At 46.8% G+C, this 72,089-nt stretch overlaps 1 protein-coding gene across 4 annotated transcripts; it reads right to left on the bottom strand.

The window, feature by feature from the left end:
• Positions 1–4,540: 4,540 nt before the first annotated feature.
• On the bottom strand, positions 4,541–47,437 carry LOC149333894 (uncharacterized). 4 transcript variants are annotated; one of them, XM_089556133.1, is made up of 7 exons: positions 32,807–33,088; positions 30,518–30,618; positions 29,050–29,195; positions 26,077–26,103; positions 17,526–17,617; positions 12,837–12,932; positions 4,541–4,767 (listed from the first exon to the last, which is right to left on the bottom strand). In XM_089556133.1, the coding sequence occupies exons 1-7, from the start codon at positions 32,979–32,981 to the stop codon at positions 4,610–4,612; spliced, it is 795 nt and encodes a 264-aa protein (XP_089412259.1). In that variant the 5' UTR covers positions 32,982–33,088; the 3' UTR covers positions 4,541–4,609. The 4 variants fall into 4 exon arrangements, with proteins under 4 accessions (XP_089412259.1, XP_089412262.1, XP_089412261.1 ...); XM_089556136.1 differs by having other exon boundaries at positions 26,073–26,103; XM_089556135.1 differs by lacking the exon at positions 29,050–29,195.
• Positions 47,438–72,089: the final 24,652 nt, after the last annotated feature.

The following is a 72,089-nucleotide window of genomic DNA, read 5'->3' on the forward strand; positions in this document are numbered from 1 at the left end:
CTGGCGAATTGAGGGGAAAACATCAGGCACTCACCGCGCCGAGGTAGCTGACGCCGGTCGATCCCGCAGCTGCCATCCACTGTTGGGTCTGGGGCATCCCACCGCTGCCACCACTGTTGGGTCTGGGGCATCCCACCGCTGCCACCAGTGTTGCAACTGGGAGTCCGAGCCAGGAAACGGTCGAGGCGACGGTGAGTCAAACGACTTTTATGTACAGTATGTACAAGGGCTTTTACATGACACAAGGGCCAAGAGCACCACGGGCTAGCACAAAGAAGAAGAGCGGCCCCGGCGGCGAGCGTAGCTCCGGCGTGATGGCTCTTCTGCTGCCCGTCTGCTGCTCGGGTTCAGCGCGGCTCCGTTTTTATAGCCGCTGGTAACGGTTACGGCAGCCAGCCGTTCAAATCCTCCAATCACTGGCCACCGTTCAAATTACACCAATGGTCGAGAGCCGGCGAGCGTCGGAGGAGTTCGCACCGACGGAGAGGAGGAGAGGAGGAAGGGTCCGTGTCGGCGCCGGCGTGGCTGGATGAGTCACGCTGCACGTCGCGACATGTCCGAGAGAGTCTGGGCCTGCTTTGAGCGACGGCGGGCGCGCAGCGCTTGTTTCCAGAGAGGCCAGCCAGCGAAATGTGGGCTCCGGCACTACAGCATCCACTTTTGGTGGATTCTTCCAGTCGGAGTTTCTTGCTATGAGGTGTGCTTCTATGAGATCCGAGTAGGTTTTCGTGGCTTGTCTGTGTCCTTCTGCTGTGGTAGCATTATTGCTGTTCTGATGACCTTCCGTAGTGTAGTCTCTACAAGACAGCGCCTGTATTACGGCATGATGGCTACATCTAAACTTGAATAGTGGCGATACACGCACACCAAAGAGTTGTGCACGGAAATGACAGCGACGCACTGGCCAGCGGGATGCTGCATGACGCAAGCCCGAGAAAGTTTTAAGCGCTTGCTTAAAAATTTCTTTTCCGTGGTTCCGGTTGGGAACTGGTACTGTTTCAACAGTTCGTCTTCCAAGGGAAATAGTACAGACGGCTAGCCCCTTAGAAATCACGAGAGATTAATTTAATGTTCCCATTTTAGGTAAAGAAAGCCGCGTCAGAAAAGTGTACAGTATGAAATTCATGACTATCATTCAAAATCGATAACATTCCGCGTAAATAATTCAGCGAGCTCTCAACGAGGCAAAGAGCCCTGTTTCTAAACACTAGAACAATATTTATTGCTTTCACGCATGCAGTAAATTTAGACGTGTGTAAATTATTTGGTAACTGTAAAAATAAAATGGTTCACTTAATGAAGTGAGATACCAGAGCCTGTCGTATCGTATTTTGTTTCGAAGACGCAGGTCAGCCATTCATTATGAAATTAAAAAAATATATATTGACATTTCTTTTGGTGACACAATCTTGTTGCACCTAAATCATGGAGGACGTCCTACCAAGCACATTGTTCTTTCATCCCCCACGAGTCTGGAACCAGCGTCCCCGTTGAAATTTATGGTCACTTCTGTAGTGTCGGGTTTTTGCGCAGTTGCACAAAAGAAATGAAATTTAAATAAATATCTCGTTCCTAACACAAGGCAACCTTTGGCAAAACCGCCAAGTACTCCGTTACAGAAGAGAAATGAATGGCTCTCGTTTGGGCGATTAGTGAACTTAACTAGTATCTGCCGGGCTACTTCTTCTCTGTTGTGACACACCATCCTGCCCCGTGCTGGTTATCCTTACTAGAGGGTTGGATAATCGCCGTGCCCAGGGGTCCTATATTCACAGGAGTACGACCGTCGAGTCCTTTACAGATCTGAGACGTAAAATTCTGATGCCGACGCGCTCTTCCGTCACCGCTCGGATGATTCCCTTACTCTCCAGCTTTCTCGACCAGAGTGAATACGCTTCAATCACTGCCCTCCTATCCCACCTCTCTGTGCGATCTATGCTTCCTGCGTCCAGAGCTCTGGGCCGTTAACCACCGCTCTGACAGCCGTGACGACATGTTACATTCAAGAAGCTACCTCAAAAACAGACGTAAATGGCAGCTTGTCATCTCTCAGCACCTCCACCTGAACCTCTGCGCCTCCTTACACGCGCTGATCCTCCGTGCACTAAGTCTGGTATATAAAAACCTGCACGTGCTAGACTTTGCGCGAATAGTTCTGCGTCTTTCACCGCTTCTTCCACCACTGCACCACCTTTTCTCCCGACTGCGAACACCGTAAAACCCCTTCCTATCGCACCTCCACACCCACGCAGCCCTTGTCGCGCCCAGCCCGACTATTCGGCCACGTGGATATTTAGCATTCTTTCGCCAGTTTTATCCCGCCTTTTCTCGCTCCAAGGCACGGTGCACTCAATCAATTGTTGAACGACTTCGCAAGTGTTTTCATTTGGAGCTAGTTGGAGCCCTACTTCAGAAATGCTGCATTGTGAAATCACTCCAGAACGACCTGCCACTGCCAGACGAACGCTATGACAGACGGCTCCAACCTTACATTGAGTGACAAGGTCATGATGCACATAAAAATTGACCTTCCTGATCGGGACCGGATTCAAATTTGTGGGTTATGCCTATAGCATAGTCACGCAGAGCCCACCTGATTTTAGCCTTTCTTCGTCCTGTACGGACGCTAGCCCACAGGCATCACGGATGCTGTTTTCCCCTGTCGCACGGACGTTTCCGCATCTACAACCCTTTTGCGACCCCCCACAATCGCTGAAGGATACGGCAGTTTGTCCGATTGTTTAAGACAGTAAAGCAGTGTCGCCAGAAACACATTGCAATTTGTGCGTTTCGATCCCTACTATCAGCACACGGCTCTTGACGAAACTCCTCAGTTGGCACCCCAACGCGTACCGTGTTCACCGCCTGATCTGTGCTCTGAACTATGCTGATGAAGAAGTACCATCGTCCCCGGATGGGCGCTGTGCAGTGCGGAACACTGCACGTCGAAGGCTTTATGCTGTACTGCGACCCGCCTATGGCCTGTGTTCTCTGAGTCGGCAGGATGGTCCTGCATTTTCCGCGGGTAAATGTACTCTAGCATAGAAAACACACTCGCTGGATTAGTACAAAACGATAACGACCCGAAGACGCTCTGTTCTGCTGCAGAATGAAAGCTAGCCCTGGTCCGTTGATGCGTCTGGATTACAGAGACTGCCAGGATTATACTCATTGTGACGCACGGAAAGACACTTGCTGCCTTTCCTTAGCGGTGTAAAAAAGCTGCCCATTTCTTTCATCAAAAGCCTTTAATTTGTAATAAAAAAAACCAAATCAAAACTTTAATAAAAAAAGAAAAGTAGGTGGAGAAAACACAGAGGAAAAGTTTCCACTTACCAGCTCCACAGTTGTTATAAAAGTGGAAACATTCATGCACTTCTACCTATTTCTCTTTTTTCCAAGTGTCGCGCGCTCAGAATACTGGTGTTCTGATAACACAGGCACTACGTAATCGTATTTCCTACCAGTACCCACTTGAACATTGTTAAATTACGACTCTCTCGTGTGTTTCGCACATTTTGGTGGAAATAACATCTTTAAATCAATAGCCACTTCGGCAAAGCGCGTTAACACAATAAACAAAAATAATTACTCTGAATCTCACCTCTTGGGAAAAGAGGATCCTGGTGTTGGAGCCGATGCTGAGTGTTTGGACCTTTAATGACCCCCGGCGGAAAGAACGGAATTGTGCGCTTAAGAGTCGCCCGCGCCTGGCCTACATATTGTCATATCTGCATGTTTTTATTTCATTTTTCATTTACTATACCTATATATATAGAGAGATGTAAGATTTACCTGCTTAATATTCTGCTTACCTCTTCTGCAGGAATGTTCGCAGCGTGCGCTCGCTATCTTTTTTCTCAGCGTCTGAGTGATTCATCTGTCCGTAGTATATGAGGCCATGTTCGTAGTCTTAATAGCTTAAGCGGTGTTTCCTATAGCTTAATAGGCAGTTTTTTTGCCAAAGTACAAAATGGCCGGAGCTTATCAAGCCTTCAGAGAATTCGTTTGCTCCTATTTTGGCATACTCATACTTCGATACATTTTCGATACATTTGATCCCGCCGCCTAAAACGGCGAAAAAATCGCATGGTTCTCGGATAATTTTGGCCGAGAGCTACGCTGTTTTTGTATAATACGAACTCTGGAAACGCGGGAAGACATCACTTTGGCAACATTTGTAGCAAAAAATTTCACGGAGCAGATAATCTGTACTCTCATGCGCAGCGCTGAAGAAGAAATTGTCAGCTCCGGAGGAGAACAACAAGGTACCGCACTTGCAGAAGCTACACTCATTCCGGTGTGAGGACAATTTCGCAATGTTTCATGGGAAAAGCCTACTTTTCTTTGGGTATTGCCATTTTCACGAGCAGTACTAGTATATGATATTCGCGAAGACGGATATGTGGAAAGTTCATCGTACAGGCTGCATATTGTTTTAGCTATCCTTTTAAAATGATTACCTTCCGTCCGCTCTTATTGAGCGGGGTTGAATGAAAATTTGCTGCAGGGTATGAATTTTCTTACGAATTTTCTTTATTGACCACCACCCTGAACACCGTTCCACCTCGGTCAGCGGCTTGGAGCACACTGATTGCGCGGTTTTTATTTAGTTGTTCCAATGTGTACACACTTTTCTAAGTTGGTAGTCATAGCGATACGCATTATACAGTGGCTTTGCGCAAAATGAATTAAGTATGAAGTGGCAATGACGCAGCGGATTCATCAGAGCTTCTTCTATAACCCACATTGTGCAGAATAGGTGACCTGAAAAAGAGAGGCGAATGTCAAACCGCAACAAAAATTATCTTGAACTAACGTGTGCCTTAGGATTTTGTTGCTCAGTGTGAAAAATACACATGTTTTCTACGATACGAAAAACGAGATAGGAAATCAAATTTTTTTTTGTCTTTACATCGTCGACGAGTTCTTATCGACTGCCACAGGTCACATGGCACTCGCAGGTGTATGTGCAATTAGACACAAATCCGCAAGCACAATCCAACCCTGCGAGCATAACTCCTAACTTTGCCTCTACTGTGAACAACTATACTGAAAGCCTACCACCTCCTACGCCAACCTCACGAAACGAATGCAATTTTCTTCCTCTAGAAAAAGCGTGCTACTCACAAGACCCAGTTGTTATCTCCCATGCGCACAAAATATTTTTTTCCTTCCATTCCAACCATGATGTCATTGTTTAACAAGGGAAACTAGAAATGAAAGGATTGCCTTCCATTGAATGTGGCCGGAAATTCGCTGCACATTTGTGCATCGTGCGACCCGAAGAAACAATCTGCATCCTTCAGGACCACTTCCATACTTAACAGCCGCTATTCAGCACCGGAGCCATTACAAGCTGTGCCAAACTGAAAGATTTTAGGCCCTCCAATGAAAAGCCATTATATTTATATACTAACGTTATGACTACCACTTATCGCCGTCGTCAGCTATATCTCCACTCCAAATCTCTCGCTGCACCGCGGTACTTAAGCTGTTTACAATTTTTTGGCGGCATTATTCATCGTCATGACTCCTCTCCAGTGACGAATACATCGCCTTCGCTAACTTTTCTTCCAGTTGGAGTCATCATGCTCTCAATATGACACCTTTTTGTGCGCGTACAAACACTTGCAAATATAGTAGCACACAACGTTGTGCCAGTTGGTGTAGTAGCATATTCAAGAAAACTTTCCGCACAATAACACAAGACGGGAGGCAGGAACAAACACACAAACACGAGCGGAAACTTGCAGCTGTATTCTCAGAAAGAATAGACCGCCTTAAGAAAGAGAAAGGGCGCAAGCGTGCAATATCTATTGCAATACGTGTTGGAAAAAACAGCGAGCGCATGGGTACAGCAATTATTGCGTCAGTGATAGGCACAAGCAAATTAATCCCGGGACTCAGCGAAAATGCCCACAAACGAGGAAAAACGCAAGTAGGTTATGGATCGCGAAAAAAATGACGTTCTTTTGTGAGAAGGGCTACCGATGCCTTACTCACGCAGCCTTCTGAACTAGACATCTCCAGGGACTCCAAAATTTTTCCTGGCCAGCCTATCGGAAGCTGTCCCGATAACAACCGCAGCACCAAGCAGAGGACGGCAGTGCTGTTTTTTCTTATTATTCCAGGCAATGCAGTGTTTGCCTTTAAGGCAATGCAATGGCAGGTTCGAACCACCATTCGAGTCCAAAGAATGGCCTGTCATTTAGACTCCGCCCTCTCTGGCCTATGTACACACACCCATAGCTGAGTGTAACCTCATACACGACACCAACAGTGCAGGGTACAAACTAAGTTTGGTGCTTGGTGACACATTTTTTCGTCTTTGCGCTTTTACCTTGGCTCCTGCTGGTCATGGCACACAGGCGAGACAATTTCAACGGTGCTGCAAAACAACATCAGCTCCGAACTTATTAGCCACGCTTTTGAGATTTTGCGATAGGTTGTGGTTATAAGGGAGGACTTGAAACGGTCTTTTTTCTCTTTCCATCGTGACGTGAGGAACATCGATAGACCTCTCAAGCGTTCTAAATTGTTTAAGCAGTGACTCCGCTACAGAACCTAATTCTCAACTCGGGAATGCAGCTCGATCCAAATGTTCAACCTGGTGGTCAAAACTGGATTCGACCCTGTGCGCGCATGACTTCGAAAGGGCTGATCGTAGGCAAGAAGACGCAATGCCACGTTTTACGAGCTTAGAATGAGGTGAGTCAAATGGTAACAAAGCTTTCTTCAAACGCGGCATATAAACCCAACAAAAGTGTTTGTCATTAGTAAAAACTTGTAGAAGGGATAGAAAATTGTCAGCGTATCTAGAGATACCTACAGTGGTTTTCAAGATCAGCCTTGAAGTCTCGGTCAAATTTAGCTAAAAATATCTCGCATAAAACAGGCGTGACACAAGACTAAATACATATCCCCCGTGTTTCAACAGAGCACCCATTCTCAAATCTGACTACCATCGAATTCAAGTACAGGCTCAATAACTCTAAAAGCGAGCCAATGAAACGCCACACGAGTTTCGAAAAGCCACTGTGCCAGCTACTTCTATGCACTCACGGACGGCCAAGAAAAGTTCTTGCGGCGCTGAATAAAACAATCCTCAATGTCCGCCTAAATCCCGCGTATAGATATTCCAGCGTCCTATCGAAATGCTTCTACCAGAGCATCGGAACTGTCAAGCTTCAAAGGGTCATCAATCACAAGATTGCTCAGGTGACTGTGAAGGAATTTCCCGACCGGTGCCTGCCAGCAGACTCTCTGCGTGGAGATGGCCCTAAAGGGGTTCTGTAGTTTTTCTGTTTTCACTGTGCATAACATGTTCAACGCATCTGACTTGCATTCCTTCACGGAATTCATTAGTTTGTCCAGGTTCAGATTATGCAGTAACGCCACAGCCCCAGCCTTTAACTTCGCGTTTTCTGTTTGCACACCCTGAAGGTTTTCAGCATGGCGGTCATGGCCTTCTCAGCTAACATCTGACGTGGCATAATAGTGAAGCCTCCCTCTCTCTTCAGCTTGCAACAAGGCCAAGTCTGACTCACTGAAGAATTCAGCAACGTCGCGCAGAATAGCCCTCCCGGTTTGCTTTGAGGAATAGCTGCTCCGCACAGCATGCACACATTCAGCTAGGCCAAGGTGAAAGAGCAAAGAGCACCAGCACGTGCCAGCGTAAAAGAGCAAATGCAGAAAAAATGCGTCGCCAAACACCAAACTCAGTTTCTGCCCTGCACTGTTGGTGTGGAGTATAAGGTTCCACTCATCTGTGGGTCTGGGTACATAGGCTAGACAGGGCGCTGCGTAAATGACACAATCAAAGAGCATGCCCTGTTCCTAGGCTCAGATGGCGGCTCAAGCATGTCATTGCATTGCCTTAAATGCAAACACTACATTGACAGGAATGAGAAGAAGAAACAGCAGTGCCATCCTCTCTCCTGTTGTACGGTTGTTATCGGGAGAGCTTCCAATAGGCTCCCGGGAAATTGTGGAGGCCCTTGAGATCTGAACAAAAGAATCTCCGATCTCGAGAACCACTACCAAACCCTAAAAACCTCACAAACAGACCTTGATACTGTCCGAACTAACGCCGCCCAGACAGCCTGCGTAGTCTCTGCACTAGAAATACGCCTAGACGACGCCGAAAATCGATCGCGGCGGAATAATCTAAAATTTTATGGCCTAGAAGACACTAATGCGACCGAAACATATGCTGAGGCTGAAGAAATAATCATTCGTCACTGCCAGGATCGCCTTAACATATCAATCGACACTAAAGAAATAGAACGCGCACGTCGCCTTGGACGCCACTCTCACAACCGCTGCCACCCAATAATAACCGAATTCACGTCCTACAAAACTAAAGACATTATTACCTCAAATGCCTGGAAACTAAAGAACACATCCTATAGCATCGGCGAAGACTTCTCTCGTTCTGTCCAACCGCGCGTAGCCACCTTGTAGCATTCGCCAAATAAAAAAAAAAGTTAAATTTTCACCTCGCTACAAGACACTGCACATTGGTACTAAGCGTTACATGTACGATGTCCCATCGCAGATGGTTAAAGAGATACCATAGCGGTCACCTTCCTCAAAAGTAATCAATACCCGTCCCCGTACTTTACCAAGTAATCATCTTTCGTTCTCTGTAACCTTCACTAATACTCGCAGTTTTATGCCGAAACGAGAACGCGTGTCTAGCTTAGTCACATCATCTATCAGCGGTATGCTGTTATTAACTGAAACCTGGCTTACTAATGATATCACTGACGCTGAAGTTATTGCCAATTTGCCAAATTTTTCTGTTTATCGAAAGGACCGCACAGATTCTCGAGGGGGTGGAGTACTGATCACTGCTGGACCGGAGTTGTCTTGTTCACCCATCCGCCTCCCATCTAACTTAGAGATACTGTGGCTTTTGTGCCGTACTTCACCTCATACAGCCGTAATCGGCGTGTGTTATAGGCGTCCGCACGCTAGCCCAAACTTTTCCCGTGAACTAAACAATATGCTAAATCAGCTCATGACATCTTATCCGAATGCGCATATTCTTCTTTTTGGTGATTTTAATTATCCAGGAATACACTGGCTCAACCGCTCTCATTCACAGTCAATAAGTGCAGAATCAAGGAATTTTCTAGATGTTTGAACTTTAATCTTTACTAGCTCGTAACCAGCCCAACACGCATCGCAGGCGATTCGAGCAACATTTTATACTTAATACTAAGCTCTTATCCTGACATTTTGTCATCCATTACATACTTAGAGCCCAATAGCGACCATAAATTCATTCAAGCAGATTTTTCCTTCCGCACCGAGCGCCATTAAACACAAAAGAAAGCAATCACCCTGTATAACAAGGGTAACTTCAATGCCATTAATCATGAACTGAGCATTTTTTCCCACTCCTCAAAGCCGGTTATAACCAGAGATCTGTTAACGAGAACTGGCTAATATTTAAAGATAAACTCCATGAACTAACACAAAAATGTATCCCTAGAATAACTTTTCGTGAAAATCGCTCTAAACCCTGGTTTTCTAACACGCTAAAAAGACTCGAGAATTAAAAGAAGCGGCTTTTTCGCGCTGCCAAATTGAAAAGCAATTCCGAAGCGTGGGAGAAATACTGTTCAGCCGAAAATGAATGCTTGACTTTCGTCACCAACGCTAAGCACTAATTTTTTAACAACGACCTACCGCGCATGCTATGCGATAACCCCAAAACATTTTGGCGCGTCATCAATCCCGCACCACGACACTCAGTCACTCTCACTCATGCATCCAGTATTCAAGCCTCCGACACAGAATCCGCTAACATCTTCAATACGGCTTTCTCGTCAGTTTTCACCCAGGAGCGCAACCCGCCTCCAAAGATACCTCCTACTAATGCCGCCTCACCCATGGACGCAATAACTTTTTCTTCAACTGGCATCTCGTCTTTAATTGAGAAAATTAAGCGTTCCTTGTCAGCCGGTATCGACGAAATAAACACTCAACTACTAAAAAACACGAAATGTATTAGTGCAGTGTATCTTGACTTATTGTTTTCGCAGTCACTCTCTGCAGGTCTCATTCAGGAAAACTGGAAAGTTGGGAAGGTCGTTCCACTCTACAAATCAGGTGACAAAAATTCCCCCCTAAACTACCGTCCTATTTATCTAACTAGCGTCCCCTGCAAGACCATGGAACATGTCATATACTCTCAGGTTATGCACTTCTTTGATTCTACCAATTTCTTCCATCCATCCCACCACGGTTTCCGCAAGGCGTATTCAGGCGAAACGCCACTAGCCATGTTCCTCAACGACTTACATGCTGACCTGGACGCTAACCTTCAAGTTGACGCCATCTTTTTGGATTACGATAAAGCATTTGATAACGTTCCACATCAACGTTTGATACAAACAAATTCTATTCTAAATCTACATCATAACGTGCTAAATGGATCAACGCCTTCTTAACAAATCGCTTTCAGTCAGTCATTGTAAATAACCAGTCTTCCAACCCTCTCCCTGTAAAATCCGGCGTCGCACAAGGCTCCGTTCTTGCACCCCTATTGTTTTTAATATATATTAACGATCTTCCACAGTATATATCCTGCCAAGTTCCAAAGTTCGCTGACGACTGCGTAATTTACCGCCAAGTAACAAACATCACTGATCAAGAAGCCCTTCAGCAGGACCTTAACCAAATTGAACAGTGGTGTGCAAATTGGCTTATGGCCCTGAACCCTAGCAAATGCAAGCTTCTTTCCATTACCGCCGCCGCGGTGGCTCAGTGGCTATGGTGCTCGGCTGCTGACCCAAAAGACGCGGGTTCGATCCCGGCCGCGGCGGCTAGAATTTCTTTGGAGGAGAAATTCTAGAGGCCCGTGTACTGTGCGATGTCACTGCACGTTAAAGAACCCCAGGTGGTCGAAATTTCCGGAGCCCTTCACTACGGCGTCTCTCATAGCCTTAGTCGCTTTGGGACGTTAAACCCCACAAAACCAAACCAATCTTTCCATTACCCTTCGCAAAAAAGAGTCATGCCTTCCAATAAAAAATCGCTTACGTGCCCGTAGAATCTGTATCATCTTTCAAATACTTAGGCGTCACATTATCTAATGAGCTAACATGGTTTGGACATGTTGCTAACTTGATATCATCTGCTAATAAAACTCTGGGTTTCCTAAACGGCACCTTCGCCTTACCTCACATCACGTGAAATTGGTCGCCTACAAGTCACTCATTTGACCTAAACAAGAATATGCATCCGCCATATGGGACCCGCATTATATTAACCTCGTAAACTATCTAGAAGGCGTTCAAAACCACGCTACAAGATTCATTCATTTTTCTTACTCCTATGACGTCAGGGTTTCAGCCCTAAAACCTAAACCAGCACTATCGCCTCTTTCCGTTCGTCGTCGCGTGGCCACGCTATCACTGCACCACAAGTTCTTTTACTCATCACTTAACCGTGCCCCTTACATCATACCGGCATCATACATTTCTCACCGCACTAGCCACACGCTTCAAGTTTTTCGCCCACGCGCCCGAACGGTTACTTTTTCAGCCTCCTTCTTCCCAGGTGCAGCTAAAGATTGGAACGGCCTTCCGAAGCATATCGTCGACATCACCTCTCCTTTATCATTTGCTAGCAATCTAAACAACATTTTTTGTACATGACCACAAATTGCATTGTCTTGTACCTTTTGTGCTCAACCCACCCCTTATGCAGTACCCCGCGAAGGGTCTTTAAGGTAATGGAATGAAATATCTACTACGGAAGGCTTCATGAGTTATGCATCGGTAGCCCTTCTCAAAAAAGAACAATTTTCACCGCGATCGATAACCCGCTTTCCTTGTTCTCGGTTTGTGGGCATTTCCGCTGAGTACCGCTATGACTTTGCTTGTTCTTATTACTGATGAAATATTTGCTGTACCCATGTTTTCACTGTTTTTTACCACACGGGTTGCACTGGATATTGTACGCTTACGCCCTTTCTGCTTCTTAAGGCGGTGTATTGTTTCTGAGAATAAAGTGGCAAGTTAGCACTCGTGTTTGTGGGTGTGTCTCTCCCTCCTCAATCTGCGAAAAGTTTTCCTAAATATGACTTGAAATTATGTTTCTATTCAAACGATTGAATTTCTAGAATCACTACCGGGTACGAACCGTTCCCTCTCATTAAACATATTTTGTCTGTGCTCCAACATTATCCTGCCTAACTTTTGCTCCTGCATTTCTTGCTACTGTATTTTTTGTACGTTATTGCGTTATATTGTATATTATTCACTCCTGCCTTAGTCCCCTCCGGGGCTGCAGTATGTGAACATAAAAAAATAAAACAGGTGGAACAGATGCCACCAATGCCTTCATGGTGCAGGACGTCAGGACGCTACTACCATTGTCTTCGCTAGATTCAGTGCTTTCGTCGATAAAGAGAATTTTGGTGACGCGCTGGCAGCAGCCATCAAAACACGAAGTGGAGTAGAGAACCATTAATCGATGGTTGAAACCCTGAACTTAAAGGTTTTTAACAGCTTGAGTACTTTGAAGTTTTATATGCTTTAGAGCAAGGCTGAGGCACGAACCTTCTTCACCTCTAATCTTAATGTTTCGCTTCTTTTCTGCCTATTCATTTTGTTGTTTCCTCGCGGTGAATTTTTGTGAACCTGAGCTCCTCTGTCTTCTATTTCCTGACGCTTTTATTTTTTGTTTACCTTCATTCAGCTTTCCAAAGTAATTTATATGGTGTTTCCCGCGCGTCATTGGCTTGCAGCTAAAACATGAAAGCGCACTTTTTTTGGCGCGCACACAGCAGAAACTTCATACAAGTTCCAAATGAGCACCTGAGAGATGGTAAGATCCTGTTATCAGGCATATGTTGTCAGAGAAAAGCACTGGGTATTCTTTGGATTCCGGGAAAAAGTGGTCCCATTTTGCACCTGTGGAATCAAAAAGAAAGTGTAGTACAGTTTGATCACTATTTCGTTTTGCCTCATAACCACCACCAATATTGACAGGACCTGACGACGAAACAACGTCGGCACTGAATGAAAATAAGCATGGAGGGCAATGTTAACATCTGAGTTGAGCACTTGACCATTTTTAACATACCGGCTATACCATTCTTAGAGAGAACGAATAAAAAAATAGCATGTAAATCTTTCGAGCTCTAGAAATTCGATTCTTCCAATCTATAAACGAGCCGCCGCGGTGGCTCAGTGGCTATGGTGCTCGGCTGCTGGCCCGAAAGACGCGGGTTCGATCCCGGCCGCGGCGGCTGAATTTCTTTGGAGGAGAAATTCGAGGCCCGTGTACTGTGCGATGTCAGTGCACGTTAAAGAACCCCAGGTGGTCGAAATTTCCGGAGCCCTCCACTACGGCGTCTCTCATAGCCTTAGTCGCTTTGGGACGTTAAACCCCATAAACCAAACCAAACCAATCTATAAACGAGAAAAAAAAACGACGGAAGTTAAGACACGATTCAAACTTACCATTACGCTGTTACCCTTAACCTGCTTTTAACGCTTAAATTGAAGCAGGCGAAACCCCGTAAGTGAAAAAATAGGCATTCGCTCCCTTCGTACAGAGCACGTGTCATCGCGAGATGCCTCGGAGGAGAGCTAGTTCATTCTGTGAACACTCATACAGGGTAGTTGATTACGCGTATAGACCGGTTTGTATGGCTGCCACAGGAGCCGCCGCCTTTTTCACGTGCAGCATTAGATCGCGACACTGCACATCGTTTCATTGGGTCGTTCCGAGGTCTTCGTAAGCTTTCTTTCGTTCGGGACATTCGTGAATACAAGCTTCCGCGTGATTTCACATATACTTAGTGCCAGGCAGGGCATTCAACCTCCATCGATTCTTAAGGTTGCATATAAATTGCTTTTTCTTCGACCTCACTTAGGCGTAACGATACCACCTGACCTTTGTGGGCCACTCGAGACCTGACGCGATGCCCCGGACGACATTTGAGGGTGTTCGTCAGTTTCTCGGAACTACTGCCGGCGAGCATTTTCAACCGTAGAACGAACGGATGAGCGCTACCAAAGAATTTGAATTTAAACAGCAGGGCGAGAAAACGCGATTTCACACACAGCATGAGACACTGAGGGAACTCTGAGGTTGTTTAGAGTATCAAGAAACAATATCGCGTTTTCCCCCGCTTCTGTTTCGCATGCTGTGGCTGATAAAATTTTCGCTCGTGACAACTATTTCGAAGGAAGTTTGGCAAACATTTTTACATATTCTATTAAGGTTCGGCCTTAATGTGGCTCCATCCTTCGCCGCAGATGCACCGTGCTTTTCTCAGTGCCTTTGCATGAGTTTGCCCAAAATAAATCGTAAAATCACTTTATACTTGCAATCTCTGCCAGCGCTCGCAGGCGTTGCGAGCAACATTCTCTGCACTACCTTCGGCACAGCTTTATTGCAACAACCCTCAGACATGCAAAATTAAAAGCACAACCATAGCACTGCAAGGGTGTCGGCTATTTATCCAGAGAAATCATACGAATAATTATTGCCTAGGTCGGCGTCACTATTCCGCCTGGATAAGTTTGGACAGCTGCTAGACATTGTATGAGGCTTACCCAACGCATGGGTGACAGAGAGCACCAAACGCTCCATAATGATGAGCTGCTTGCCGCGGCAGCGCAGAACGAATATGTATGTATATTTCAGGGAAGACGCGACAACAGAGCACTGATTTTGGACACCCGGAGTTAGGATGTGATGGCCTTCTGTAAGTGAATCAGGGCGCTCGAATGATCGGCCGTGAGAGAAAGGAGTTGACGGCAGTCACGTACTTTCATTCGACGCCTTCCTGCGATGCATGATCCGTTCATACTTGGAGTTTCAATCTTATGGCAAGGGAGTTCTATTTTTCGCAGACGTGTCGCGAGCGAGAGGATGAGCCCGTTTGTTTCCTTCTATTCCTTCATGAGCGCGCACTTATTCAAGAATGACTTGAAGGTGGGAGTTCTAGTGCGGGTTAGGCTTGAGATGGCCATGGATACCTGATTACACGAGAGAAAGAAATAGAAGCTGCTTTCAGATAGTCGTGCGCTCTTTGGTGATGTTACTTTGGTGAGTGTGCTGAAGGATGGGCTGCAGCGATCCCTGATCACTTGTGTTTTAGCAGCTGGCGATTAGGAACTCCTGTGTGATGACTTTCTTCATGGTTCTGCGAATTACAGATGCGTTAGAGTTAGAGAAGGTTAATCTCTGTAGCAGGTACAGTATTCTTCATCTTTATCGTGAAGACTCCTAAACTTTTTCACCTCAACCGCTGGCTGGCTTGCGGAAAACTACGCACTCAGCTTTCGCATTGGGGTGGCTTTTGTCTCGTAGCAAGTTTGACAACAGTACATACTTGGTTGAGCCGCACTCGATACAAACTCGTAATTTTTTATGCTGATAACAACCAACGGAAAGCTGCCAGCGTCGAGCTGTCGCCGAAGGGTGGCGGCAGTACCATCAAAGGACCCGCGCACCTTGCAACTCTCCCCTCGGCGCCCTTCCCATTGCGGCGCTTTCCTCTGCCGACAAGAGATGGTGCCACCGCCACCCTTTTGCAAAAAGCATGTGTTGGCGATTTTCGATTCAGAGATTTCGGGCAGACGATTACGGGTTTCATCATGTGCGGCTGAACCAAGTAAATACCGTCGTCAAACATATTGCTAAAGAAAGAAAGTAAAAAGAAAGGATCAAAAGAGGCCTACGTGACGGCCCATGGGACACGTAGGTACCTGCAGTCGCGGACGCAAGCCCGCCGGCGGCAGCAAAACCTCCTCACATTAGCCGGGGAACGACTCTCCCCGAGCATTCGCGCAAGTCACAAGCCTTGACAAGCCTTCGCACAAAGCTGCACAGGCACGAAAACAGGTTCAAATGAAACATGTCAGCGCAAGCAAGCCCCAGCAAGCTTCGCGCGGCGGTCTTCCCCGCGCTGAAATCCAAATTTATGCCGCTCTACACACCCCTGCGTCTGCAGCCTGCAGCAGCCGCGCTTGATAGTACACAAGACAGTGGCGAAACGTAGAAAGGTGTTTGGCGGCGACGTCAAACGTTTCCAATGATATCTGAGAAACACCTGTTTGGCAGTTCTACTACAAGAACGCACAGAACGAACAGAGCTTCACCGAACGCATGAGATAAGAACTGAACCGTTCGCTAACCTCGTCCCCGGACAAGCCGACCACCAAGTTGAACAGTGGCATACATATGGTTTTAAACGTGTCCTAGCCGAGGTGTAGGTGTTAGTTAGATTTGAATGGCGCTAAATTACTTTATAGGTCACAAAATGGTCCCTGTGCACGTCGAGAAAGTCTCACACAAACCTTTGTAAAGCTATGCGTAGAGTTTTCGCTCGAATTTTGGTTATACCTTGGTTAAACCATGGTTGAGCTGTTGCCACATTTTTTTTTTTCAATAAAAGAGTACTCTTGCGTGGTCCTATGCCAGTTTTCCTTCGAAATAGTGTAGGCGGAATGGTGGTAGAGTGTTTGAGTTACGACGTGTTTTGGTTACGATTTATATATCCTTATGGTGCATCTGATGTCGTGGTATCTGGTACTGTGTGTCAAGTTCGGAGCATATTCTGCACCAGCGCACTGATTTCTTTGCCTTGCGGCTAGAAGCCTATTAAAAAGACATGTGGTGCTGGCCGGCAGATGCGCCCTGTTGTAGTGTCGCAACATGCTGATCTGCATGAGAATTACGCATGGGAATTTTGCATACTGAACGGGCGCGTTCGCTCGGGCCTTAGAAGCTAGTCTGCAACATAGTATAATCGCCCTAACATGGACTCTTAACCCAACAGAGAGGCGGGAGATGCGGTGCGTTGTGAATTTGGTGCCGGACAAAAAAAAATTCAGGCGCATGTTTAGTAGCACGGAAAACTACGTCTTTTTCATGTTTGTAAGGTCATCCTGCAGGCGCGTTTCATATGAATGTCTGGTGTTGGCTTTTCTGTCAACGGGCCATTGTACGACGAGCGTTCTTTAGAAAAAGAAGCATACGCCCCTAAATGCGCTTTCACCAAACAGTTAGTCCATCGCATGTTGGTTCCTTTTAGATTCCACAAATTTTCAACTTTTATCATGGCGTATGCCAAGGCTTAAAACCGAAACTCTGCAAACGAAAATATTTTCAACTAAAGTATGCTCTCATGAGCACACCCACTCATTGCTCATTGAATTAGGTATGAATTTGTTTAAAGCCTCAGCTTACAAACGTCTAAGAGGCCACAATATTCGGAAGTGTTTCCGCAATAAACTGGATTCATTCCGTACCTCTCCAGATTGGGTGCACCATTTAGATAAAAGTAGTTTAGAAGAGATCGTGAGAATTTGCCCCTTAGCAAAAAATTGTGGAGCGAAAATAGCCATAGTGATACGACCGCACTGCCTTTATTTTAGTACAAACAAGAAGTGAAAGTTTAGGCTGTAATTAGTGACGAGAAAAAAGGGGTAAACAAGGCGCCGAGATATTTTTTTCTGAGGCTTTAAAAATGCACTTTAAACACTTACTTGCTGATGGGTTCTCCGGTAGTTCGCGCTCTACAAGAATTTTCGGTTGCGAGTTTCTTGGGAGGTTTGGCGTCAGCTTTACTGTCAGGTTGCTGTAAAGGACACGTTCATAGGCCAATCAGATTACCACCACAGGAAGGTTACGAAAGTCCAATCAGCAGAGGGCCGTTATTTTACTAAGTCAACGCGTTGCGTAAATCAGTTATAAAGCAAAGCATATCGCACGCAATTAAAAATAAAGGCGAATATAATTGGCGACATAGCGGCTTTGCCTTTTTCTTTCAAATTTTTATGCCACATTTCGAAAATTTAGGCGCATCATTTTATGCGACGCTTTCTACGTTTATTTCGTTTTGTGCTGATAGGAAGCAGAGCGCGAAGTTTGTATCGACTGCATCACTGTCGTTTTATACCCATAGCACTATTCGGCGCCGCCCCGATTCTATTATTGATCTATATTCTTTGATGTGCACTCTTCCTATTGTCTTGTTCAAGCGCTTATTCGTCTTTTGTTGAGTGTTGGGGTCGCGGGATAATTTCCTGTGGTGCTTATGATTTCCTTTTGATACCAAATACAACTCTACCCGAAACAACGCATTTGAGTGACTGCACCAAGCATATTTTTGTTGCTCAGCTGCCAAAATACGGAACATAACGGCGGTATTTCTTTCAAAACACCCTAACATAGTGCGAGAACTTCTCTTTTCATTCAAAGTCTGTGCCGTTAGGACTACAACCAGGTACCTGCGACACACATTTGGCTTCAACTAGAGCAGAGTGTTGCGCCAAGGCAGAAATTTGGGCGAGTTGGTAAGGAAACTTCCAGAAAACTTCTGTGTGTTTGATAAGTGTTTCTATATATACCCCTTCTGTTCTTCAATAAAAACTAGTTGATAGACAGCGCTTGCTTGTGTTACTCTTTCGTCTTTCCCGTTCTTGTTGCGCTGTGAACAAAATCATGAGTGTTGCAGCGTATTTCACAACACTGCGGCATACGAAGTGAGCAGAGTATCCGCAATGCTTATTCGCCCCATTGCATGTTTCTTCTTTCCGGCTACTCCAAACGTCTCTTTTAGGACGCCATCGTTCTGAATGTCCACTGGTAGTCTCTTGTGTAGCACAGAGGAGTAGTCGAAAAGGGGCAAAAAAAATTGGCAGAGGCTCAGCTTGTTTAAGCCCGGAAATTCCGAAAGCAACTTCATCCGTTTCTTCAGCCCGCCGTCGTTTCCTAGCTTGAGCGAATCGTTGCAGCCTTGCCTTGTGCATGTCAGACAACATGGCCTGGCTGAAACACACATCGTGTTTACGCCGGGACGACTGCGACGAGCCGGGTCGGAGCCCGATATATCTCCGTCTGGCGTGACGTCATCATTGCGAGTGCCTCCTCGCGGCAGCGCCGCGCAGCTGCTGCTCAGCGCACCGTAATTACGCTGGGACGACCGTGACGAGACGTGTTGGGGCTCTGTCTCTCGCGGTCTGGCGTGACGTCATCACAGCGAGCGCCTGTTCGCGGCAGTGCCGCGCAGCTGCTGCTCGGCGCACCTTGGTTACTCTGCGATGACCGCGACGAGTTGGGGCTCTGTCTCTCTCCTGCTGGCGTGACGTCACAGCGGAGGTCATGCTAAAGGTCAAACGTGGTTAAACCACCGGGACGACGCTGAAGGGCTCAAACTGCGAGCAGTATTATTGCTTTCGCAATAAAAACTCATGGTCGCGTTTTCTACCATGCTTAAACATACACGTGTGATGCGGAATAACTGTCTTCCCTCTGTGTACAAGAGGTGCGTGTTACTAAGGGCGGTGCGCATTATTCCGGGTGGGTATTCGTTCACCACAGGTTTATATCGCTCTATGCCTCATTATGTGACAATATTATAAAACACGCTTATGCAAAAGTACCATCGGGATCAAAAGTTCACGGGATACGGGCATGAAAGAAAATTTATTTAAGTCACCTGAAATGTGTCGGTGTATGAGGGAACGTGCATGCTCTATGCGCTGGTAACAATACCAAGCAACTGCGTAGCGAGGTAGAGCGTCAACAATTTTTTTCCGGGAACACGCGTACATTAATAAGTTGATCGCCATAGTACTTCTTGCAGCAAATTGAGAAATTCTCGCTCCCTGCTTGCCCCCATTTATAAATGCTGCGAGTTTGAGCTGGAAGCGTGCATCTCAACAGTTTTTAGTATCGATGTAAATCTGGCCTCCTGACACCTATGAACGAAATTAGGCCGGTAATTCATACCCTATCATCCAGGTCTTTATTTTATAGTAGTCCAACAGCACTGGCTCAACGGACAATCGACCGTTTCGAATGATAAGGTATTAAAACCTTCTCTGTTACCTGGTAAACCGCTTCTCTGTCACCACTTGGAAAAGTTTAGTTTAGTTTATGGGGTTTAACGTCCCAAAGCGTCTAAGGCTATGAGAGACGCCGTAGTGGAGAGCTCCGGAAATTTCGACCACCTGGGGTTCTTTAACGTGCACTGACATCGCACAGCACACGGGCCTCTAGAATTTCTCCTCCAAAGAAATTCAGCAACCGCGGCCGGGATCGAACTTGGAAAAAGCGGATGATTCAGTTTCTAATGATTGATGGATAGGAAAACTTCGGCATCGTTGTGACGAGCACAGGCACGAGGAGGAAGATTTTTTGCAGTTTTATGAAGGGGGAAACGCAAATCGAGCTTTGCTTTCTGTGTTTGTACAGCTGCGCAAACTGCGAGCACTGTGCATTGATGTTAAAACTTGTACAAAGGGCCAAAGCCACGTTCTGCTTTTATCCATTAGCCTGTTTCTCTCGTCTTCACTATTCGATTTTTATTTGTGAACTGGTGTCAGTGACGTGAATTGCAGGAAACTATTCGTGGCATTACTAAGCTCAAGGCCAAATGAATAAAAGTCAGAATTTCAGCCCCCCCCCCCCCCTGCCTGGCTATTACAGCAGTCTGCGCAGTAGGGAATTCCGCAAAAATTACGAGGACGCTTAAGCTACGCCTTAAGAATAGCCACACACCTACTAATGCATGCATTCTTGTAAGTTAATTTAGTTCATGTTTTACCGAACCTTATTGTTTCTTGATGATGATGAAATAACTTTATTTGCACCCGTCAAGGAATCAGAGGGCGAAAAAGACGAGTCTTGACCGCCGTCATCTTCCTCCCCTTTCAGCAGGCTGGGATCCCTTGGGATTCAGCGGTGTCCAGGGCCAGACGGATGACTTCTTTTTGTTCTTCTTCTTTCTGGCTGGCCATTAAAGCCTCCCAGGACTCTATATTCCTGTCTGGTTCGTTGTGGCTAGGGCATGTCCACACCATGTGGATCATGTCTGCTATTTCATTACACTGTTTACACCTGGGGTCTTGGATCGCCGGATGCCATCTGCTTAGTGCGAGTGGGTTCGGAAAAGCTCCCGCCTGTAACTTTCTCCATATGACCTCTTCCTTTTTGCTGAGGCCCTTGCATGCTCCAGGTAATGTCTGTCTTCCTAATCTGTAATGGCTAAGAATATCTTGGTACGTGTTCAGCTCCTCGCTCGTCTGAAGGGGCTCTCTGCTCGACGAGACCGCATTGGGGACCCGGTGTGTGAGTCCTCGGGCCAATGCGTGCGCTGTCTCGTTTCCCCGGAGGCCCTCGTGGGCCGTAGTCCAAACAAGGTTAATTAGTTCTGCCGGTGTAGGGCCGGCAGTCACAATTTTGACTGCTTCGACAGATACCCTGCCTGCGTTGTAGTTGCCGCGGATAGCCGATTTGGAATCTGTTATAATCACCCTGACATTCCGTTGAGTTAAAGCCAGCGCAATGGCTACCTCCTCAGCCGCTGTTGCATCTCTCTGTTGGGTGCTGCAGCACGAGACTCGGTCTCCGCCCTCCCTGGTCGCTAGGGCTACGAAACCCGTTCTGCCTTCATATTCCGCCGCGTCCGTGTAAACCACGTCCTGTCTATTGGCTAATTTTTTCTGCAGAGCTTTCGCTCTGTCCTTTCGCCTACCCTCATGGTGTACCGGATCCATATTCCTTGGGAGTGGTGGGATTCTGATTTTGTTCCTTATGTCTGTTGGGATATTCTCCGTGTGTTTGAGCCGCGCTCGAGGTTTGAAGCCTAGCTTTTCTAGTATTTTTAGCCCCGAATGGCTGCGTAGGAGTCGTTGTTGTTGCGCTACTCTGGTAGCCTCAATGAGCTCGTCTAGTGTGTTCGAAATCCCCATGTTCAGAATTTTCTGGGTGGATGTGTACGGGGGGAGGCCCAGAGCGGTTTTGACGCCTTTCCTAATTAGGATTTCAATCTTGTTTTTTTCTGCTTTGGCTTGCCGTAGGTATGGTGCCACGTATGTGATTCTGCTGATTACAAATGATTGAACTAGTCTTAAGAGGTTCGTCTCCTTCATTCCCGCGTGTTTATTTGCTATTCTTTTGAGTAGCCTACACGTCTGGCTTACACTCGATTCGAGTTTTCGTATCGTTTCGGTGTTCTTACCGTTTGTCTGTATCCTAAGACCCAGTACTGTCATCATCTCCACTGAGGGTATTTTGTCCCCGTTTACCGTTAGCATTATCCCATGTTCATGGGGCTTTCTTTGTCTCTTTTGTGGGCCGAGGAAGAGCGCTTCCGATTTCTCGGCAGAACATTTGAGTCCTATTTGTTTTAGGTACGACTCAATTTCCTCGATCGCTCTTTGGAGGGTACCTTCGATGTGCGCGTCACTGCCTCTGGTAACCCAGAGGGTGAGGTCGTCCGCGTATATTGTGTGCTTGAGCCCTTCTATACACGCCAATTTCTGTGGTAAGCCAATCATTGCAATGTTGAAGAGTGTTGGTGATAGGACCGAGCCTTGAGGAGTACCTTTGTTGCCCAGCCTTATGCCTTTTTCTTCCTTCTCTCCTAGGCTGATAGTAACTGTTCTGTTTGAAAGAAAGTCCTTCACGTAGTTGTATGCCTTTCCCCCTACATTTATAGTTTCTAAGCGTTCTAATATGGCTGCGTGGTCAACGTTGTCAAAAGCTTTGGCCACGTCAAGGCCGACTATTACTCTGGTATCAGCTGTTTCGTTGTCTAGCACTTGTTCTTTAAGTTGAAGCATAACATCGCATGCAGAAAGATGTGTCCAGAATCCGATCATCGTGTCGGGGTAAAGCTTTTGTTCTTCTAGGAATCTGTTTAGCCTCGTTTGAATAACGTGCTCCATTAGCTTTCCTATACATGAGGTAAGCGAAATGGGCCTCAGGTTTTCGAGACTTAGTTTCTTACCTGGTTTTGGAATAAGGACTAGGTTTGCCTCTTTCCACGAAGCTGGGATTCGGCCCTTGTCCCAACATTCCTGCATGTACGCTGTTAGGTTTCTAATTGATGCATCATCCAAATTCCTCAGCATGCGATTGCTGATTCTGTCTGGAGCTGCCGCAGTTTTAGTTCTGAGTATGTTCAACTCCGCCCTAACCTCTCCGATGGTGATGGGCCCATCGAGAAGAGGATTCTCTGCGCCCTTGTACTCGGGGAGGGGTGTGGTTGGTGTGCACCTCAAGTACCTGTCCCTCACTTCAGAGATTAGTTGATCGCTAGTGCCTTCGTGTTTATATACGAGTTTCTGTAGTTGTTGTCGTGCCTCATACTTTGTCTTGTCCGGGTCTAAGAGATGTCTGAGCATTTTCCACGTGTTGGCTTTGCTGATTCTGCGGTCCATCTGCTCGCAGATACTACCCCAGTTTTGTCTGGTTAAGTTCAGCGCGTGCTCCTCGATATCTCTATTCTGTTTGGCTAAGAGCTTACGTATGTTTCTGTTCCCCTTGTTTTGAGCAAGTTTTTCTTCTAGCTCCCTTTTCTTGCGCCACAGGCCTATCATACGCCTGTCTACCTCTTCTTGCGTTTCGTCTGCTTCCACCTCTTCGGTGGCTTCTTTAACTGCCGCGAGAATGTCGGTGCCCCAAGATTCTATGTCCCTGATTGCGTCTCTGGTATGAAGGTTCGCCCTGAATAGATCCCAATTTACCGCTGCGACCTTTTTGTGTTTCGGTGTGGGCGGTCCGTCCTCTACCACGATCTCAATAATTTTGTGGTCGCTTCCTAGGTCCTCCCCCTTGTTACACCACCTTGCCGTGATTTGGCCTCCGGTGAGAGTTAGGTCAGGTGTAGTGTCCCTACTCACGCTATTGCCCTGTCTTGTTGGTTTTATGGGGTCAGTGATCAAGATGAGCTCATTGTGGAGAATACTGTCCCAGAGTTCTCTGCCCTTGATTTGCGTATATTTGTATCCCCATGCGGGATGATGAGCGTTAAAGTCCCCGACAATGACGATAGGGTTTTTGCCCGCTATCTGTTTCGTTTTTGCGAATAACCTGTCGAAGCCGCAATCCTTTCTCTGTTTCGGAGAGCTGTATACGTTTAAGACGAATAGGCTTTTCTCTCTCCGCTTACGCGGTATCATTTCGATTAGAGTGTGATCTAATTGGACGTGCCCTGTCTCGTGCTGCAGCGCGGTAACGTTGCGTTTGACAAGGGTGGCAACCTGCGTGTTGTCACCTCGGCCCGGGTACGATTTGTAACCGGGCAGCTTCGCGTTTTTCCCGCACTCTTGTAAAGCTATAATTTCGGGTTTGTCTCCGTTTGCAAGGAACGATTGTAAAACGGCCCGTTTACGCAGAAAGCCCCTACAGTTCCACTGCCAGATAGTATTATTGTTCTTTGGCCAAGGCATTTTTGGTTGCTTGGAATTCCGCGTATATCCATTTGTCCCTTTTCTCAAATTCCGCCGTGAGAGCAGCGTCTCGCTTTGCAAATTCTACTCTGATCGTTTCTGTGACTTGTTTCATGAATTGCATTAGTGTTCCGTTCAGTAGTTTCATATCCTGTTGTTGTTTGTCGTTTAGTTGTTCGAATTTGGTCTCAAGATCCGACTCTTTGGTACGTTTCTTTTTTGAAGGGGTTTTTTTCATGAAATCACTGATTTCGCGGAGCCGACGTGAACGCGTCCGACTCCTCGACGCCCCCTGGCGGTCCCCTCTATTGTTTCTTCGAATGTTTCTGATCGCTGGAGTTAGTGGGCTTCGTGCATAAAGTATGTTTGCCTTTTCGTTTCCTGCGTGTTAGTTTCTCTCCTGAGTTCCTGTCGTCAGTGTTGAGGAAACGGTTATCCAAGAGAACTTCTTTTTGGGCTAGCTCGTAATTGATCCCTGTATTTAAAAGGCGCCAAAAGCCACACGCACACTCAAGAGAAGAGAACTGGACGGAGCCCCTGTACAAGAGAGTACAAGGATTTAGTTTTTAAGAACTTCCCTCCACCTCTGTACTGTACCGTGTATGCGTATTGGCTTGCCGGGACATGACCTACTCGAAAGAGTAGGTAAATTACATTATCATCACGTGCGGAAACATTTTTCCAAGCTACATAGCGAGACATTTCCGGCTGAAAAATTGTTAGAAAAAAACGGCAAGCAATTAAGCACTGTTTCATCTATTGCAAGACTCCATACACTTTTAGCATATCTTGCAGCGGACATTGAAAAAAGATGACAATTTGACACGGCACTATGTGTAATATCATCCTGAACTCCAACTTGTTGGTGTATAGTTTGACATTTCCTTTCCGAATGGGTTACACAGTCTCAGGAAAGATCGCATGATGGACCGACATTGTTAATGCGTCGTTTGTACAAAATGCTTCTCCAGCAGATTGATTTTTTATCTAAAGGAATTGTATGCCCAGACTGAGCTCGAAACAGAGTGGCAACTACTCCTAACGCTGCGCTCTTCATTTTCCTTTCTCCAGTGCGTCGTTGCTTAGGTGTGTCGTATTGTGATGCAGTAGCCATGTGCCCTGTGTATGTCTTTTCTCGTGCTTGGTTGTTTAGGCGTGTCGTATTATGCTTGTATTGACTTGTGATTGTTGCTTTGTGATTTTTACATTGTTAATCTACATAGGCATATGACATTGCTTCACCGTATCAAATACCATGTTAAAAATGAATTTGTGGCATATTTGCTGCGCTCCCGAGTGGCACGTAGAGGGCCTGGACCGGATCATAATGCCGGTGATTTCTTTTTTAATTTGAAACTTCTGGATATATTTCCGTCATGTTTTAGAGGCTTTCCTGTCAATCCCACGTTAGAGCGACGGCTTTTCAACCGAGGCACTTTTATACGTTGTCCCATAATGGTCTAGCAGCAGGCAGCTACCCAAAAATATCAACACTCTTCGGCAAAAGCGGGTTAACGAGAAACATCACAAATAAGCCAGGTTATTTATTTCTTTATGGTCATTATTTATATATGCTCATCTTTCTCAGTTTTTACAGTTTTGCATATGCAGTTTTTTCTCTGCTGGTAAAACATCAGCTTTTAGTGGGAGCTAGGCATCGTAAGGTAAATATCTTCGAGTTGGGCGGCCATATTGGATAGGTTTATTACGCGTCTTTGAAAAGCCCGACCCTCTTCGTCCAGCGGAATCTAACGCATTTCTCAATAATTTTTGAAGGATGCGACCTTTTCAAGGCCTTCCTGTAGCACTGCACTCCATCAATTGAAAAACAAACGAAAGAATCATACGCACGTACAAGAAATGCGCCTTAAATTCTTGGTTCCTGCAAAACAAAAAGGGCGCACATAAGCCAAACAAGAGAATTTGAACATGTCACAAAGATTGCGCAATAATACATTAGCATTGAAAACTAACGCACGGAAACGAAAATTTTGAACCTTGCAGGGTAAGGAACAGTTAGAAAGAAGCCACTAAAAATGTCCCGATGATTTGATTTGCGGAGCATATTAGGGAAGGCTTAGGGTTCTGCAGTCAATTTCACTTTCCAAAGCAAAAAAGCTCTAGAGTAGCTACTTGCCAAACATGCGTCGTCTTTGTTAGCATTACTTTTCGCAGCGTTAGCATTACTTTTCTGGCCTGCCGCATTGTGCCTTTAAAAGAACTAACAAGACTTATCAGTGGATTATTCCAACATCAGGCGAACTTTAGTACCAACGCCTCAGTGATATTTTCCCAATGCATTCTACAGCATTGAATCTCTGCTCAGTTTGCACGAAAGAGTTAACCGTGTCAGTGCGACTATTGCGGTCAAGTAAACGACTATGAAGTGCACAGTCATTTGGCAACTTTTGTTGCTAGGCGTAAATGGGGTAGCTTCAGATTATGCGGATGACAGGCTCCACCGATTAAATCGTACGAACGCTCCTGACGCCTACTGGCGGATTATACGTTCATTTTTCTATGTAACAATTGTATCAAGAGCAGCAGAAATAAATTTAGCGGACAAATGTGTGTATGCAGCCGGTGAGTACATACAAAAGAGAAAATAGAGGCGCGGTGTAGTCAGTGGTAGGCATTCGGGTACGAAAGTTGTCATTGGATACTGATGGAATAAGAGATGACAGAAAATCAAGCAATATTTCAGCGACAGAAATTGTCGGCTGTTCTTTTCACTGCCCAAATTTCCCGTTCTGTTGGAGTACAAGTCAGACACTGTTTTCTGCCGAGTAGTGCGAAAAAGCAAAACTGTGTGGGTCTTCAATGAGTGTGGTAATGCTAACTGGCTCAATCATCCGGCAATAACGGGCTAACGGGCTCAAAAACAAATATAAAGAATTCTGTAATTATGAGGTAAAGCGAACGAACTCGGGACAGGTGTCGAGGTCACTTCTTTTTCGATCACTTGGTGCACACGATGTAAGGAACATTCGATCAGAGAACCTCTATCAGTGCAGCGCAGCAATACACCACTCGGCAAAAGCATAACTTATGCAAGTGTGTGTAAACAAAAGCTGTCTGCCCTCCAAAGGTAAAACGCAGTAACCTTCTTTTGAATATTTCAAATTTTCTACTACTTTCCCTGAGAGAACAATAGCTCTAGAATTTATAGGGGCAACGCGGCAATTAGTACTATGTTATTTTTGCCTTTAACTAATAATTTCTAACAAATATATGATTTTTATGACGATTTCAAAACTGCATTATAGTTTAAGCCAGCTAGCATATTTTCTGAACAATTACAATTACCATCCTAGAAAAGTCGTCCCCAGCGCGCTACTTATTTGATGGCAAACTGCAGACTTTTGTGTTTGTATCTACACCAAAGCCTTGATCTCAGCATCAAATATGTTATTATTTTTTACAATTATAATGCTGGCATAAACTTTCCTTATTAGTATATCTCTGCAAAAATATCTTTACACTACTGAATATCTCAGGATTTATGCGGACCAAGCAAAATCATTTTACTATTATTTGTAACAAAGAGCCCAGGAGATGCCAGAGGACATCGCGATGTGGAGGTACCATAAGCAGCGCCCTCTGCTTACAAGGTTTGATGACCACGCGTGCAAGAGTTTGATGTTCTGAATAATTATAACTTGCTATACATTGTCATCACGAGGGGTATGAAGACCTATATAATAAAAAATATGAATTAAAAAACTCAATTTTTTAAAATTTCTATACATTTTTGCCGCATCCCCCTTTATTTGCTTGGAGTGTTATCACTCCAATAGGCTTTGCATTCTCTTCGTTCCCAAAGGCGCCCATTGTTAAAATTTTAATCCCTTTGAAAAAATACTAGGAGAAACTTTGTAACGCCGCTACTTCGATGTGTACAGATTACCACCTAGAGTCTCAGTAGTGAGGAGAAATTGAGTGTGTTACCTCCACAATTACTGAGATGCGCCACAGCCCTGCGACGGTAGGTGCTGCCACCGGCGGTGCTTGTGAGACTCGGGTTGCCTTTCTCGACCGATCTATAGTTAAACAACCATCTCCTACGGTTATCAATTTTCTCACAATACGTTCGGAAAACTGTGATTGCAGAAGTTCACGTGACCTAATTGGCCCTCCTGCCATGCAGTGTGCTTCTCAACACTGACGAAGATGCCGGATTATCTGTGATAAGCGACATGGTGTTAAATAACACTAAGCGGAATGAAGGAAACCAACAGGGATTTCCTGAAAGTCAGAACGTGAAAGAACACATATCGCCATCTTTATAGAAGCCGGACCGCTTCCTTTAGACTGGATTCATAGTTTTAATATTTACAGCTCGGCTCAGCGAGAGAAAGACGAGTTCAAGAGAGGGACACAGGACGAGCGCTAACTTGCAACTCAAAGAAACGAAAGCAGAATTAGTGTCTGGAAGAACTGAATGCGCATGCCCAGCTAACCACTGATTAAGACGAGGGGGCAGGATAAAGACAATCTAAACCAAGATAAAGTGTCCCTCTCTCCTGTCTTGTCCCCCCCCCTGCGTTTTGGGGAAGTTCCCGCATAACATGCTTTTGATTCTTGAAGCCATTGAAAGAGCTGTGTGCTCCAGAGAACCTCGAGCATTGGGGTCAAACTTAGGTTGCAGAAATACGGAGTAAAGATTTTTAAACTTGGGCTTGCAACACCCAAGACTCGTGTATCCTGCTCGAAATCTTGCCAGTCCGAAAAAAACTGCACATGTGCTTCTAACTAGTCCAAAAAAGCATAGATTTCGTAGCTCAGTTCATTAGGATAAACAAACAAAGAGATCAAAAAGTACACGTACGTTCTTCTCGGTGCGATGTACAAAATCCTTCGACGGTATGAAGTGCCATTCTGGCTAAGAAATTCCGACCTTAGGCACAAGACGTGGTGTGAGCCCCACGAATTCGATGCTCGAAAGAGATAAACAGTGTTATTGTGTTTTAGCATCTGTAATGGCAATCGTGTAACGAACGCAACTTCAGTGCTCAGTGTCTGTTTGTCGTTTAGGGTAAATGAATGTTCTCAACGCTAGGGAGAGATTTCCTTTGATTTCAACAAATAGGATAGAGCGTGGCTTCTAAAGTGTCATTCTGGCAAGTAAAGTATAACTTACTGGCTTCCGTTTATATATGGAGAGGAATACTTTTCCAATATTGTGAGACGATATGTATTAGGCTGGATGTACAGTACCTGTTTAGTATAACCTCACGATGCGTCGTGATAAAGCGCATGAAGTGTTTTGGAGGATGTTTTAATTTCACAATCTGTTCTTAAGAACGGTAAACTAGGCTAGTTGGTAGTAATTCATACTGAAAACTGCGCAAAGAACAAAGACAGAACGAGAAGGCACGACACGGGCGCAGTTATTCTGTTATTCTCGTTTTTTTAAATAGCTTAGGTTAGTGTTTCCGGGGTCATCCTCTTTTGCATTTTCTACATGGCACTATTCTACACATCGTCTTGCCTATAAGGTATAAAAAAGCGATAGAAAAACCTCGATAATAGCTTTATCTGTTGCTCAGTAATGCAAGATCAGCAATGATAAAAGTGCTTTTCACGGGCAGTGCAGCCAATTCCTCTGTAACAATAATAAAAAAAACGTAATGGGGACTTGTAAAACTATGGACACCACTTGTAAATCTATCGACATTCTCAGCCCATAAGCAATACGTTTATAGGAACAATCTTTCATATTTCCTTCAACTCGCCGGAATGCTCGCGTGCATTCGAACAGCGTATCTGCTCTATATTCACATAATAGTTTACAACCTGTGAAAAAAATGGAGAATAAACAATCGCAATCTGCAAAAAAATATTTCTTTGTAGCATCACTACAAACTTGCCATCAAGCACAAAACAGTTCAGTTCATATTGTTGATATTTCACAAAATATTGCTCAATTTTACAGGGCCCTTTCTGAACTTCTTCGCCAGAATTCTGCATGCATAAATAGAATGTACAAGTAAAATAAAAACAGTAATATTGAATGAGAAAATTCTTTCCTCGCATTCCTAAACAACGCGTCGCTTGATTTCCTAGCAAAAATAAAGAAAATACACATAAAGAAAGCATTTTGTCTTGCGCCAATTTTTCTTCAATCTGCATTTCGGTCACCCGCAATGAGCGTAGATTCTTTGTCCCCGTTCACTATCTGGAGTGTCTAAATTGGTACCTTAAAATTAGTTTTCAAGCTTAAAAGTGTGAATTCGTCGCATTTTGCGAAAGAAGTACTTATTATGTTTCATATTGATAACCACAAGAATTCGAACCGTTCTCGGATCTTGATATCTGTATACTTCGTCCGGCTTGGAGTACTTATCGGCTTCATAGTCAATAGAGTGCACAGCTGCCGTCAACAAGATCCATACTCCTGAAATTAAAAAGTCAAGATGAATTTGCTGTAATGGTCTTGCTACCTAGTTTAATTCAAAACAAAATTTAGCGCGCAAAATGTAGATCAGAACCACGCTTTTAAAATTAGTCCGAGATGTATCTACGTGCTTCGAATTTCAAAGTTTCCTTCGTCATATGCAGAATGTTTTTTTCGTTGATTGTTGAAGTGTTGTTACAATCGCCCCATGTCTCACTAATAAATTGTAGTGAACGGTGGTTCCTGTAAACCCCGCACATTATTCTCAGTAGTCTTTTTTTTTTGCTCACATTGCGGATATTATTGAATGTTGTTTTTGAGTAATGAATTTAACGAGTGTTAATGATGCATTTGATCGCAGCAAGTTCAAAGCAGTCGTTTCATACAGATCACAGTTTTTTCCTGGCATAGCACCTTACCTGCGATGATTAAACTAGAATAATATCTTAAGAATGTAGGCCAGTGCAGGCGATGAATGACCGGCTGCCGTTGCGACGTACGAATATTAAAGCACTCCAGGCGTAATTTTTTGCTTGCGTGTTTTAGCATACACGCTAACATACATGGATCACTTCCACTATCCCCTATTAAAAAATTTACAACTGATGTTCTTCTTAACGTTGTTTCGGTTAATGGTACAGAAACCGAACAATGGCTGCGGCGTGCACTGAAAAGTAGCTTATACGTGCCTGTAATTGCTTAGAACGCTTGGCATAAGCTGCTTCAAGAGTTGCCTTAAAAAAAATGTCAGCGGTCTTTTTTCAGTTATTTGAACACCTCAGTTGTCCTAACACAATTTTACACGTCACATCAAGGCGCCTTATATAGTCCAGGAAGCCTAAATAAGTTATTAGAATGCAACGTTATTAGAACGCGAATAAGCTAATAGAACGCAAAAGTAGGCCTAAACCTATGACTGATGAAATGGGTTGTTTTTGATTTCCATGAGGCCATATTTCTCTACCAACAGGGCGTCATTATGCGCCCTTTACCCCATTAAGCTTCATAAAGAGAAAAATAGTGGGAGAGAGAAACAATCGAGCCCTGGGAGGGCTCTTGGTTACACACCTTAGTCAGTTCTAGTTCCACAAAATTTCAGGGTTGGTCTGTTGACCCAAACTTTTTGAAGCCACTTTGCAGACACATGAAGGCACGCGCAACGCAACCAACAATGCTTTATTTAAAAAAAAAAAAACGCAGAGGCTCGATATATGATTGTCTAGCACGGAGAAATATTGGCACTTCCTACGTCAGAGAAATGGTTTAAAGTATTTTGCAACGTCAGCGAAGCAGAACTCGCGCTTACAGCCATGCGTTCCTCGGTGTAGTATCAAAAGGCACCCACACAGCCGCCTATCTGGACACCGGCGCTACCTGATGAACAGCAACTCCCAAAACCACGAACGTCATTTAAGAATCACGTCAAGCCTAATCTATGCCTATAGCAGAAACACGCTCCGTTTTCAGAGGTCACACAACCATTTGTTCTGAAACACCGTACGGACACTTCAGTAAAGGAATCATTCCTACACGTTCGGTCCACTCTAGAGGTACATCAGCAGCATCAAACCAAGAAATCACTTTTGTATGGGCGCTGGTAATGAAGATCCTGGGAAATAGGCGCGTCCATGCGTTTTCCCGCAAAATAAGCGCCGGGGCACCAGTCTATGGCCCTCGAAACCCGCATTCATATATTGCCAGAAAAATGAGCCCCTCGACTCTCGCACGCTCGCAGAGCCAACAGGAAAAGCCGCACGATATACCCACCTCCTCCCCCCACACTACGTCGTCTACAAAGTACACTATATAGACAACATCCAACAAACTCATTCCCACCGCAACATTTTCCCCACTTCTTCCAGTCCACCGCCTTCGCTTCGTACTTTTCTTCTTGAGCATCCAGAACCCCTGTCCTCTAATATTACATACTTCAATATCCGTACATTTAGTGCCCTAGCAATTCACTCATCCTCCCCAGCCTCCTCACAGACTGTCCTAGCCACTGCCACATCTAGCCACTGTACAGATAAAATTCATCTACTGGGCCACGCTTGAAAGCAAGTCTCATGGGCTCTTGAACAGAGGAACACTCCAGGAAAGCCTATAGAGCGCAGCTCTTAAGCTCTTAAGATTAAGGGGAGCTGTCCGGCTTCGCCTTCACTGCAACCACAAGAGCGAACGAGCTCACCGGAGGTTGAAGAGGACGCGAAGATCAGCGGAGGAACAAAGATGTCTATAAGAAAGAGTACGCGAGCAGAGAATCGGAGGAGGGTGGTATGGCGGTAGCGTGAACACAGGTTCCGCGACAACGACCCGCGGGGAAATAGTAGCACGCGCCATTGTCTGCTCGCCGACGTCGTCATCAGTGATGTAAGCGGCGAGCGCGGGAGCCGACGGGAGAGCACGTCGCGAGGACTCCCAGTTCTCGCAGGCGCTAGGTTAAAGACGGCGCGGAGTACCGCCAGCCGCCGCTCGTTCGTTGAGACGCGGCTCAGCGGCGGCCGACCGCCGTGCGCGCTGCCGAAGCTCAAAACTAGGGCCACTTTTGTGTGGCACTGCTAGCTCGGTGTGCGGTAGCCTACGTTTGAAATGTCGCAGCAGCTGCGCTCAAAGGTCGCATTACAGAGAAGAGTGATCGTCAAGCCATTTTTTAACTTTTGTTTTTAGCAAAATTTTATTGCGTATCGCTTGGTGAAGAAAGACTCCTATGCTCTCATGCTAGCGCGTCGTTATTTTCCTCTAGTACTGTCGTATCATGCAACCTTGTCATGCTACTGCCTTTATCGAATTTTGTGGGGATGAAAATTAGGTGCGAGCCGGTGTCGTTTGTTGTGGCTGTGTTCTTTTCCTGCAGCTAGTTGTTTCTCTGCGTGTCTGGCCGGCGTATACCATTGCGCGGATATGATGTGCGCTATACACCACTTTTTCTGTTCATTCCGCATAGCGACTTCGGGTGCTTCGTTTGAAACGCTACTCTTTCGTCTTTCACTCCATGAGAATCTGTGTTGCAGGAAAGAATTTCTCCCGTGTAGATTCCCAGTTTTATAAACTCCCTAATGAGGCATACTTTGCTCGAGCTGCAGACAATATGGAGCAAGTTTTTACATACTCAGGTTAATGAAAGCGAAGTGGGCGAATTTTCCGGAGCCCTTCGCTGTCGCGTCTCTTTGGGACGTTAAACCCCCATTAACTCTAAACATACACGCCTTGAAGCCTAAACCACTTGCCTATCCTACATCTGTGCAGTCTTCTGTTTGCCTCGAGATCAGTTGATAAACTGAACGAAAGAAGTAAGTGAAAATCAAGAATATCAGACACGCAACAAGACCTGGTCCGTAATTTTCGTTTTTAGGTCCCCGCTTCTCCAAAGCACAGCTGTCGTGTTTTCGCTCTTGCGCTTATTAGGGAACGTTGCAACCTAGTATATTCCGGTCGCTCACAGCTGACCTGGACGACGACGATGTACCGTTCGTGCTATCGCGTATCGGCCGCCATTACCGCTTCCGCCTGCCTGGCTTTAGGTCCTCAAGGGAGTCTCCCTCCAAGTACATTCATATGCAGCATGAGGAGGAAGAAACTTTGGTTTATGGTTTATAGGGGTTTAACGTCGCAAAGCGACTCAGGCTATAAGGGACGCTGTAGTGAAGGGCTCCGGGAATTTCGACCACCCGGGGATCTTTACTGTGCATTGACATCGCCAAGTACACGGGCCTCTGGAATTTGGCCTCCATCGAAATTTGGCCGCCGCGGCCGGGATCGAACCCGAGTCTTTCGGGCCAGCAGCCGAGCGCCATAACCACTCTGCCACCGCGGCGGGGGGAACAGACTTTGAGCATTAATTTATTGATTACTTGCCTTGATTATTGATTACTTGATTACGTTTTTAGCTCTAGCACAAGTACTTTCATGCGGTCAGATGAGTCCATCTCCGGAACGGTTGGTTGCCCCTATTTCAGGGCTCCGCTGGATGCTGCCGTCAGCTGAGTTTGCGGTATGCGACCGATCTGGTCATCGCGGCAGTCGCTGGAGAACAGACCCTCCCATTGCTCCGCATTTGGGTTTGGTATAACTGGAACGACGTCGACTTTTTGACATACCTATGTTTGTGATACAGTGTAGGTCTTTCATTGCACCATGGACATTTGTGTGCATAAAGTATGGGGGGAATTTTACTTAGTGTGTTTAGGTTTGGATATGACCCCGTTTTTAGTTGTCTCCATGTGACAGCCTGTGCTTTGTTTAATAATTTGTGCGGTTGTGGGTACCGCATCCTGCTACCTTTATAGTTGTTCATATGGCTGAGTATTCCTGAGGTATTGGCAGGGATTCCTCAAGGTCGTTGGCGTTGGATGCTCGTTAGTTAGAATATACTGGAGCTATCCTGTCCACCTCTTCGTTCCCTGCCACCCCCGTGTGCCCTGGTACCCAGATTATCTTATGTTTGATCGGCTTGTGTGGTTCTGCATCTTTTTGTTGCGCGAACTGTGTAATCCAATTGTGAACTGCTGTTCCCTTGCAAGACTGTTAAACTTTGCTATAGTCTTCTGCATGTTAATATTAAGACCCACCATTCTGCTCTGCCGGTCTAGCTCATGGATCATGCTTTGAACTTTATCTTCTGAGGGACTCCGCAAGGCAATTTCATCAGCGAATCGCAAATTACTTAGGTATTCTTCATTAACTCTTATCGCCAAAAGCTCCAATCCAGACTTCGGAATACGTCTTGTAAACAGGAGGTGAATAGCATTGGCGAGCGCTTCTCTCCTTGCCCGACACCTTTCAGTAATGATATTTTATTGCTGTCTTTGTGAAGTACTATGGCAGCTCTGCAGTCGTTCTAGATATTTTCCAGTATTTTCCCATAAGACTATTCTACACCCTGATTCCACAATGCCTGCATGGCTGCTGAGGTTTCGACTGGGTCAAATGCTTTCTCCTAAGCAATATACGCTATATTTAGGGGTTGGTTATATTCTGCGTATTGCTCTATCAGCTGAATGACAATGTGAATATGGTCTATTATCAAGTATCCTTCATGAAAGCCTTCCTGATCATTTTCCGACCGAAATCTAAGGTTGTCCTCATTCTATTTGCGATTATCTGAATAAATACGTTGTAGGCAGCAGACAGTAAGCTGATTGGCCTGCAGTCGTTGAAGTTTTTGACTTCTCTTTCTTAGCATTTATACCGTACAGGCAAATGGTACGTCGGAAAGCTAAAGGGAGGGGAGGGGGGGGTAGCATTGTCTACTCGTTGAATCTCCGCTTCATCGGGTAAACAACGATTGTTTTGTAGCAATCTTTTTGGGACAACCTCTCGGCCTGACCGACGGTGGTCGCTGAGGAATTCTTGCATGGTTGCACGTCCCGAGGTAAAACGCCTAGCACACAGTGTATTATCTGATTTGCTGAAGCACCGCGTATCCCAATATTTATTGGTTGGATTGTTTTCGAATGCCTTACAATTAGTCTCGCTATGCAATTTAACAATATGTTCGTTCATAGAACAAATCATATTAGGTTTAAATTCTGAAAAAAAAGCAAAATCATCAACGAATAAAAAATTTCTTGACGCGTAAGCTGTGACCAAGCCGGAATTTGCTCAGTCCATGGAACCATTGGTTCAGCTGGCTTAATACGAGTTCTTAATCAAGCACTTGCATTAATTGTGCTTATGTTCGGAATATACTTGATTTGCACAGTATCTAAAAATGTATTGGGTGCCTTATTAGGCAAGCATTAGGGTAGGAGAGAATCAACTTGCACAATCTCGTGATGGGCTAAGGTAGTATTTGCAGTGAACGGCTCCGGATTAATTTCGACCACACGACTTCTTTTACCCGTTCTTACAGCACACAGGTTTTGAACCTTTTGCCGCCGCCCAAACGCGGCCAGCGAAGCCAGGACTGAATGCCGCAACCTTGGCCTAAGCAGCTAAATGCTACAGCTACCGAGCGACCCCTCGTGTAGTTATGAAGTATTGATTAGCCACCGTTTTCTACTGTGCTTTTGTGAGATATCCAAACTGTTACGACGAACAATTTGACACTCACGGAATTCAGGACGGTTTCTACCGCTTCTGAGATTCGGACATAAGGAAGACACTGTCCATGGAGCTCACACGAGAATGTCCAACCTGATTCATTTATAACGCTTGGTGTCCATAAGTAAATGTTGGCATAATAGCTGTGTTTAAGCCTGCACTTCTGAAAGTTGCAAAAATAGCGCCCTTTGTTGACAATTAAGCATGTGGTGGAGGATCTGGCAATCTTGCATTACTACAAAGTGATTGGTAAATTTCTTTTTGTAATATTCTTTACTGACATCATCGAAAAATGGGAAGAAATTTTCACATATTGCGCGAAACATATAAGAGTTATATTAGATTTAATTACTGGAAAGAGTACCACCAAAATGAACAAATACAGCCTACATTAACAATGATTACTTCCTCAATGGTCAGTAAAAAAATGCCACATACCTAACGCAGATATCTTCAGATACTTCTGTGGGCAGAACAATGTATTCTTTTCACAACATATGAAGAGTTCTTGTGCGCCTTCTGAAGCCCGCGCAGATGACATCATCGACAGAAATTTTGAATGCGCTCCTCGTAGACTGAAGACGTTTATTGCGTGCGCTCGCAAGTATTAGTACTTTTTAGAAGCTTCGGACTGCAGAGCCCTCTCTGCCTCGCGGAAAAAAAGATCAGCGAAACAAAACGGTTTAATGCTTGCGTGTCCTGACAGGACAAAGAGAACGCTAGAGTGGGTCCGCGTGACACTGCAGTATGTATGTGGTTCCCTACAAAGGTCTTTTAGAAAAGCATTGTTGTTGCCTTGAAATTCAGTAGTCAAAAGCCAGTTATAGCGCTACATCAGCAGGCTTATGTGTAGCGCATATATTTTTATTACTGTGGACGCTGTTTATCAAGAATCAGGTCTACACATAAATAATGCAACCCCAAATCTGCACTCCAGCATTGTAACGTGGCAAGGAACGGACGATTCTTGGAAGGGTCAAAAATAGGATTGTAATGCGAAGCCTGCAACATGGTATGATATATGTCTAAGCAGTACCGAGAAATACAACACTTACAGTAAACAAACTGCTGGGCTGTTCATACTTGAGGTAGTCTTTGCTTGACATTTCAGCTCATGCAGATATTCTAAATGCTGCGGCAGTTCTTGCGATCGGCAGACGTCGGCCAGAAGCAAGCGGAGAAGAAGCTGTATTTACAACTGTTTTTGGTACCCTGTGCTTTTTATTAAACACGCTAACACAACAAGAACCTTGCCAATACAGCCAGCGGCATCAGTCGGGCCTTCCACAGTCATCAACTGATGCACTGTTTGAACAGCTTGAGCGAAAACAGGACACGGCCAGACTGTCAAGCACGGTTCATCACTTGATTAGAAGTGTACTGCAGGAGGGCTCATAAAAATGCAAAGCAGCGACGCCTCATTATGATCGTTGGAATTTTTGATCGTTCTTAAAAATTAAAGGAACACACCACTAACGGACCGGTGAGGCGCGCGTGACCTGAACATGCACTTACGAGTGCGCACATCGATGGATAGCCGCTAACATGCCCGGGCCTCCTCACGGCTGCCGTTCGCTTCCTTAATTCCACTTTCTAAACGCGCACACAGTTGCTCTGGTAGTCATTGACATCTGGCGTCAATCCGCTGATATAATCTGACTTGAATAGAATGATGTCTATTGACATTTTTACGTGCCTGCAAAACGTCAGGAAGGCTGGCGCCAAGCCCTTCTAGTGATTTGCACTCATGCGTAGAACGAAGTGGATGGCGTCCAGGTGCATATGCGAGTCATTGTACCCATTCTCATATGAGAATAAAAGCGGCCTCATATCTTCATTTGACATCCCTCATATAAAACTGTGCGTAGTCGCACGCAGTGTCCTTCTGCTGGACACCCAATGCTGGTCGCGTAATAGAAGGTCTCGCGACGTAAGGTACAATGCATTGCCACTGATCGGCTAATTGAGGAAGTTCGTAGTGTCAAACCACATCAGGCATCTTCGGCAGGATCTGCCACGCAGTCACTTTTTGTAGCAGGAGCAATTCAATGATACCACTGCAATAAGACGTAACTACGACACAGTGTTGGTGCGCTGTTTTGCTATGTGGCTGCGGTCTAAAAAAATCGCATTCTAGGACCTCGTGGTATTATGGGGTTGCGAAGGACTGCAGCAAGCCAGGTGGCTTTTACTTCTAGCCCTTCTCTATTGGCATACGTGGCATGGTCTGAAGTGCCTACGTACATGGTCTGTTCTGAAAGTAGTAGGACTGGTTTTTTCCTGGGCGAACGGGTGGACGAGAGGTGGTATGCGCGTGCAGGATCGTTGAAGGGGGATATTGGGAATGCTAGGGAAAATCGGCAGTCAGCTCTCGGCCGTTGATGAGAGGAGGTCGCTTGTACTGTGAACCCCTGTCTAAACGTCTCGTCACGCAGAATCATCGCGCGTTTACTGGATCAGAGATACGCGATAACATTTTGAGTAAATCTTGGTAAAACGCGCAAAGAGACTCACAACATGATTAACGAGGCCTACGATGACGCTTCCATGGGTTGATCAGGTGTTTTTTGAGTGGCACAAGCCGTTCCGAGAAGGTAAGGAAAGAGTGGAGGAAGACGACCGCTCCAGACGCCCTTCGACCAGCAAGACCAACGAAAATGCGTAGCGAGTGAAACATTTACTTAACGTGATAGTAGAATGAGTATTAGAATGATTGCTGATGACTTGAGCATTCCTAAAACCCAAGTTTTTGAGATCGTGACAGAAAACTTATCAATGAAGAAAGCGTGCGCGAAGTTGGTGCCGGGACTGTTGTCAGAGGAGGAAACGGCCAACCGGTAGGTTCTTCTTCATCATGTGAATGAGGACCGCGATTTTTTGCCCAGCACAAGGCGGCAACGCTGCCTCAGCCCCCCTACAGCCTCGACTTGGCCCCGCCAGACTTTTTTCTATTCCCGGGAATAAAATCGACGCTCAAGGGGAAACATCACGGATTGGTAGAGGTGGTTCAACAGGCCGTGACGAGGGAGCTAAACAGCATTCCGATCCAGGCGCTCCTGGAGGCGCACGAAAACTGTAAAACTCATTGGCAGCAGCGTGTAGGTGCGGAAGGGTGCTACCTTGAAAAATTGTAGTCGTTTGTACTATTCTCCTGAGTAAATTTTGTTTAAAAAAATCAGTCCTACTACTTTCAGAACAAACCATGTATGTCACCCTGTGAGGTCTTCGGAGTGCTCCAGTGACCTTCAGTGTCGTGACATTGCGCGTATCCTCAGTTTTCGTGGAAAAAAGGCATTCAAACGCTCATCTCAATAATCTCCTTTGTGTAGCGTGTATTTTATCAAACATCTGTCACTGTACAGCTGGAAGTTCCCCACCACATTCTTATAACTAGCAGCTACATTAAAGAAAGCGCAAACGACACTATAAATATCTTTACAGCGCAATTATGTTTGCCTTGTTGGAAGGTCTGTCTCTCCAAAAAGATATGCAACCATCTCCTTACAAAATAAGTATGCTGGCTGCTGCTGAGAACCGCTTTTCTGCTGCACACTTCATCGAGGGGTATCCCCTTTCCATCGAGGTACAAGCTCTCTCGGTGCTTCGCACACGGGGCGCTACCCGCTATAAGCTTCATTCCCAGGTGATGATGATGTCCTCACTCCTAATGCACGACGAGTCAGCTGCCGTTCTTCCTGGTAACTGGAGCACCGCATCCACGAGTACACATCTGCAGTCTTTTCATCTCTTTCATAACGGCATGCGCTAGCTCCAAACCTTACCTCCCACATGATAGTCTCCTCACCCCATTTTGTCACGCCGCCACTGCAGGCGAAACTCGCCGTCAAAAACTACTGAGCATGTAGCCCGTGTTAACGGGCCGCGCAGGTTTGAGCCTGGACTCTGCGCGCTGACAGCATTCGCATCCTGCTTCTTCCGCCGTAAAGAGTGCGCCATTAAGAGCCAACAGATTAAGCGCACAAACCGCGCCTGCCGACAAAGGCAAAGCTACACCAAATTGAATTGTTCGTTTCACTGAGTGCCGTGGGGAGGTAGCCATCACCAAGTGGGGGTAGTTCGACGAGTATCTATGATGAGTGGTAGCGCGGCAAAGTAGTTCAGCGACCTTCCCCTGCGGATGCACTTTAGACCTAATGGAACGGTGATGTTTGGAAACCTCTACCACCTGGCTTGGCTTCGCATAGTCTCCAGGATACGCCAAAGGAGTAGTATGGCCGCTATCTGTACCTGGGAGTTCAAGCATGGAAATCCATGCTCCTAACTATAGCAGATTTGCAGTTGTGCTTCCTGCAGGTAGTCTCCTCTATTGGAGTTCTAGAGAAATACCACACTGCGCGCCGCTTTGTGAGGGTTATTATTACCACGTATCATTGTAGCGTCCGTTCGTTCGCGCAAGGCCGCAGAAAAGGGGTGTTATCATTTTTGTTCGTGACGCGAGAAGCGACCGGACTTATCTCGATTGTTCACAGCCATGAACAGCTGCATCCACGTGTTTCTCGATTACTCTAGATGATCTCGACCTGTTATCTCGAAGTTTCCTTGCCGGCTTTAAATTGAACGATGCCGCGAGCAGCGGGCATTCGTAGTTCGACGACTGACGAGCACGTTTGTTGCTTACGCCGCCGCCGAGTGATTCAGTTCTTTTTCGGGCGCAAGTCAGCCCAAATGAAGAGCTTCGTTTGCAAGGCTTGTTGCTGTTTTCCTGACTGCTGGATTGCCGTCACTACAACGTGACATCTGGTGGAGGTGCGGGGTATACTCCCATGTTCCGGACACCCCCTACAAGTCGTGACGCCAGCCCTCTGAGTCATTCACCGCAGGACCTGAGTCCAGTCCCCCGCGCAAGCCGACGTCTGCTAGGTGACGCACCTGAGTTCGGGACTCTGCCCGACCCTACCCTGGAAGCGAAAGCCAGTAGCAACGTCCACCATGAGCTTGCCCCAGACGACGACTCCAATCATTTTTCACCAGCCCAGGGTGCCACCAACCTTCGACGCTACGCCTGGTACCGACCCGGAAGAATGGCTGGAAGAGATCGACCGTGTGGCTATCTTCAACAACTGGGACGATGCCACTAAACTTAGGTACGTCTTCTTCGCCTTGGAGGGACCAGCAAGAATCTGGTTTGAGAATGAGGAAGCTAGCCTGACGAACTCGGAAGCCTTCAAGGAGCAGCTTCTCAAGACCTTCACAAACATCGTGCGAAAGTAGAGAGCCCAGCAGCTGCTACAGTTTCGCATAGAACACCCAAACGAGACCATTGCAGTGTACACTGAGGAAATAAAGCGTCTCTTCCAACGTCTCTTCCCCTCTGCACTTCGATTTGAAGACATAAAGGCTGATGTGGATTCCGTTTTCTAGGACCGTTCGTCAAAGTTCTCGTAACATAAACAGTAAGCAAATAATGTTATTCCAGTGCTAAATAGAAGCATGCAGAGATGTGAGAGAGCAGAAATCTGGAAGCTAAAATGAAAGAGGAAGGCAGTAGCTTTTAAACACCAGTATAGTTAACGGGATGGCCGAAGCCAGCGACAACTTCTGGAGATATATCAGTCCTATAATTTCCTCCACAGGTATTTTGATATAAATGGTACTTCCATCTCACATGTGTTTAAAGCAGCCAATGGACTTAACGAGCAGTCAAAATCAATCTTTACAGGTATAATAGCTCTACGCCTCCTATTTAGGAAATTCATATTTAAGTGTCTTGTGAATATATTCTGCTACTGATTCTAGCTAAGCGGAAAGCACCCGGTCTAGGCAACCATCTGAATATATTTTCAAAGAGGTACCTAGAATGTTCCTCTAAATAGTTTATAGTTATTCATCAATGCTTAATTTATAGGAGCCTTGCTGGATTGTTGAAAATTATGCAAAATTAAGCCTTTCTTTAAGCAAAGTAGCGAACAGCTTATTCATAATTTCCACCCCCTAGCTCTAAACACCACGTTAGGCAAGTTGCTAGAGCACATTATTCATAAGGACCTTTAAATTTCTTGGATGGGCAGTAAACTCTGCCCCCTGCGCAACATGGCTTGAGGCACGGCTTCTCAAGCATAACCCAACTAGTATAAGCCGTTCATGATTTAACCTGAGCTATTAATGACTCAAGTCAAATTGAATCGATATTCCTTGACTTCGCCAAAGCGTTCGATAAAATCTCGCACACTAACTGGTGATAAAACGGCGGGTCATAGCGAAACAAAAGCTTCTCATTGATTGGATACAGTCCTACCTGTCGCCTAGACATCTGTATGTGGTCTTTATCGAGTTTCCTACAGGAACATTGTTAGTTCCTTCCGGTGTTCCACGGGGCTCCGTATAGGGCCCACTGCTGTTTTTACTCTTGATAACCGACATTGTTGACAAACTAAAATGCAGGATCAGGGTCAACGCAGTCAACATTACTTTATGTAGTGCGATTTACTAAAACGATCATATGGTCACATTAACTGTTGCATAGAGAGGCTACTGGAATAGCGTGACACATGGCAGATGTCTGCCAGCCACAAAAAAGTGGTATCATGTCGGAAACTAACAAAAACAAACACTTATGTTTGAGTACCAAGCCAATGAGTGTCTACGTTAGCGTGTTACAGAGGAGAAAGGTCTTGAATGATATATTACATGCAATCTGCACTGTGACCACCATGTCAAATTTGTTACAAACAGTGCAATGAATAAGATGAAATAGCTGACACCTGCTCTCTTTTACGCTGCAAGTAACACACTTGTCAAGTAGAACGGATGCAGAATAACCAGTAAGGCGCAAAGACAGTTTCTAACCTTGTTCAGAGAGTTGGGATTGTATCCATCTCAGAAAAAAAGCAGAACATATCGCATGTGCTTTATGCTTAACATCATAAAAGGACATTTAGAGAGCGATACATCCGAGTATGTTGCGTTTTGAGGTGGTTATGTCGATTCATATAAGAACAGCTTCACTTCCGGTTGATTGCACCTGCTGAAATATTCTGCTTAAATATGGCTTCTTGCATACTGTAGCATATCGCAATCAAATGGATTGTCTCTCTGAATTATTTTGACAATTTTTTGATAACGCGCTGCGATTTGTTGTAATCTGCTTTTATTATCATGTGCCAACAGCCGCATCATTGTATAACTGCTTGTTTCGGCGGTTGCAACTGATGTTTTCTGCGTTCTTTTTTAAACACATAACACAAAATATTCAATTCTTTACATGATTCTTACCCTTGCTCTTCTTGTGTTTCTTTTAATAGTTCTTTTAATATGTAACTCGTTAACAGGCGTTAGGAATATTGCAAAAAAAGTGTAAGCGTTTAAAGTTCTTATGATCGAGACTTTATAAACGGCGGGCAGCTAGGGCGAAAAGTCAGCTACATCGACTCTTCTCGGCCGTCAAACCGCGAGGAAAATTCCAGGCAGTCTTTCTGACTTGAGAAGAAGCAGAAAATAAAACCATTCAAAACAAAAAAATGTCCCACCGCCTTATGAAATTCCTTTCATGGTTTATCGTTTTTCAGCGTCCAATTTAAATTGCGAATTTATTGATGGGGATAAAAAAAAACACTGCTCATGCGACAGCCGCGTGAGCGCAGCGTTATGGCGCGAAGCGAGCGTGAATGCCATCTTGAGCGGCTGGGTAGAATGCTGTCTTATGATCGATTCGCACCCGTAATGGCAAGGGAAACTGCCTGATCAGTGAGAACTGGCGGGTCAACCGAGAATGGAGGTTTAGCGCCAGGGACATTGCCTATTATGATGTCGTACAGGGGTGTAGACATGCACCGCGCGATGGCCTTACCCGAAAAGTATGGTGAAGAAATCACCACCTCCGCTTCCGGAACTTCTACACGGGTCCCAGTGGCCAAGAATAATGTAGCCTGTTTCCCTATAAGTGCCGCTGCCGGTACAAGGGACTCACGCACAACAATGCCGGTGCTGCCCGTATCCCGTAATACCGAACCAGGCTGGCCGAACACCTCGCCGTGCCCCACGGGCATAGCAGTTTCCACCGGGTTGGAAGGACAGACCATCTCCCCCAACTGGCCCTCTACGCGCGTTACCTCTGCCGGGTTATCGGGATGGGAATATCGAGGTGTGATGCAACAGGCGGACTCCTCACGATCTCCTGGTCTCTTAGCTTTGCATGACTGGGCATCATGTCCTACCTCGCGGCACCAGGTGCAATACAATTGCTTCGGCCTCGCCCGACAATCCGACGCCTTGTGCCCAGTCTTCTCGCACAGAAAACACCGAAGGCGGGATTGTGAACCCGAAACCTCGTCCTTGGCCTTATTTAACGTATGCTCCCCCTGCTCTTTAAAGAACAACAAGTTATTTTGCCACTGTGCTTCGAGAAAATGATCAGCAGCCTCCGCCAGCTTGCAAACTGTCTTGCCCTCCCGCTCACGTAAGAGAAGGGCTAAACGGGAATGACAGTTGTTCAGAAATTGTTCGCTCACGACCATCTCACGAACTACCTCAAAAGTGCGGCCTTCTCCCCGCATCTCGACCCAACGGTCAAAGAAACTAAACAACCTGGCAGCATATTGCGAGGCCATTTCGCCATCCTGGGTCTTGCTCTGGCGAAACTTTTGCCGGTACCCTTCCGCGGTGAACCTAAACCTCTGAAGCTTTGTCATAGTCCACTGAATCCTCAGGCGAGAGCCGACCGAAGACCCTAAGTGCTTCGCCACCAAGGCACAAGCTCAACGTCGTTGCCCACTTTTCTTTTGGCCAGCCCTGCCCCGTGGCCACATGCTCAAACCTCTTTAAGTAGGCATCGAGGTCATCCCGCGCTTCATTGAACTGTGGTATGAGGCTATGCGGGTTAATGGAGCTGGCCGGTGAGACGCTACGCTCTCCACGGTCACTTGGAGGATTTGCGCCACCCTCCATGAGCCTTATTTGTAGCTGCAAGTTCCGCGCCTCTAACTCCAATTTCTGTTTCTCCGTCTCTAAATTCCGTGCCTCTAATTCCAATTTCTGCTTCGCAGCTTCACGCTCCGTCTCTAAATTCCGTGCCTCTAACTCCAATTTCTGCTTCGCAGCTTCACGCTCAGCGGCTCTCTTTCCCGTGCCTTACGAAGCTCGTCCTCCACCCACGCTCGTAACTCCGCGCCGCACAAGCCCATGCGCTCGCCTAAAGCAACCAAATCTGACGCGCTCATACTGTGCCTAAATTAACACACCAGGCAAAGAAATAAAAACCGACCTCGTCCTGTCGTAGTGGACGCCAAATTTGTGAGGATCTGTGTGATTGCAGGTCTTATTTTACACAAACACAAAGGTATAAACAATAAACGAGGCGGCTTTTATAGAAAAGGAAACCAATTTCAGTATGAGCGTGAAAAAAGGAAAGGAACAAGAGAGCAACGCAGCAACACACGGGAAAAACACACGGGGGAACAGAACAAAGTGCTTACGAAAAATACAGAAAAAAGAAAGTCAAAAAGGAAAATCACACTACTTGTCTCTCATTCGAGCGTCGAGCGGGGAAGACTGGCTCGGTGTCGGGTAGTCAGGGAGTCTCTGGGCTTTCCAGTGTCGATGCACTGTTGCCGGCGTTTCTCCGTTGGCCTTCAACGCTACCGCAGCGTCAGCGTCCGTGGGCTCCCGGCACGGTTCCCAGGTCTGGTATCCCGGGAAGGTCACGTAGGCGCCAGAGGCGGCCTGTGTGGAGCAGCTGACGGATGGACGGAGAAGAGTGGCGCCTGGGCCTGGTGGTTGAGGCTCTCGACGATGGATGTCCAGGTCTGGTGGCCCGGACGTCTGCGGCTAAGGCCCAAGCCCGGAACTCGGGGAGCCAGCAGAACTCGTCCACGTCCGTCGCCCACCGCGCTCTTCTCTTCTCTCCCCCGTAATCCTCTTCTACCTGTCCCGGCGTTCCCCTCCGCACGCGCTCCTCGTGCTTTGTCTTCTCCTCACGAACGACGCTGGGTGGCGCTATCTCCTTACAGATGCCTACCAATGCCCACCCTAAACAGGTGTGGGATCAAGCCAGTTTCAAAAAATTGGCGGGGGTTTATCTTTGGTTAAGCCTGATAGGTTGCGAAAGTAATAGCACAGCGCCTCCAACTAAAGGAACGCATGCGCCGCGTCTACAGGTCACGCGTGGCTACCGGCCGCCGCTGCGCGACGACTCAAAGCGTCTTCGATATTTTTTTTTATATTTTGTTTTTGATGTTGTTGCGACTGAGAGAAAGAAAACATAATCTACAGCTGGTATGACGTCACAGCGGCAGTAGCGCCACAAGTGCGCGGCGCGGCGTAATTGCAGCCGGGCTATCTGAAGGAGCGAGTTGGTCGCCCATATTACCTCCGCAAAAGGTTAAACGTAACTGCGGCCGGGTTACGCGAAGCCTTGAAAGTACGAGTAGTACTGCTTTGGCAATAAAGCTAACTTCGCGAACATATAACGGCTTAAGCGATGAACTTCGATGATCCGGGCCGTAGAATCAGTCAGCGTCAGACAGTCACTGTCACTTATATCTGGGTAAACATCCGTAATGACTCAAGCAGTAGTCATGTTTTCCATGAGCAACAAAAAAGCAAAGTCGCATGTCGCCAACTCACAAATGTCTTTCAGCTTGCCCACTACGACAAAGATTTCGCATCTATGGTCATGAGCATCTCCCAAGCTTTTATAGTTACCTCTCGGACATGTCCCGTAGCCACCTGGTCGAAGAAATGGGCCAGCCGCTGCGTGTTCATGGTACTAAAATTACCAATTGCCGTTGTTGGTACAAATGAATTGGAGAACGCCCTTCGTTTGTCAACAGTCGTTTTCGTGTGGCTCCGCCGATGTTGATGTCCTGCGCGCTTCTGTTTTCAGGCGGCGCGACTCAACAATAGTGCAGCGGCTGTCGCATTCCATCTAGTCACCGTGGAATAATCAGAAGAAGCTGGAAGCTCCAAGTCCGCGACGTTGTAACCAACTGGATGTGCCGCAGTCTGCTTGACGGCGACGACGAGAGGGCGCATGGTACGTGCGCTCACCATCCCGAAGGGTGAGGAGGTTACAGTTCGCTCGCAAAGTGAAAAACCACAGAAAAGTGGAAGAGCTGGTAGGAAGATACGTTCAGTACTTCCACCTCACATTCGTACGGAATTCCTGCTTATCGAAAGGTTATCACGTATAGATGTGAAAAGCCCTATTGTGATTAACCTTCGACCTTATATTAGTTTGAAAAGGTGGAAAATGAATTGCTGCTTCTGCTGCCACAGGTAATTTAAGCATGAAGACGGAGCGACCTCAAGAGAGTTTTCTTCTGGCTAATGATAGAAATTCTGCTACATCGCCAACACCTTTCACACGCTAAACACGGAGTTTTTAACTAGATTTTTAAGCAGTAAATGCGCCGCTGTGCGACAATATAGAGACAGGCAAAAATTACGTTGACTACAGTTAGAGACGAAAGACCTACCGGACGACACAAACATCGACCTGCACAGTCCTACGCCCTAAACACGAAAGGAGTAAAAACGGAGTAACCTTTCCTCTAGCGTACTCTCTTTAAGCGGCAAGCTATGCATCCCAAGTCCTTAGATAGATGTGCATCACTAGAAATGCGAAAACACGTTTGGCAACGGCACAAAATTCTCTCATCAAAATATGCAACCTTCTATATCAGTTACCAAAATTTAACCGAGGCTTCACTGTCCTGTATTTGCTAACTCCTAGACCTCCGGTACAGCGTTTAAAAGTCTCCTTCCATTTCCAACTGCATCAAGTTGCTGTGCTTTGTAGCGGCAATAAACTTCCATTGCCAGGAGTAAGCATACCGGATATGAAACAATCGAAATCTACTCACGAACTTGGGCAACATACCCTGCCCTTAAAAGGAAGAGCGCAAGAGGATAGCCTGCTCCCATTTTACGCCCATATATATGTACTCGTGTTCGCAGTTTACGCATCCCTATGCACATGCATCCACAACTTCTCCGAGGCAGGAGGGAAGAAAGGGCTCAGGCGATGGAACAGCTAATTGCTGGCAAAAAAAATCCTTGTTTGTAGACGCAGCCAGCTTCCTAAGACAAAGCGCAATGGTGGCAGCGGCAGTCGACGGCGCTCACAAGGGGCTAGCCAGCGTCAACATAAAGGGTTGTGCCCCTACTGAAGTAGAGGAGACAGCGAGTTCTATCGCACTCGCCGAAGGAAAAAGAAGCGGCGAATCCCTGGTAGTCATCTCAGACTCTCAGACCACCGGTAATAATTCTCTGCGAGGCAGAATTGGTAAGAATCCTCTTGACGCTCTAAGCAACGTCGCTACAGAAAAGAACAAAAAACATTATATCATACGGGCACCGGAAGACGATCGCCTGGCCGAGAACCCAGCAGCGGAAGCGGAGGACGTGCTACCTGAGCGACGGCTGTTGCGTTCGGTCTAGGGCCAGTTACCCAGACGTAAGTCAACATGCTGGAGAACCTTAGGAGACTAAGGAAGGGCTATCCTCCACCCCATAACCAACTCACTAAATTGCAGGCTGTAAGTTCGAGACTGCCCCAAAGAACCACATATCCATGGTTATTTATTCAAAGTAAGATTCACCCGAATACGCGCAGGCATCTATGCCTGTGGTGTGGAGAGACAGCCACACTATAGCACACCACATGGGGATCCCCACACAACCCTGCAGTCGTAGTCATGCGCAATGCGCTTCCGGAGCAGTGGGAGGTAGCCCTGTCGAGTTGGGAACGCAGAAGTCAGCTTTCAGTGGTCAAATGGGCCCAAGCTGCCGCAGCCGCCGCATGCGTCCTGGGCAAGGGACTCCACGCAAGAAGACTTCCAAGGTGCGATTAGTAGTTTGCACACGCTTTGTCTCTATCTCTGATAGTCTTCTGGGGCAGTGTCCCTATACAAGGGCTCCTAAGTCAGCTCAGGCAGCTTGGGCCCGTTAGACGAGCGAGATATGGTCGCCAGGTTGCCACCATTTGTGCACTGCGTCCCACTGGTCCGGCGTGGAATTGTATACGTCTGATATTGGCAGTTTGTATTGGCAGCCGCACATGGTGTAATATAAACGCTGCCTCAGTGCCCTCTCGGCATGCGGCCATGCGTGTAGTGGGGTCTATCTTATAAATAAGCTGTCTCAATCTCACAGACTCAATAGGTTAGTCGGCTGTGTGATGGGGAACAGACCCAGTTTATTCGCCTAAGGTTCAATATTTCGCACTCTGTCTGTAAAAGTGACCTGACTCCCTAATGAATCAGCAGTTACTCGGTTAGAATGTACTCGAGCGACGGCGTCTCTAATGTAGTTTTCGGTCAGGCCGGTCTGTACCAGCGACCACATGATCGAATTATTCGCCTATTTTGCAATGGCTTGGCTTACAAAGCAAAAACATTCATTTAAATTCCGCGCATAAAGAAGCTTGTACTGGCCGTCGGCGAGTGTTAGATGAATACGGGGTATATGGGAAACGCCAAAATTGCAAGAAAGAGATATGAAATCGACCTTTTTACTTCAACAAAATTGTCGCTAGTGGCCCATGAAACGAAAAATATATATGAATCACAACCTATATATCTCAGCATCTGAGAGCTAGCTCAGCGCACGGTGCTGTTTCAGGTTCAAATGCTGCACAGGGAAATCTATTCCACGCTGTTTGCGGTATATCTAGACACGCTGAAGGGGGAAATTTGCAGATCGCATGTCTGGCGTCAAACAATCGATATAAAAGCTGTTAATAACACTTGCATGTTGAGGCGGGGCCTAAACGGAAGGCACCTAATTACTTTATCGCGGGAACACCACTTCGGCAAACAAACTAATCATGTTGATCTACAGACTTCCCTGTCTAAAGCGATATACCTTTCTTTCAGAAGAGACACCTGCAAGAAGCGCTCGTTACCAAGGAAACGTTCGATTGCGAGGTGCTAGGGCTATACACACAGGCCTCCACTCCTGTTGGAAACAAAAATCCGGTACCATCTTGGAACTTAGTTCATTGCAGAAAATGACCAGAGGTGGAAGAGAACCAGCTGCATTGTTAGTAATCTCGAGAAAGTAGAGTTTTTCCAGGCAAAAGTGAACTTCCACTGTGAGAGGAATCATCCTAAAAGTTCGCCTGTCGTGCGGAGGGATTATCATTTTCCATGCACACATTTCAATATTTATCGAAGTCCGCGTGATGTTTGCATATGGTAGCAAGTTTCCAGTCCAGCTGTTGGCAAGCCTGGCTTTGGTCTTTATGTCGGATATTTCGTTGTCATCCGATGTGGACTCATTCTTCCTCAGCATTATAGCCGCTTCTAAATCGTCTCAAGCGAGACCGACTCTACTCTATGATCCTTCGGACACAGAACGCCTCCCCAGTTTGGCAAAGGAAATGCCACTTGCTGTTAAGTTTGTCAACACTGGATTATGTGAGGTCACGTCTGAGTTGTCCCTTTATTATGGCGCTAAAAACGCTCCATGTGATATATATCGAAAAGATTACGCGATTTCTAAGCGTCTAGAAGTCAATGTTTTTGTACCATTTTTGCACAATTTTCCCAGTGAACTTAAGGCCAGCATGACCAGAACCATGCGCATGAGGACAAATACGCGTTGGATCATTCGCATCGAACCGTTCAAAAACCTGCCTGAAGCCTTTCCCCATCGCCTTTGTGAACTGGTTATCGTAAACGCCAATGATATCAGAGTGCCCGAAACGCGCTTTCAACACTGTGAGCCTCGTATGAGTGTTTCGCCCTCTGAGCTGTTTGCTAAAAAGATTTCAACAACTCGATTAACCAAAGGAAACCGCCTGTCGGCGGTGGAATTTATATATGGCGGTGTCCGCACAAACATAAGCAGCAGGCCTGAAGCACTGGCAATGACTGATGCATAAAAAACGCTCAAAAACAGCTTTCATATAAGAAAAGAGGGTTATTGGAGCGTGTTGAGATTTTGGAAAATAGACATGGTTATCTTATTCTCTGGATCGGGCCTTCTAAGTATGGACTACGTGTTTCTATACGCTCAGTACTCTCCAGCGCCTTTGTGTTTCTTCAACCATAGAAGAATCACCACTAAAGTTACGTTCGCCGACTCGATCTTTTCTTTCATATGTCTAGTACTGGCACTGATTGGCGGATTCAGTGTAGTACTTGCATTCTCACTTGTCAGGTATCGTGCCGTTTCTCACCGACGAATAAGCTCGTCTCTCTCAAAACTGGTGCTGCTACTCTTGTGTGCTCTTCTAGGGAGGAGTCCCCCTGGATCTGCCGCAAACTGTTTGGCATTTCGTAGCCTCGCGACTGCATTCTGGGCCATAGGCATGATGGTTCTCGGCAATTACATTCAATGCAGTGTCACCGCGATTCGAAGCACTAGAAACGTGATGGCAACCATAAGTACTTTTGACGAACTCCTGCATAAGATGCAGGAAGGAGCACTCTGCCCTTGCTTAAGCTCGGATTGGGTGGGATATTTCCTGACAAGGCTGGAACAAGGCTTGCCTTCTGCTATGAATGTGATCAGGGCGGCCCACGGTCAATGCCGTGGGCACAGAATGTACGGCAAAGATATGTCTGTTTGCTACAAAAAGACAAGTGAAGAGACACACATTGCTTTTTCGGTGTGCGCAGAAGAAGAGATCTCCGTGGCTTCTCGCTTCAGCCTACTACCAGGCCAGGATTTCTCAACAATGTTCCATTTGCCGGCTATGCACGTCTTCAATCCTTTAAGGTGCGTAATTCTTTTTTCGTTCTGACTTGACTTTCGTATGCGCAAATCCATCTTGCACAACATTATAACTCTGGTACAACTCAAGTGACATAAAATGGTTTCGTTTCTGGGGTTTAACGTCCCAAAGCGCCTCAGGCTATGAGGGACGCAGTAGTGAAGGGCTCCGGAAATATCAGCCAACTGTGGTTCTTTAGCGTGCACGGACATTGCACCGCACGATTTTTCAGAATTTTGACTCCATCAAAGTGCTGCTGCCGCGAACAGGATCTTTGGGGTCAGCAGCAGATAACCATAACCATTGAGCCACCGAGGCGGCGCAGGAAAGAAATCGTACTACTCAGTTCAAAGTGTATCTTGTTATCTCAGTACAGCCTTGCAAGTAGTAGCGAATATTGTACATTATTTTGTATCCCTGACCAACCACACTTGTGACACTATCAGCAATTATATAGCTTGTCACTAAATTTTTATTACGCAGTGTAGATACTGTTAAATGACGCTATCAGGCTCCGTTTCCTTTTCACGCCTCCACAGATACTAATTCTACCTGATGCAGGTCCGTTCCTCAAGATTTGCTTTCGTATCGGATTCACATGGTCACAAAAAACTCTTCCGGTCAATGTGCACTTGAATAAAGGTTGAAGTTTGTTTAGAAAAGGACTAGACGTGGCAAAAGAGAGGTTGTTGTCCGAATTGCAGAAGAGGTAATTAAAAAATTGGTCCTAAAAAATTGAAAATCATAAAATAGAACGAATGCAATAAGCTTTTCCGCAATATTTCAGCTGTTAAGTGACCATTACACGAGACGAAAACAGGAGAATGAACCTAAAAATTACATACAAAAAGGAAACAAAAAAAGGAGAGACTGCGACCATCGCTCTGTTTCTTTGAGTGGGCTTTTATATGCTAGCTAACTACGTGGCATTTCGGTCGTCTTTAACCTATATATGCCAAGCATCCTATATGCAGGAAAACGCTTTTTTGTACAGTAACTCTAAACGTTTATTGTGGAAAAGCTCGAGCCAGCTAGCGTAGGTTCAAGACAGTCTAAACTTTTCCTGTGCAGGTGTTGTGTTGTGTATGTTCAGATTTGTGCATTATCTGTGTTCATAACAATCCGGCAGTGTTCTCTAGACGCCATTTCTAAAATCTGACTTCATCAACTACATTGTAATTCTTCAAGAAAGGCAAATATTTTTCGTGCGTTTTTCCATGAGGAAACCACCTCGCGTGATGAGAATTGTGATTTTAAAGCTAATGTCAAATGTTCGGAGCTTCACCGCACTTATGAGATAGCGAATTTGCCTGGTATCATTTATTGTGGGACCGCTAAGAACTCGGTGTTGACAAAAGTATTTCCGCCAATAAAAGGACAATTCAGATTTATGAGCTGAAATCAACATTTCGTGTAGAAAAATACTACATTTTTTTCATACCTCTCAAGCGTTGGTATGTATGGTCTCAGCTGCTGTGTATTTTTTGGTTGAAATTTAATTCGCCGGTTCCTTGCGTGCAGGTACCAGCACCGCCGCCTTCTCGTATCTGTTGCAGAAGGTGGCCTCGCCATACCCTACCTTAGGAGACTCGCGCACGCTCAACCTTTGGAAGCCTTTGAAGCCGAACCTTTTCTCCTCTACTTCGGGGTATATCTCCTTGGATGCGCGATATCAATCGTTGCCCTAGCTGGAGAGCTGAATTTCCAATCGCTGCACATGAAACGCTCCCGCACGAGGCTGTCCTTCACAGCGCTGCTAAGGACATGGCAGTCCGCTGTGATGCGCAAATGCTTGAAAATTTTCGAGGGATACTTCCCAACCGAGGTAAATACTTTGTCAACGTGAGCTACGAGTTTTTCCTAATAACTTAGAGCATTTCGTGAATATCACAGCCTATGCGAAGAGAAGATTGGTATAGCAGAATTCGCATACAATGTAAGTCGCCGCATAGTTTATTCCATTGAGCAAAGAATATCATGTGCATTTTTGCGTCATTATTACAGCTGCCCAAGAACAATCATTCTGAGGCCTTCGTGTGAGATTGTCTTGACAGTGTTGATTAGTCGATACGATCTAACCTTCACAACTCAGATAAATGTGAAAGGCAAGGTCACTTTTATATTAGATGGGATATTAGTTCCGGAGATGACACAACCTCCCTTAATTTCTTCAACTTTCCTTCAACTCTGGCGTAACATCACTTGGATGCACCTGAAAGGAGGTGTTCATTCTACCACAGAGGCCGGCAGCAGGATAGCTTTGAGAGGCATGTCAAGGGCCATGGCGCTGCTGGCACACTGCAGCACAGACCTAAGCAGGCTTCGATATCAGTTCTGTAATATGCACCTTGCCGTTGTGAAAGGGCGTCGCTGGAAAATGAGCAGTAGTGTCCCAACATTGCTTGGCGAGAAATATGATGACCCAGTTCGACTGTGGCTATCCACCACAAAGGACATCATCAACAGCAGCCTGAATTAGACCACTAAAGGGTAAAGACCTCTCCAATGCATCTCCAATTAGCCCTGTCCTTCGCCAGTTGCGGCCACTGTATTACCGCAAGTTTCTTAATCTCATCCGCCCACCTAACTTTCTGCCGCCCCCTGCTACGCTTGCCTTCTCTTGGAAACCTACCGTACCCTCCGTACCCGCTCTCCCCACTTCGTCTCTTAGCGGTCAACCTATCATTTTCCTTTCCTTAGCTCGCTGCGTTGTTGTTGAGCTGAACCCTTTTCGCTCACCTCCACGTTTCTGCCGCATGGAAAAGTGCCATTTATGATCTGAGAGAACCTGCCATATGCTCTCCATCTCATTCTTATTCTTCTAGTTATTTCCCTCTCATGATCTGGACCAACGGTCACTACGTGCCCTATGTAGACGTATTCCCATAGCACCTCGCTGCCAATTATGAATTGCTGTCTCTTTTCTACCCTTCCCTTTCCACCGTGTGGAGTAGCTAGCCAAGGGCCCTGTTACCACCGGCCGAACGGTCCTCCTTTTCCTCTCATTAAAATTCCTTTCTCTCTCTCTGTCTCTTTGCGAGCCTGTTTAACATTAGTTTGAATTTTTAGACCCACTGGTCCGGTCTGCCTTTCGAGCTCATTTATCATGCTTTGCAATTCATCGCCTGACTGATTTAACAAGGTGGTATCACAAGCTAATCGCAAATTACTTACGGATTTTTCATAAATAATTATCCCCACTTGTATACAATCTAGGCCTCAGAACACCTCCTGCAAAAGCAGTGAATAAAAAGCATTAGCAAGAGTGTGTCTTCCTGCCTGACAACCTTCCTTTTTACAATTGTAACGATGACTTTACGGAGGACTATGGTAGCTGTACAATCGTTAGAGATATCTTCCAGTATTTTCACATTAGACTGTTCTAAACCCTGATTCCGCAATGCTTGTATAACTGTTGAGTTTTCAGTTCAGTCAAATGCTTTTTCGTAATCAACGAAGCCTATTACAGTGGTTGGTTATATTCTGCGCATTTCTCTATCACGTAGTCTATAGCATGATCATGGGGCTGTTGTTACACATGCATTAAAGATGCTGGCAAGACCTGGAGCTATGATATCGGCTACGTATTTCACAAGTCGCACCTGAAGATCACCGATATCTTTGAATGTTTTTTATAGGCGCTGGACAACAGATATTATTTCCTGGGCAGTTGCAGGTTGTGGAAGTATACAGTCACTATTTGGAGTAGTCATGCATTCTAAAGCTTCGGACCAACCGCTGCTCGTGGAAGTACTACAAAAAATTGTTAAATGCTTTAGCTAAATCATTTCCAGGTAATTCTTGGCCATTGAGGTGTAGTTTCGAGGGTGCGGCGTGAATTTTGCAACGATGTAGCAGCGTGTTTAGTCGACAACATAGTCAATCATGGCTGTCATGGTGAACGTTCAGATACGAAAGATGGTTTTGTTTTCTTGCGCATATCAGTTTCTTTTGGTCACTTTATTTCTGTATTGTTTCAAAGTGACTGAGTCATCTAGCAATCTTGTACTGAAAATTCGCTGATACAGCTGGTCACTGTTTTTAATTTCATGTTTTAATTGCTGTTATCATCGGCTTCCGTAGTTGACGACTTCTCCGACGAGACATTAAAAGAAAATGAGCGAATACAAGTCCTTAATATGATCAAGAAATTTATTGTAGCCTTGCCCCCGGCCAAAAAGAAGGAACGCGTACCCTCACGAAGTTCTACCTCTACACTATCATAATGGCTTTTGGCGAGGACCTCGAGATTGTGCAGTGGAACTGCCGAAATCTGTGCCATAATAAGACCCCCCTCCACCAGTATCTACTCGCCCGCCGCTCCCTGCCCCATTTTCTCCTTCTCCAGGAGACCCGGACGGCCCGCACTGTCCCAGGCTACCGCGCCTACCATGCCGCTACGGCCGCACCACATGCGTCTATTTATGTACGTAGCGACGTGCTCGTGGAGCCACTTGATATCCCCTGCGTCTTTCTTAAATATTTAGTTGGTGTGGTCTATTACCACCCTTCTTCCCGCGGCTCACTCGCCCTTTTGTCTTTCTACAACCCCCCTGTTACCTGCTCTTTATTTTCCGCCCTAGGCAAGTTCCTTCACTCTCTTCCTTCTAACTCCCATCTCCTCTTTGGTGGCGACTTTAATGCCCCTCACACACTCTGGGGCTACCCACAAACCCTCAAACCCGGCCGCCTCCTCCACTGTCTGGCCCAGGAACGCCACCTCACCCTTCTAAATACTCCTGGCTCCCCTACTCGAGCGGGCACCGCCTCACAGCGCCCCACGACACCCGATCTCACTCTCTCTCGGGGTTCACTTTCATTTCACTGGCAAGTGACAGCTGAAACTCTTCTCAGTGACCACTATCTTGTCCACATTTCCACCTCTCTTTCCCACATCCCTCGATGTCATCCGGTCACTCATACTGACTGGCACGCCTTCCGCGCTAATCTCGCCTCTGACTCCTTTCAATCCTACGACGACTGGACGTCGCGCACCACTGCAGCGCTCACATCCAGTAGCCGTCGCGTTCGCTCTTGTCACCCAGTCCCAGACCCAGATCCTCACCTACTCCGTGTATGGCGTCGCCGTAAACGTCTTCAACGCTCCTTCCGCTGCCAACCCCACAATGCCCAACTTTCTTCCCGGATCACTGCTCTGCGGGCCGAGATCGTCGCCCACTGCGCCTCACTCGAGCACTCTCGCTGGAGTGCTCTTTGTGACCGTCTTGACTCTGCATTGCACTCGCGATCCACATGGACTCTCTTCTAATCCCTCCTTGGCACTAAGCCTGCCCTTGCTCCCACTCTAGCTAAAGCCCTCACTCAAGGAACTCCCTCCGATGTTTTTGATCAGCTCGCCTCTCTCTATCTCCCGCCCCCTCTGGCACCCTCCTACCCGGTGTACTGCGGTGGACCTAACCCCGATCTGGACCAATCCTTCGCTCTCCGGGAGCTCGAATCGGCTCTGGCTGCTAATGCTACACGCTCGGCTCCCGGTGAGGATGCCATTACATACACCACACTTCGCAACCTTCCTGACTGCGCCAAAGAATTCCTCCTTAAAACCTACAATGATGCATGGGACAGCGGCTGCCTGCCCAGCTCCTGGACCTCCTCCCTCATTTCTATGATTTCAAAGCCGGGCAAGCCTCCCTCTCTCTCTAACCTCCGCCCAATCTCCCTGACATCATGTGTTGGTAAGACCCTTGAGCGAATGGCCCTGACTCGCCTCTCTAATTTTCTCGAGACGAGGGAGTTCTTCCCTCATTCTCTCATCGGCTTCCGACGCCACGTCTGTGCACAGGACATATTTCTGGTTCTCCAGCACACGTTTCTGTCACCTACCCCCACTCAAATTCACGCACTTGTGACCGTCGATGTTCGCAAGGCCTTCGACGGTGTTTGCCACGACCACATCCTTTCCCAACTCGCATCCCTAGACTGTGGCTCCCGCATGTACTGTTATATCCGCTCATTCCTCTCTAAACGTGTCGCTCGCTTTCGAGTCGACACCTATCTGTCCGACCCCCACAACCTCACCCGAGGCACTCCTCAAGGTGCTGTTCTCTCTCCTACCCTTTTCAATCTTGCTATGGCCCCTCTCGCCTCCCAGCTAGCTGAAATTCCCGACCTGCATCATATATTTTACGCCGATGGCATCACTCTCAGGTGTTCGTCTCGCTCTCCCGGTCACGTACAGGACACCCTGCAACCTGGCCTAGATCTCATCGACTCCTTTCTCACCACTGCTGGCCTCTCTCCTGCTCCTGAAAAATCCGAGCTCCTTGTCCTCAATTATTCCTCATACCAGCGCTCACACAACCAATTCGTTTCTCTCCACCTTTCTGGCTCTCCCATTCCTGTCGTCACGCAGTGCAAAGTTCTTGGCTTTCTCTTGCATGCAGCCAAGAACGTGCAAGCCCTTTACCGTGCTGTCACCACCTGCCACTCCGTAACTCACCTCCTGCGGCGCGTGGTCACTCGGCGCTCAGGTCTCCACGAGGCTCATGCGTGCCGAGTTGCCCACGCGCTGGCCCTCAACAAGGTCTTGTACTTTGCACCCTAGTTTCCTTCAATCAGACTCAACTTAACGCTATTGAGACTCCCCTTGTGGGCCTCTACAGGGCAGCTCTCAACCTCCCTATCACTACCTCTACTGCAAACATCTTTGCAACAGGCCTCTTTCATCCTCTCCGTTCTCTGCTCTCTCTCCATCATGACTCGCAGATTGCCCGGCTTTCCCTTACCCGTCATGGTCAGTGGTTACTGACTCAAGCGGGTATCTCGCCCATTCCCTGCGCCCCGTTTACCTCTTCTATTCCCACCCCGGCTCCCAGTCTTCGGATCCTCCCCCTTCCGTCCAACATGTCTCCCGTTCTGCACGCCGGCCGTCGTCATGCGGCCGCACAGCACCATTCCCCTCTCTTTGATACCCAGGGTGTAGCTTACACGGATGCCTCCTTCGTGGCTCCTCGAGGTTCCTGCGGCTACGCCCTGTACCACCTCCACCTCCCCGCTCCTGAAACTCACACCAGCGGGCCGTTTCTACGCCCTGAATGCATTGTCCCTCGAGGTCCTCGCCATTGCGCATGCCCTCCAGTCATTTGCCCTCCTGCCCTCTCTTCAAGAGTACACAGTCTATTCAGACTCACAAGCCGCTATACACCACATACAGAAACGCACCCTAACCCCTTCTCTGCAACAGGAGGTCGAACGAGCGGTCTCCGCATTGCAGCCTTCCATCGTTTTCCTCCGCTGGGTCCCTGGGCATTCAGGGATTGACGGCAATGCGCTGGCTCATCAGCTCGCCCGTGACACACTTTTTCGGGCACCGATGATCCCCTGGCCCAAGCCCTCGGAGGACGGTGGGAGACTCACCCTTCGCCGCACCATAAAAGAGGTCTACCTCGAGCTCCGCCTCGACAAACGCCTTTACCCTCCCCCTCATCCATCACTCACAGTGCCGGAGGCTCGCCTTCTTCGGCACGTTCAAATGAATGCAATCATCACCCCGTCTCGCCTCTTTTTCTATCGCTATCGATCGGACCATTCCTGTCCCAGCTGCCCCTGTATCTATGCGGACCTTGCCCATTGCCTCTTCTATTTCCCGGCTGCTCAGCAGTCTGGTTCCTACCCCCCACTTTCTTTATCCATCACCACCTGGCTCGACTGGCTTGGCGCTGAAGCGGAGGAATAACAGCGACTTCTGGTCGCCCAGGCGGTCGACATGCTCGGCCTGTAAATTTTGGCCGAATAAACGTCTTATACTACTACTACTATTGTAGCCTTCATTTGGATCATTTCAAGCATAGCATCTGTTATTATCTTATGGTATATTTCTGAACTTTCGTTTGTCTGCGGTCAACTACCATTGAGAAAGAGGAACATAGGCAGGTGGTCGCTGATGTGATTCTATGAAGCTTCCCTTTTTGCAGCATATGATTGCGCGTTTGTAATAAAAAGATACAAAAAGGAACTTGATTAAGTAGTGATTCTAGTGGATATATTATTTCCATACTTGAGACCATATGAAGTGATAACTGCACTAAATCTCTTCCAAGTTGCATGCTGCATGTTAAGTATTAGAGCCTATATCAATACTGAAGTCTCCATGAGCAATAAGAAGAAAATTATTTTGAGTAGTAAAAGATCGAAAACAGTCAGAGCTTAGAAACGCTGCGGTTCGGTGGGCGATACCGGAGAGAAATGAATGTTTTGTTGGCATAGAGCGTAAGCAATTCAAAGTCGGTTGTCATCAAGCAATTGCAATCAACTTGCTGAGATTTAAAATTAAAGCCGCCGTGGTGGCTCAGCGGTTATGGTGCTCGGCTGCTGACCCGAAAGACGCGGGTTCGATCCCGGCCGCGGCGGCGGAATTTCTTTGGAGGAGAAATTCTAGAGGCCCCTGTGGTGTGCGATGTCAGTGCACGTTAAAGAACCCCAGGTGGTCGAAATTTCCGGAGCCCTCCACTACGGCGTCTCTCATAGCCTTAGTCGCTTTGGGACGTTAAACCCCATTAACCAACCAACCAACCATTTAAAATTATCCTGAACCAGTATGGAAACGCTGACCCTTAAGGCATCCGTTCAATTTAAGTAAAATGTTTTGTAATGTTTAAGCTTGGACTGGATCATATGTGCACTGTTTCAGTCAGCACGATTGCCGAGAATCAGAAATTAAATTCAGTGAACATCTCTTCTAATGAAAAGATGTTGTTTCTAACAGATGTGGCATTCAGATGTATGCATTTTACAGAAGTTGGAGATAACCGAGGTACAAGAGCATTTAGGTCATGTGGCAAGAAAAATGACATGCTCATTAGAGCCGATCAATAATACGAGCCATGCACGGCATCGGCACCATCAGTTTCTCGCAGCAGAAGCTTGCCATTTACAGGCTAATCATGGCGACACCATTTTTTTTGCCTGCAGCCTTTATCGACCGAAGTAGTTTCCTATTATGCTCAGTCATGTTTTCTTCACTGTACACACGGGGTGCACTCTCCTTCAGGTTACTTCCGTTTCCCAACCACACGCCTGTCGTCATTTTCCTTGCATGTCGAGGTTTTATATGCAAGGAATACTATCTGCTTTAGAGGGCAGCTGGTGGATGAAAACAACATCACATGGTGTGATGAGCGGAACCTGAAGTTTATCAGCAACAGTATTTCATGGAACAAATAAATATTCATCTGGTACCACTGCAATTTCTTGCACTTCCAAGTTTTGACGTAGATTCCTGAATTCAAGTTCGTGTAGTTCTTTCGGGTGTTGCGCTTGTACGACTCCATTGTTATCATCCGCCTGTTCCACCTCTGCAACTTTTGATTTCTTTGTGTTTATCTCGGTACCTTGCCGGCCTATTTCCATTTCAAATTCATCAAACTTGTCTCACATGAAACCGATGACATTTACTGAACCGTTTCTTTCAGGGCAGGCAGGCATTCAAGACTGTGTTTGATGCACGCAAGAATAACTTTCATATCAGTTACAGAAATACCATTCTCTCCAGAACCAGGGCAACTAGAATCAGAACGCTGCTCAGCGCGGCACATCTTACAACGCCAAGCTGCTCAGGCAGCATCATTTTTACCTTTGTAGAATTTTTCTTTTAATCCGGCGCAATTACCGAAGTGGAATTTATGGTGCCATTCAGCGCACTTCACGTTCGCTTCTTTAGCGGCAATGGTCTTATCGCACGACGGGCATGTGTCAGACACTCCACTAGCAGTATCTTGGTATCGCATTTCCTAATCTAGGAGTATATATGCACCTAGCATAAGCATGTGCGACTGGCCAGCAGAAGCAGTGGAAACCGCGCAAGACAAAAAAATCTGAGGGAAATAAACCAGAGTATTTACGTGCACGTAATGCGAAAGCCCGATAACCAGTGGTCCTTAAGGGTAACGGAGTAGATTCCAAGAGGAGGCAAACATAGCAGGGGGCGGTAGAAAGTTAGGTGGGCGGATGAGATGAAGAAGTTTGCGGGAATACGGTGACCGCAACTGGCAAAGGATATGGGAGAGGCCTTTGCATTGCAGTGAGAGTAGTAAGGCTGATGATAATGATGATGATGATTTATGCGCAAATTCGTAGATGCACAGTCACGATGTGTACACAGCGCTGCTACTGCTCCCAAATCGCTCCCTAGGCAAACGTCGGTGTTTATGTAGGGTTGGTTGTGTCCTGGCTCCTGCGCAAAGGCCACCGCCGGGTCGGGAGAAGAACAATGTGTAGGCAGGCGCTTGGAAGCAGCAAATCAATAGTTCGGCGGTTGCAGTCGTTTGCTTCAAGCAGGAACGGCAATTCTAGTGTTGTACTGTCGTACGGCTGAGCAACTACTGCAAATTCGGAGATCTACACTTGCAATGTGTACAGGGCTCTGCTGCTACTGGCAAAGTAGCCATTGATCAAAAAGAGCACAGCTCAGAAGATGGTGACAAAGTATTGTTGCCCCATGTGCGTTTTTCCGACTACGTATTTAACATGCCAGAAATAAATATCAATAACTTTTCCTATTGTCCTTTTTAGATGACAATTGCTTTTCCTTGCCACAAGTTCTTTCTGATAAAAAATAAAGCTGCATCGATTCGCAGGTCATTCTTCTCTCCTGCCAGCAGTCAGATGCCAACTGGCACATAATACACAATATTCTCAAGATTGTAGGATTAACCAAATGCACATGTTTTGCATAATTACCATATTGGGCGGCTTTAAGAAGGTGTTTTCAATTCATTTATAGTTGAATCTTCTATATTGCACAGTACGTTTTTAGATCTATGCTGACTAGAACACGTAATACATATGTGTAGTAAAGGTCACAGACTAGAAAACAATTTCACTTTCCTAATTCTTTTGCTCATGGCTAGTTGGAGAGTTTGTACTATCGTGGAGATGATCATTTATTACACGGCTTTGAAAACACACACTCAAATACACATGAACTGTAATTTGGCAGTAAACAATGTCTGGGAAGCAATCCGCTTTTTCAGCAGGCGAGATTATCGCTATCAGCTTTGTAAAGTCTATTTTTCGATACATAATAGTACAACACACTCCATAACTTTCACCACATCGTTATTCTATTGACTCTGTAATGTATGGGTAAGTTTATTGTTTCGAATTTTCACTCTTTCCTTCTTGCAACGTTCAAAGGATAATCAGTGAAATACAAAATGCCTTTGCATCATGAGTTCTTCGACTTCAATTACTGAGTATTGTACAAATGAGGTAATGCAGACAGAACGGGTGACATCTGGGAATACACAGAAAACATGTTTGAACTCACGACCAAAGCCGTAAAGCTATTAACATCAATACAAAACTCCACCAGATAATGACATTTATTCCAACAAACTCCTTAGACGGCAACATAGCGATTTCAGTTAATGGAATTCAGTATACTGTAAAATAATCAGACGTCAGAACACTGTTTTTGCCTGGCACTGTTTTTTGCATCTTTGTAATTTTATACACATAACTGAGTACACAACAGATTGCCTTTGTACTCATCTGCACGTGTTGGTTCCATGTACTTTGTTCTGTGTAATGTTTGTAATTTTTTGGTCCAGGACCTACAGCTAGAGCACGTCTGGTGGTATACGTGTGTTTGCAAATGTATTTGTATCACAAAAGTTGAATAAGAGCGATGGTTCCATGCTTGAAGGACTGAGCGAATAGCAGAATACATAGAACGCGGCATCTCTAGCGCGTTAACCTAGTTGCTTCCACGGCCGTTCTTGCCTAGTGTTCCGCGTCGAAATCTCGCCGCGTGAACGCATGAAGCGTTCCACAAAAATCGCGATAATAATGTTTCCTTTATTGTCTTCAATATTAGTCAGTGCCCATTTGCGCTAAATACGACTTTCGTGCATGGAATGCCTTAAAACATACAGGCTTGTGAAATGCAACTTCACATTTTTCACACTACTATCGGCTCTGAGATTTTTGCCCTGTCCCTTAAAAACTAAGCACAGCCTCGAAGGGTTCTGCTCTATCTTCTTGGCTGGCATCCGACGAGGAAATGACCCCCTCGGAGCCCTGTAGGTGCAATGGCGTAGCAGCAACCGGTGCGTTTCGTCCACCGCGGTACTGAGGAAGAACCGCCTCTTCAAAACCTCCTCTGCCAGATTGAATTTCCAATCGGTATAATAGACCTGCTCGCCAGTTGATTTCACTGATGAGACGTAGCAGTTGTAAACAGCAATGTCCATGATGCAAAGGATTTTTGTACCGTTTTGGGGTAACCTGCCCATAATAAGAAAAGAAGGCAGTTGTTGGTCCTCGCGGTCCACTCCGCCCATACAATGGCTATCTTGGTTTAAAAAGCGGCGAGCTATCCTTGTGACACTTTTTTCCTGCATAGGTAACAGCTTATTATCCCTTGTTGAAAGCATAGCTGCCTGCTTATCTTGCCATTTATCATTTTTTTTTCGGAACAAACGGCCGACTTTCTGAATGTCAGCATAGGTTCCATCGAGGGTTTTCAACCATGACACAGTTAATTGATGGTGTCTTCGACTGGTCGCTCCCACGATCCGGTTCGGATTTGGCAAAGTGAGAGCCGCTCTAGCTCCGAGCGCATAGCGAGACCGGTCAAGCCGAATGGTCAGCGAGTTTTCAGAGCGAAAGCGCAAGAAGCAGAAAAAGGACGTAACTTCCGTGACGGTGTACTCAGTGTAATGATTCGTCTTTTTTTCGACATTTCGCCTCACAGAGCCACACAGTAGGGACGTTTTAACTGCCTCTAATACCTAAAGCGCCTAAACTTGCTTCTACGGATGCGTAAAAACTGACGCGTTAGGCCTCGCCAGACCGGTCGTGGTGTGCCGTGGCTACCCTGGCTTCGCATCCGTCTCCGCGAAACGGCGGAAGTGGCTCTGTCACGTGAACGCATCTCGGGGCCGCTCCGACTTTTTTCTCGGAGCGCCTCAGAGCGCTCTGAGCTGGAGGCGGGCGCTCTGAAAGAACCAGCCGAATGTAGTCAGAGCGCTTGATTTCGACCAGCCGAATGTGGGGCTGCATCTCAGAGCGCTCTAGAGCGATCTGAAACGACTAGTCGAAGACACCATGAGACAATACATGACCTTTCTAAAGCTACGGATGGCCGGTGGCGGATTGATGTTATTTGTGTAGATTTTGAAAAAGCCTTTCATAACGTTCCTCATGGCAAACTACTGCTGAAAGTGCGAAGGGCTGCCATTAATAGAGACATCCTTCGATGGATAGAAGCGTACTTGGCGAAACGCAAACAGGCACAATTGCGAGTCTGGCTTTTTGGCTGTATATTCTGGTCTACCGCAGGGTTCTGTGCTTGGGTCGCCGCTGTTTCTAGTTTATATCAATGGCGTAGTAGCTGCTGTTGGAAATTCTATTAAACTAAAACTTTTTGCTGATGATTGCTTCATTTATGCACCTATCAGATGTAAAGGACATCAGATTAACATTAACCAAAACCTGCACGCGTTTCCCCTTTGGTGTGAGAAATGAGAAATAGAAATTAACTCCAATAAGACCCCAATTACCAGTATAACTAACAAATGAAATATAATTTCTTTTCAGTACACCATTGCAGGCCACGATTTGGTTAATGTTAGTAAGTTCAAGTATCTGGGGCTGTAAATTTCTTAGAACCTAAGTTGGCACAACCATGTCGAAAGTGTGTGTGCGGTGGAACATAGGAAACTGTGTTTTCTAAAAGGAAAGTTGGGGTGAGCAACGAAATATGTCAAACTTTTAGCATACAAATCTCTCATACGGCCTTCCCTAGAATATGCATCTGTAGTATGGCCTCATCACCAAAAGATTCTTTGAATAGAAATAGTAAAGGTTCAAAGACGTGCGGGGAGATTTATTTGTTCAAAATTTAGGAAAACAGATTCGGTAACGGAGATGTTAAACTCATGCAGTCTAGAAACATTAGAAAAAAGGCGCGAAAGGAGAGATTAAAACTACTTTGCCAAATCATTCACGGTTAAATTCACATCAATAAAGAAAAATATCTGCAGCCTCCAGGTAGACTGGGGGGGGGGGGGGGGCAGGGGTTCTATGAGTGCGCGGAGCGAGTGGACGTACAGCGCATCGTCTCCGAAAAACTTTTGGCTGGAGCCACAAAATTTCGGCCGGAACCCCGTCAACCCAGCCGCGTCTGTCTTCGCGAAGTCGACAGCTACCTGTGGACACCACTCACACACAGGTGGGGCAACATTTAGGCATTTTAGGGCCGACCCTCACTTCCGTTTCGTGGCGACGGCGCTAGGCCTAACGCCTACGCTGACGTTCGGCCGTGAGTGAGTCGCCCACCCGTGTCAAGATGGCTGCCCAAAAAGTACAACGCAGCTACGACCCGAACGCCATGGCCTAGTCCGAGGTTCCTTCAACTCCAACGCCCGAGAGCCCAGATTCTGCGCCCATCGAGAATCCGAGGCTCTTCAAACTAGTGGAGCGACGCTCCCGCAAGCGGAACGCCGCCTCTAAGAAAGCGGACGCCACGTCGGCAGGTACCCCTCAACACGGCACAACGCTGCTGCGCACGCTGCAGCGCTTCACGGAGGGGCCCATTCTGAGACCGGACCCTCTTGGAAACCAAAGCAACTTCCGCGTCTTCATCCAGAAGACATCGTCATCATCCTGAAGCTCCGGGTGACCGTCGCTCTCAGGAATGTATAACAACATGGCGAGCTGGGAGCAGCGTTTGCGGCCTACCTGGGCGCCAAGGCCGGAGCATCCCTCAGCCTTCTCCCCACATGGGAGCAAAACCTGATCGTCGCAGGCACCCGAGAGCCGCACGTCGCGGACAAGCTTCTGCGGGATTTTCAACTAACATCACCGAGGGCCAGCTCTCCATGTACGGCCAGTTGAAACTAACTGGAGACGTGTACCGCGGCGTCATCACCGTGGCCAAGCACAAGACCAGTGAGTCCCTTCAAACAAGATCCACTGGCGTGCGGAGAGCTTGCCGATATCCGTAAGCTTGGCAAATCGGACGTCGCGGCGCTCACCTTCGTGGGAAAAGTGGTGCCGCGATATGTGCATTTTAACTCCGAAGTGACCCTTGTGCGTGCGTACAAGAAAACCATTCGGGCCTGGTTGCAGTGCGGCACTGTGGGCCACCGAGCAGACACCTACCCCTGCCCGGATGAAAAGAGTGGCCTGTGTGACCAAACGGCGCCGACCGTTGACGGGGTCAAGGCGCCGCATGAATGTACTCTGTCCTGTTCAGTCTGTGGGCAAGCCCACGCTACCGACTCCCGCGACTGCACGGGTAAATTCCGGCAGCTCAAGGTGCATGGCCCCAAGGCTAAACGCCCAGAGCTGCCAAAAAACCAGCGACCTGGCAAGCAGCCAAGTCATCCCAAATCAGGTGCCGGTGGCGGAACGCCGCGTGGTGCTCACGGCACCGACCAGAAAACATGTCACCTTCTTCACCGTCGGTGAAGCGCGAGCCCGGGAAGAAGACGGCGCCTCCACCGCTCAGCGGCAGAGACACTGGCCACTTCCCGGCCCTCAAGACAATTGGCGGTGCCGACGCCCGGGCAGCAGCGCCTCAACACGACAAACAGGGGAGCAGCTAGGCTGAGATCGCCTCCTCTTCCTCCCATCTCTCACCCTCCCCCGTAACTGTCTGCGCACTCGACGCGGAATACAAAAAACAGATAGACGTGCTCCGGGCACAGAATGAGCTTTTGCTCAACAAAATTCAAAATTCAGGGGGCACTTTGAGTGTCTAAAGTGGGTAGAGGCGGAAGCGTTTTCCGCACCACCTTCGCTGTTTCTGTGGCACTGGTGGCGTCACATATAATTGAGTACTAATTACTAAGTGATGACAAATCACTAATTAATGGTTAATTACTGATTAATGTCTGAATACTAATTAACTGCTAATTAATACCGCTTAAGCTTCGCCTTTAGGAGTGGAACGCGACAGCGCGTTGTAGCGCTGCCAGGGAGTCCACGGAACGCCACCACCCGTTCGGCGCGATGCCTTGCCCTTTGAACGCAACGCTTTTTGAGGAAAGGAAATGGCGCAGTAATTCTCTGTCATCTCGGTGGACACCTGAACCGCACCTTAGACGAAGGGAGGAAGTGGGAGTGAAAGAAGATAGATAAAGAGGAGCCGTAATGAAGAAAATGAAAATTGTATTTGAAGAAAGGAAATTACGCAGTAACTGTCTCACAAAATTTAGGGGGGCACTTTTTTGACCTAAAGTGTGGTCACTGATGTGTGGTTACGATGTTAAGCTTCGCCCCTTAGAGTGGAACGCGACAGCGTCTTGCAACGCTGCCAAGGAGTCCATAGAACGCCATCGCCCATTCGGTTCTACGCCTCGCTCGTCGGTAAATTGGTTTTTGAGGAAAGGAAATGTATCTGTCTCTCATTTGTCGGTGGACACCTAACCTCGCCGCAAGGGAATGGAGGGGGATGAGAGTGAGTGAAGACACCGTATTCACTAGCCGCGCCTTTGTTCGTTCCAAGCCATCGAGCTTGCATGGCGGAGTAGATAGCATGCTCGTCTCTCACGCCGAAGACCGGGGTTCGATTCCTGAGCTCGACCAATTTCTTAACCGGTTTTATTTATTTATATGGCCTGACTAGTAAAGCTTATTTGGCTAATTGGGTAATTAAGCAATTAACTAAGCTCAGTCCCACTTACTTGGAGCATCACTATACGATCCCTTCAATTGGTCGCATGATTACTAGCCAAAGTACAATTGGCCCCGTTTGAAATTCGCGCACTGTGACGTCCCGACCGTTTCCACCAATTGAAAAGCGTGACATTTTCTGTCGACAACTGCTGGTTACAACGATGAGACATTAAAGGCTTCCGCCTTAAAATTTAGAGTCAAGATTGGCGTCCGCCGCACCGAGCCCGCAGAACTCGGACGCAATGCAGAGTGACGCGGACATCTCGCCTGGCCTCGTGACAGCCATCCCTGCGATGGAGGAGCGCTTAACCTCTAAATTGCGATCTATGATCGAGACCGCCATGCACTTGATCTTGATAAAGGTCAAATATGCCGTCCCCGCGGTGGTCTCAAAACACACCTCGGACAACCCCAGCCTCCTCCGTCGGACGGGACCCATTAGGGACATATCCCGTCCTTCAAAATTCGACCCTCCGATTATTAATTCGGACAATGAGGACAGCTGCCCCGCTCCTTCCGTCATCACCCCCTTGATGGCATAAGTAGCTGGCTCTGGGGCAGCCAATCCCTCTTCCACCCCCCCCCCCCCCCCCCAAGAATTTTAAATCATGGCAAGACACCTTAATCAAATGAGTACTGCCATCTCCATTTCGGCCATGTAAACTTCCATATCACTGTGGAACTGTATAGGCTTTAAGGACCGCAAGAAGCGGGCCAATTTCCGCCTCTACCTTGAAACTTTCGAGTCCTTACCAGCTGTGGTTGCCCTCCAGGAGCCAGGCCTGGGCGTCACAATTTCAAATTACACGACTTTCCTTCTCGTTCACAAAGACTACACAGCCAACTTAGTGGTTCTCGACCTCCAACTCGAGTATTCTTATGTAATGGTTACCCTCCTACCAGTCCGCCCCAGGGACCCACCGTTGCATATACTCAACGTGTACTGCTCGCCCAAATTTAAGCGAGTGACTTTTGCGGGCCTCTTTAGCCGTGCTCTAAGAGTAACGGGCCGCGATCCCCTGCTGATTGTGGGCGACTTTAACGCTCCCAGTCAGCTGTGGGGGTATTGCAAGGAGGAGTCGCGCGGGCGTAAGCTGGCGGAGCTTGCGTCCACGTTGAGCCTCACCCTCCACACGGACCCTGTCAACCCAACCCGGCTAAGAAATTCCGTGACACGGGATGCGTGTCCGGACTTAACCTTCACTCGCAACATACGACACGCAGACTGGCTCAACACCGAGGAGACCCTCGGTAGCGACCTCTGCATCCTTAACACTACACTAAGCACACGCCCCCTGAAGCGTCCCAGAAAACAAGCCCGTATCCTAGATTGGACGAAATTCAGGCAAAATTTTCACTCACTTGATAACACACCCATTTCCGAGCAAGGCTACCAAGCATGGTCCCAACAGCTGCTGACACACCTTCTCTCGCAGCTGTCAGAGGCGGTCACGGACGTGGATAACCAGCTTCTACACCTCTGGGAAGCCCGTCGCAGCCTCGTCCGCAGTTGGCGACGCCAGAAACCTAACAGAAAGCTTAAAGCTCGAATTGCTGAGCTTACCCAGAAAGCGGCAGAGTACGCGGCCCAACTTGCCGACTTCAACTGGGTGGATAGATGTAACACGGCCGCGCGACAAATGTGAGCCGCAACACGTAGCGTCTCTTTCGAGGCCTACTCGACCCAACACAAACGCGAACCGAAACACAAAAACATTTGCAGCGAGCCATTCACGCTTTCCCTGGCAACACAGCTCAACTGGCACAGAAACTTCGGGACCAGTATCTGTGTACAGCCCAAGACCCCCGTGGATCTGCGTACTCTTATGCAGGCAAGGGCAACACGGAGCTGGATCAACCTTTCCAGCTCCATGATTTGCGGGCGGCTCTTGCCAAAATGAAACAAAGCAGTGCACCAGGAAGGGATTAGGACACTGTCAAGCTTTTGATTAACCTGCCCGACTTGACATACAAGTCCCTCCTCGACTACATCACTGCAATTTGGCGCGGAGACACCCCCCTCCCAATTGACTGGAAAACGGCTCTGGTCACATTTATTGCTAAAGCAGGCAAACCAATTGACACAGATAATCTTCGCCCATCTCTCTCACCTCTTGTGTGGGAAAACTAATGGAGACGATGGTGCGGGATAGGTTATCTGCATATCTTGAACACAAAGATGTTTTAAGGCGAAAGCCTTTAATGTCTCATCGTTGTAAACAGCAGTTGTCGACAGAAATCTCACGCTTTTCAATTGGTCGAAACTGCCGAGACGTCACAGTGCGCGAATTTCAAACGGGACCAATTGTACTTTGGCTAGTAACCATGCAACCAACTGAAGGGATCGTATAGTGATTCTCCAAGTCAGTGGGGCTGAGCTTAGTTAATTGCTTAATTACCCAATTAGCCTAATTAACTTTCAGGTCAGGCCATATAAATAAATAAAACCGAGTAGGAAATCGGTCGAGCTCGGGAATCGAACCCCGGTCTTCGGCGTGCGAGACGAGCATGCTATTATACACTCGGCCATGCCAGCTCGATGGTTTGGAATGAACAAAGGGACGTCTAATGAATGCGGTGTCTCCGCTCACTCCCATCCTCCTCCCTTCCCTTCCGGCGAGGCTTACGTGTCCACCGAGATATGAGAGACAGATACATTTCCTTTCCTCAAAAAACTGACGAGCGAGGCGTAGAACCGAATGGGCAATAGCGTTCTTTGGACTCCCTGGCAGCGTTGCAAGATGCTGTCGCGTTCCACTCTTAGAGGCGAAGCTTAACATCTTAACCACACATCAGTGCCCACACTTTAAGTAAAAAAAATTGCCCCCCTGAATTTTGACAGGTGTTCACCGAGAGATGTGAGGCAGTTACTGCGTAATTTCCTTTCCTCAAATACAATTTTCATTTTCTTCATTACGGGCAATCTTTGTCTCCTTACACTCACACTTCCTTCCTTCCTCTACATTGCGGTTGAGGTGTCCACCGAGATGACAGAGAATTACTGCGCCATTTCCTTTCCTCAAAAAGCGTTGCGTTCAAAGGGCAAGGCATCGCGCCCAACGGGTGGTGGCGTTCCGTGGACTCCCTGGCAGCGCTACAACACGCTATC

This window comes from Amblyomma mixtum, chromosome 8, assembly GCF_055824585.1.
Source record: "Amblyomma mixtum isolate Tamu chromosome 8, ASM5582458v1, whole genome shotgun sequence".
Classification (NCBI taxonomy): Eukaryota; Metazoa; Arthropoda; class Arachnida; order Ixodida; family Ixodidae; genus Amblyomma; species Amblyomma mixtum.

Coding starts and splice junctions, on each gene's coding strand:
- LOC149333894 (XM_089556133.1), bottom strand. CDS start 32,981: ATGACGACGTCGGCGAGCAGACAATGGCGCGTGCTACTATTTCCCCGC. Junction 30,619..32,806: donor CGCGTCCTCTTCAACCTCCG/GTGAGCTCGTTC, acceptor TTTTAATTTCAG/GAGTATGGATCTTGTTGACG. Junction 4,768..12,836: donor AGGATCTTACCATCTCTCAG/GTGCTCATTTGG, acceptor TCTCTTTTTCAG/GTCACCTATTCTGCACAATG.